At 41.2% G+C, this 71,927-nt stretch overlaps 3 protein-coding genes across 4 annotated transcripts; 1 reads left to right on the plus strand and 2 right to left on the minus strand.

The window, feature by feature from the left end:
• Positions 1-13,346: 13,346 nt before the first annotated feature.
• LOC134751063 (nuclear inhibitor of protein phosphatase 1) lies at positions 13,347-26,813 on the minus strand. Its single transcript, XM_063686405.1, has 9 exons — positions 26,643-26,813; positions 26,191-26,405; positions 25,145-25,253; positions 22,507-22,609; positions 21,930-22,013; positions 20,113-20,326; positions 19,809-19,917; positions 14,625-14,722; positions 13,347-13,579 (listed from the first exon to the last, which is right to left on the minus strand). Exons 1-9 carry the CDS (start codon positions 26,669-26,671, stop codon positions 13,488-13,490), a joined length of 1,053 nt encoding a protein of 350 aa, XP_063542475.1. The 5' UTR covers positions 26,672-26,813; the 3' UTR covers positions 13,347-13,487.
• Positions 26,814-28,698: 1,885 nt separating this feature from the next.
• On the minus strand, positions 28,699-32,604 carry LOC134751238 (uncharacterized). Its single transcript, XM_063686622.1, has one exon. The coding sequence runs from the start codon at positions 32,602-32,604 to the stop codon at positions 28,699-28,701; it is 3,906 nt and encodes a 1,301-aa protein (XP_063542692.1).
• Positions 32,605-36,112: 3,508 nt separating this feature from the next.
• LOC134751314 (MRG/MORF4L-binding protein) lies at positions 36,113-41,632 on the plus strand. Of its 2 annotated transcripts, XM_063686700.1 has the most exons (5): positions 36,114-36,517; positions 36,606-36,698; positions 39,874-39,987; positions 40,459-40,560; positions 41,480-41,632. In XM_063686700.1, exons 1-5 carry the CDS (start codon positions 36,166-36,168, stop codon positions 41,608-41,610), a joined length of 792 nt encoding a protein of 263 aa, XP_063542770.1. In that variant the 5' UTR covers positions 36,114-36,165; the 3' UTR covers positions 41,611-41,632. The 2 variants fall into 2 exon arrangements, with proteins under 2 accessions (XP_063542771.1, XP_063542770.1); XM_063686701.1 differs by lacking the exon at positions 36,606-36,698 and having other exon boundaries at positions 36,113-36,517.
• Positions 41,633-71,927: the final 30,295 nt, after the last annotated feature.

Below are 71,927 nucleotides of genomic sequence, written 5' to 3' on the forward strand. Positions count from 1 at the left end.
AAATAAAAATGGCAAAAAATGTATTTATAAATGATAAAATTATTTTTTTACTGTATCAATTATTTTTATATGATTTTGACCCAGATATCGAGAGTAAATTTTGTAACCACTATAAATTCACTGCCATCTATCGACATACTTTAAAACTAAAAATGAAGATTTATAAAAATACGTTAAAATATATTTAAATATGGATAAATGATTTTTTTTATTTGCATTAATTATTTTTATATGATTTTGATCCATGTTCTTTCACTGATATGCGTTAAAATTATAAATAACAAACGAAACCGTCAACGCCCTCTATACGAGAGTAGGCCAAAACTAGTGGTGCCATCTGATCGAGAATCAAATTTTCGTGATTTTCGAGGCACGTTTTTTCCTTAAACTGTATCCATCTATTACGGAGTTATATCTATCTTTGGTACCGCTCTATCTTATTATTACTTATCTTTGGTCGCGACACATGTGACATCTAGTATCGAGTGGCAGTACTGATAGTTCCGCTACTTGACGCTAGATGTAGACTACGAAAATAATTGTCTCTTTGGCAACAAAACCAAAGATAGATATAACTCCGTAATAGATAGATACAGTCTAAGGAAAAAACGTGCCTCGAAAATCAAGAAAATTTGATTCTCGTTCAGAGGGCGCTACTAGTTTTGGCCTACAGTCGTATAGATGGCGTTGACGGTTTCGTTTGTTATGTAACAATTTTAACGCATATCAGTGAAAGAACATGGGTCAAAATCATAAAAATAATTAATGCAAATAAAAAAAATCATTTATCTATATTTAAATACATTCTATCGTATTTTTATAAATCTTCATTTTTAGTTTTAAAGTGTGTCGACAGATGGCAGTGAATTTACTGGGGTTACAAAATTTACTATGACAGTACCGCTCTAGTATAAGTTACTCTATGACAAAACCGATGTATGGAGTGAACATAGAGTGAACGTTCCAAAACATGCCTCATTTTTTTTTTAATTTATTTCATGACCATGGATACAAGTCCTTCACTCGCATTCTGTTGGGAATTTGGACGCCTGATGTTTGCGTGCAGGCAAATAGTCTCAGAATAATGACTAAAGCAAAGAAGCCGGGCAAAAATAAAAGCTTGGTAAAAGATATCGTATTCACAACACGTTATTACTTTTTGTCTATGAGTGAGTGAGACAACAATCCGCAAGTTCTTTCGTTTTTTTCAGTATTGTCATAAGATAAACTGAGGGAAATGTCAAATGGTTCTATGTGGTTCTATAATATAATCCAGCCAAATAAAATATATGTTCGTTATTTCACAGGTAGGTGTCAACTGTAACAACTTGACATAGTCGTATTATTTTAGTTGAAATATTTCGGGATGTTTCAGCGGTCATCTTGGTTTATTTTAATTATATTTTTGCTATTCCTGAAAGATTGTTGGAAAACGTGCTGAGTTTTTATTTGTAATGGTTTGAAGTTCCCTTTGTACTGACTGACTGTACATGACTAGAAACTATACTTAGTCTTTTAGCATTAGAAAAAACGGTAAACCATATCCACGTGTCTTTTTATTGACAAGTTTTTTTATAAATATAACAATATTTTACTTATGAAAGCAAAAGTATGTAAATGATCGTATATTATATTTGTTGTGACTTATTTTCAAAGTGTTTTTCGATAAAACGACACGTTAAGATCGCTCGCCTTCTTTCTAATGATAAAAAACGAGAGGTATAGTTAGACGGTTCTGAGTGGTAGACTGCAAATGAGATAAAAGCTATATTAGGTACATGCATTAATCCTCATATCAGGCGGCTCTTTGATTCCAAGGATTGCATAATTTTTATACTTTTTAATGATTTTTAGAATATGAAAATTATAAAAAGTGTAAAAGTTATGCAATCCTTGTATTCCACGCATTTCATTTCATTTCATTTCAACGAGCCGCCTGCTACAGATTTCTTGAAATTGTCGCGTTTTTTCAGGTTCAACTTTCATTAGCCAGACTATTATCAATTTGCCAATTTCGTGATTATTATTTTACACGGCACATAAACTTATGCATAATTTATCGATATAAAAAGTCGACACAGTTACATCCCTAGCAAATTATCAAACTTATGACACCGTACGTAAATGAGAAATAACAAGCATATATGCATCTCTTTTCGGCACATTATCTAATTCGTAAGGAAGTAAAGTACGGGTATACATATTTGCGAAGCATTTTTGCCCGACTTCTATGCTTTAGTCATTATTCTGAGCAAATAGTCGCCCGCACCTGATTGCTGACGTTTACTTGTTGGCCTACCCCTGTCGTTACATACGTCATACACTCAAGTTAACCTCTGTAAACTTTATTTGTTTTAATATACTTAAAAGTAATATCGAAGCCTTGTTTTTATTCCTACACATTCATAAAAAAATACACAAAAACCCATAAAAATACACATAGCCATTACAAAATGAGATAAACTAGGACACAGAAGAATAACAAATTATCAATTAGCAAAAACACTTATTTAACTTTAACTCTTACACTTACTTAATACGCAACACACGCTTAACAAGCAAAAGCGTTGCTTATTAAGCTTATATATCGCTTTCTCGCTCTTACTTATGGGTGCGTTACACACGTAACGCTTTTTAAGCTCTCGTGCGTATGAGGCCTTACTCGTTTTATAAAAATGATAAAAATAAAAACTTGGCTTAAAGGTTCGTAACCAGGCCATAAAAACAAAAAAAAAAAGTTTACTTGTTTTTCTTTCCGGTGTTTTCGTGTTTCGACTTTTTCGGCAGTTGAGTGAAAAGAAAATATTTTCAATGTTTTAATTTTTAAACAATTATTATAACCAAGAATTAAAACGTATAACATAAACAAGACTAGATCGTAGTTGCGGTTATTGGTACAAATAGTGAGTATTCAAAGATTTTTTTTATCTCATCTTGCAATGTTCTTTCAACGACCTACACATTTGCAAAATGAGAAAATTTCATGTTTAGCAGAAGTTTCTTTCTTTGTCGAGAATGTTTACCTCGATTCACTTGTGATTTTCTTTTACTAAACCACTTTTGTAGTTAACTATCGATATTGGTTAGTAATTTTGAGCTTTTATTATGATCAAAACCACTAAAAAATCTTATGAAAGCCATATGTATGTGTATGTATGTCTAAACTCTTTATTGTACAAAATACAGAACACAAATATGGCACAGAAATAGGCAGTACAAAGGCGAGCTTATCCCTTTAAGGGATTTCTTCCAGTTAACCTTTGAGTAGATGAGAATTGATGAAGAACGGGATATTGAACCATATATCATGTTTCGTAGATTTTTGCAAGAAGTTTCTAATAAGCTGTTTTATTTTCTGCCGATTTCATTTCACTCTTGAAGCTTAAACCAGTTTTTGACTTTTTTGGCGGCGGATGTTTTATTTTTGAGATACAACTTTTACCAAGCCTTTAAATGATTATGAAATTATGATTGTCTTGTGTCGTACAGTTATTATTAATATAGAGACGACATACAAAACAATGAAATTGTTGCAATCACAGCCTGTCGCAACCAAAACGTCGTAAGCGCCGTAAAAATCATAGCGCTTACGCGTTTAGGTCGTGAGATTCACGCTCCGCTCCTATGGTTTCATGCCAAATCGGTAGCAACGCATGGCGCAAAATACTGGTTCTCTGTGCCGGTTCTACATGTTAGTAATAATAGTTCAATGGTGTCGTCTCACTTTGATCTTGAGGTTAAAATAAACATTGTGACAGATTACAATAAGACTCTTATAAGATGTAATTATATACAGTGACAAGAAATTGCAGAAATATTTCCCTTTCAAATGAATCTAAGAAAACAGGACGACACTACAGTATTGCCACTTTTTAATTTCTATAATTTCTTGTCGGACTATACTTCTAATAGCAGAATACAAATAACAAAATTCAGTCCTATTATGTCTTACACAAGTTTTTACACCGGCTAACATTTTTACGTACTGTTTTAAATTTCTATCCATTTCTATTATTTATTTTTTATTGCAGTCTTTACTTATAATATAAACGCAGAGAAAGGTGCGGGTAGAAGCTAGTTAAGCTTAAAATAAATTTAAAAGTGGAAAAATTACTGCTTTGGGTGAGACTTGAACTCGCGGCCTCTGGATAGATACTCCAGCACCGGTATCATGGTCGCATTTTTATCACCTGTCATGCCATGCGTCACTTTCGCACTTACATATTTGTTAGAATGTGACAGGCATGGTGACAAATGATAAAGAGTCGACCATCTTAGCCCTACAGCACTCAATCTAAGCTTAATAGCATCATTCGCAGACATTTCTGCTTCTTAAAAATTAATTTAGAAGCTACAAAATGAAAGGATATAAATACATACAAAATTAATAGGATAAACATATACTCTTTCCGCTATAACAACAAATACTAAAAACAGAATAAAATAAATATTTGTGGGAATAAATCTGGAGGGAGGGTGGCACAATTAAAAAATCTATGTTAGGTGTACTCTATACACAGAGGAAGGACATAAGTACGGTTTTTTTTTATAAATAATAAATAAATAAATATTACAGGACAATCTTACACAAATTGTCTAAGTCCCACAGTAAGCCCAAGGAGGCTTGTGTTATGGGTACTCAGACAACGATATATATAATATACAAAAATACTTAAATACGTAGAAAAGGGTTCATCCATTAATTACGTCACACGAATTTCTAGGTTTATTGACCCCTCCCCCCCTTGTCACACTTGGTCACATTTGGCAAACCCCTCCCCCCATGGTGTGACGTCACATTTTTTTCAATGAAATCGGCAAAACGAATGAAGTATTGAAATAAAACTATGAAAACGGATTATATCGCGTATATTGAAAAGAGCGGTGTTGCGGGTGTCCATGGGCGGCGGTAATCGCTTACCATCAGGTGATCCGTCTGCTCGTTTGCCTCCTATTTCATAAAAAAAATAAAAAAACGAAATATCATTTGATATTTACCAGTCGCTTTTCGGTGAAGGAAAACATCCTGAGGAAACCGGACTATCCTAACAAAACCTAGTTTCCCCTCTGGGTTCGAAGGTCAGATGGCAGCCGCTTTCGTAAAAACTAGTGCCTATGCCAATTCTTGGGATTAGTTGCTAAGCGGACCCCAAGCTCCCATGAGCCGTGGCAAAAAGCCGGGATAACGCGAGGAAGATGATAATTAATTAGGAAAGGGCCCAGGATTTATAACTGTTCTGATATGTCTTCAATTACAGGTGCTGTATAAGGCTGAATAGTCACCGTAAGAATGTGCAAAAAGACCCCGGCTTGCGATTGTAAGGCGACAGCAGTCAATGTCCCAACGGGAGAAGTAAGTTTTTCCTATCACACAAGCGTAAAACAATAAAAACCGGCCAAGTGCGAGTCGGACTCGCGCAAGGGTTCCGTAGCATTACGCAAAAAACAGCAAAAAAGTCACGTTTGTTGTATGGGATCCCCACTTAAATATTTATTTTATATTGTTTTTAGTATTTGTTGTTATAGCGGAAAGAGAAATACATCATCTGTGAAAATTTCAACTGTCTAGCTATCACGGTTCATGAGATACAGCCTGGTGACAGACAGACAGCGAGCGGTCCCGTTTTTACCCTTTGGGTACGGAACCCTAAATATTTATATTTAAATATTTATATTTCAGGGCAATCTTGCAAGTGAAGACGAAGAAGAGCCAATGGATTCCGACGACGACTATTACTCCGAAACCAGCTCCGACGAGGGCGCTTCAGAATCTGATGCGGACTCCGCCACCGGCAACCGCGTCACCCCGGACATGATAGTGTGGCTCATGTTCAAAGAACAGGGAATTATCACACAAGAAAAGTATAACGAAAAGGAGTTGTGTGAAGACGTCCTCAAATCTTTGATCCCTAAACTTCCTAAAGCGGAATCTGAGTCATCGGATGATGAGAGTGGAGAAGGTGAAGACTTGTTGGAGGTGTTGTTGGAAAATATGATGCGGATGAGAGAGAATAAAAAGGCTGAAGTTAATAAGAATAAGGGAAGTCAAAGTGGAGCTAAAGAAACAACCAAAGTAGCCGCCGAAAATTCTGTAAGTGAAGAAAATAAAAATGTTACTGAAGATAAAGCAGTTAACAGTGAAGTTGTAACAGCAAATAAGGAAGAATCAAAAGAAAACATTGAAAAGTCAAATGAAAAAGTAAACAATAATATACAAGAGGTACAGAAGTCATTGAAAAGTAATGAAAAGGAATCTTTTGAGAAAGAAAAACAGCAAGAAACGGTTACGTCATCAAAACATGTTATAAATGAAACTAAAGAACCAGTTACAAATGAGATTACTGTACCAAAATGTCTGAAATGTTGTAAAATTTCTTCATTGACAGAAACTAAGGCTGATAGCAATAGTCAGGATGAAGATAATATTACGACTAGCGAAAACAACAAAAATCTGTTGATTAAAAATGATATAGAACCAATGGAGACAAATGAAGATGAACAACATAATATTAAAATAGATGCAGCATCAACAAACACTGAGGAGGAATCTCAAAAGACAGATGTGAAATCGGAAACGTCTAATCAAGCCACCAACAAGAAAACTAGGAGCTTCAAGTTTATTCTTAAACATGTAGTGAAAGAAAAGCGAATTTCCGACGAGTACGAATATGTTGACGTTCTAGAAACGTACGTGAAAGATTTAGACGAGCAGTACAGAAACAACAAGGCTTCTGATAAATTTGACAATCCTTCCACAGAGTTAAAAGAATTTGCTTTCTTCCTGAATTTTTATTCGCCATCATGTTACAAATATATTGTGGAAACCTTCAACACCCCTTTACCCGAGCATAAGGTATTATGCTCGTGGTACGTAAAGGACGAAGACGACCGGCCAGGCCTGTCAGAGAGAGCCTTTAGGATCTTGAAGCAAAAAGCCGCTAAACAAAGGCTGACATGCGCCTTGATGTCGCGCGATATTTTCATGACAAACTACGGTTTGGACTACGATCAAGTGGATTACGGTGGCGGCTGCAACTACGAATACACCGTCAAGGCCGTCATGACGTTCGTTTTTGTGCTGGTGAGCCTGGATGAGGACTGGAAGATACCTATCGGCTACATTTTCGCCAAACGCATCCCACCAGAATCTCAAGCGGAGTTGATTAGAGTATGTTTGACGCAATGCCATGAAGCTGGCGTGGACGTGGTAGCGGTCACTCTAGATTCGCCCACTCCGGCAGAATTCTTAGGCTGTTCCTTCCAAGATGTAAACAATTTGAAGACAGTCTTTAAACACCCGATATGCGACAGTGAGGTGGCAGTGTGGATCGATCCATGTTTAGCGATCCGAAGCGCCAGACACACGCTGAAAGTCAAAGGAGTTCTACACGACGACGCGGGGAATAAAGTACGCTGGAATCACATCAGGCAGCTGAGAGATCTTTATTCCGCTGAAACGATAAATTTTGATCGACCGAAGTTTTTGCAACTGCGGAATCACATCGCGAAGGTGGGTCTCACGACGGAGATTTTCAGTGAGAGTCTGGCACCTGCCCTGCAGCTTTGTGAAGAAATAGAATTCCCAGGCTTCTTTACTACGGCACCTACATGCAGATACATTGAAGTTGTAAACGCGTTGTACGATATCTTGAATTCGAAAGTCGCCACAAATTTAGCTGAAGTGGAGCAAGAGTTGAACGCGGCGAAAGATTACATGATATCTCTATTTTGTAATCGAGAGAATGCTCTGTCACCTTTTGACGAGGAAAATCTAACCATTGAAAAACTTCAGTTCCGATCTTTCGTGGAAGGTAAACCGGCGTGTGGATTTATCATCTTCCTAATTTGCATCGAAAGTTTCAAGCACCTGTTGACGACTTTAGTCGAGAAGGAGCAGAGAATTGTTAGCCTGAATCCCCACCGTCTGTGCAAGGATCATGTCGAAAATTTTGTAAAGAATTTGAGAGCTTTCAACTGCTTGGATCCTGAAGCTTTCAACGGTGACGCCTTCCAAGCATATTACGATTATTTGTTCGATGTTCTCGAGCAAAATCCAAGCTTCTCCGACAAGACTGTTAAACTGGAGCACTGGCCAATGAAGAACAAGCACTCTTCATCGGACATTATTAAGCTCACATCGGGCAAGCGCACATTCGACGAGGTTTACTCCTTCCAGTACAGGCCCAAGAGGCTGCCTATAACTACCCACGCCGAACGAGCGACGAAGCTAGTGCGAGAGTACTCCAAAGCGATGGATACCGAAATGGACCTGTCCACTAGAAAGAATATGGTCGGGTATTTAGCCGGCTGGATCGCTGCAAAGTTCGCAAGGAGCCTGAAATGCGAAACGTGCATAGATTTAATGTGTACTAATAAAAGGCAGTCGTTCCACAAGTTTATATTCTCAAAGGATCTGAAGGGGGTGTGTCTGCCCAGCGAGGAGGTGTTTCGTATTTGCTGGGAGTGCGAGCGAGCGCTCCGGATGAAGACTTCACCGGCTCGCCTTCGGGCCTGGGTTCTCCGCCAACTAGTACACAAGTTCCCGTGGACTCACACTTCTAAACACCACCCGCTACATCACATCCACCTCGCACGCGCCATCATTACCAAGTATATCCCTATGCGAGTCCCGGCGCCTTTGAACTCCAAATCCTGGCAGCGCCTGGTGGAGATGTTCCGCGTGCTCACTCTCATGAATAGAGATGGTTTCTTCAGCGATTTGCTTCGGATTTGCGCCCGCGACGGTGATGACGAATTAAATTAAAGTGCGAGTGGAGTTGTACAACAAAATGCTGAAAGGCCTGTCACTTTTAGGTCTGTAAAATGTAAAAGCTCAGCATCATGTCATTTGTAAAGTACACGCTCACAAAAATGTTGATTTTAGTACCTCAAGTTGAATTGGTAGCTGTTATGATTACACAAACTGAGAAACAATTAAGTATGTTTTGCCAATTATTTATGATAATGTTCAATAATCGAAAGTTAAAAGTGAAAATATTTTAGTTTATTTAAAGTCTGCTAGGCAATAAGATTATTTTACACACACTATTGTCATAAATGTGTTATAATTTTATTAATAATAATGTTGATTTTAATACCTCAGAAGTGCTCCATTGAATGGCTGTTTTATTGTGTTAATTATTATCCAATATTAAAGTAACTATTTCATGTTCCATTTAAATTTACAATCTTATTTCACTAAGTGAAGTTAACAGATTAGTAGCTTCTAATAAGATTACATAATCTGAAAGACAATTTATGATAATTATTGATTTGATTTGAGACTGATATATATTATAATCAGGGTTTAATAACAAAAATGTAACAATACTGAATGGTGAAGTCTTCTAGACAATAAGATTTATTGAGAGATAGAGGGAGATAATTAAGTATAATTTCAGTGAAGCAACTTTGTTTATTGTTTTAATTTTGTTTAAGGTTTTATTGATATTATCTTTTATTTCATGTCTATTCACTTATGTAGTGTTTCAAAAAATGTATCAACTCTGTTTTGGCCTACCGCGAAACATGAAAATCGAAATTTCGTTATCTGCCTCTTTCGCGCGTGTATACAAGAGTGATAGACAGACAAAAACCGAAATTGCGATTTACGTGCTTAGCGTTAGGCCTTCGGACACTTTAAGACTTTGACCAATTAAACTGTAATTTCGGTATCAGGAATATAAATACAATAGTTTTCTGAATTGTTAAACGCGTTAACTAATAATTCTCAGGGTAAACTCGCATTATTTGGTGACACGCCTAATTCGGTGATACAAGTTTTGAAGCATGACATCGAGGAAAACTAGTGAATTTAGGGCCTTTTAAATGGGCCTCACGGCAAAGCCGCCGAAGCCGTGAAGCCGTGAGGTCCCATTTAAAAGGCCCTAATTCACTAGCTTTCCTCGGTGTCATGCTTCAAAACTTGTATCACCGAATTAGGCGTGTCACCAAATAATGCGAGTTTACTCTACACTATTTTCTTAGGCCCTGTTTTTCGGTAGTGTAATGTGTTATGTCTGCTGTACACACTCGTCGAGAGCCTCTCGCCGAGTCTCGGAACCGCTCCGACCCAATCGGAGAAGGGAGCAGCATGTACACACTCGTTCTCGGCCTGTCTCAGGGTCTCAACTTCACTATTTTCTCAGGCCCTGTTTTTCGATAGAGTAATATGGTAGGCTCAAGTAGGGAAATAAGCCGGGTACCACAAGAAATAGTGTAAGAATGCGGGCTGTACACAGTACACACTCGTGGTGAGACCCCGAGACAGGCCGAGAACGATGGTGTACATGCGCTCACTTCTCGTCTCGCGCTGCTCCGATTGGATTGGAGCGGTGCCGCTCGACCAGTGTGTACAGCCGACATTATACTTCTATTTAATAAGTTTATTATCTTTCGTTTGAGAATTATTATTTTATTTCGGTTTACATTGGTCGTTTAAGCTGTAAGATAAATTATTACAGAAGTGCCTAATGATAATGCTGTGTAATAACTAATAACATAAATGATTATGAAGATGTCTATAAAGACTGGAGTTGATTGTGATTATTCTGGCTGTTCTTAGGGTAAGATTGTTAATTTGTTACGTATGAATAAAAGCTGATTATAATTAACGCATTTCATTATCATCCCGGCTGTTTGGTGTATTCCCATTTGGCCCCGCCGGGTACAGATTGGGAATAGGTGCGTTCATATGAATCATTACTATGGCACACCCACTTTGCCAGGAGAAAAAGGCGGGAGAAATGTAGCAAGGGGTTGACTTTTCATGGAAAATTTGAATTTCGCGCCTTTTTGTACCGACAAAGTGGGTGTGCCAGAGTATATCAGAGGGCCTACCGCGACACCGAACACGTTCGCGAATTGCGGGCATCATTCTCTTTTACTCCAATTAAGGCGTAATTAGAGAGACGGAGAAAGATGCCTTCAATTTGCGAACTTCGGTGTCTAGTGGCGGTAGGCCCCATGCAAAGTACTACCGTACAGAAAGGACGCTTATTACGAACCCGAAGTTTGACAACGATTCAGGGTCGAATCATCCTGTCCATTTCTAATGTATGGCACTATCCCTTTCGGCTATTTAGGGTTGTCAAAATTCAAGACATTTTACTCATTATTTTATCTGTGGTCGTGCACGCAAAGGAACGTCAAGTTGTGTCAACCCTAATAATTACTCGGAGCAATGCTGAGCCAATCGAAGCCGAGTTCGCCCGAAAGGAGGAGTGTCCCACCACTGCCTATACTTGCAACCGCTGTGTGGCGCTGTCGTCGTGCACGGGCCCAATAGCACTTTGTCACGTCAAAATCGTGAAGCTTAAGTATACTTAGTTACGTTCTTTATATTTTCATTTGATTTTCAATATACAGGCATACAGAAATAAGTAAGCATAGCATAGAGTGCTCAGTCCATACATCAGTAGTCGACATCTAGCGTCGAGTAGCGGATTTATCAGTACCGCTACTTGACACTAGATGTCACGAGTGTCGCGATTGACGAAGTGTATTGCTCAACAATTTACAACTAATATTACAAGTAGAAGGAATTGAAAATAGAGTTCCGGTTAGAATAGGCATAGAGTAACTGATACTATAGGTAGAGCGTTACTGTCATAGTAAATTTTTTAACCATAGTAAATTCACTGCCATCTGTCGACACACTTTAAAACTAAAAATGAAGATTTATAAAAATACGATAGAATGTATTTAAATATAGATAAATGTTTTTTTTTATTTGCATTGATTATTTTTATGATTTTGATCCATGTTCTTTCACTGATATGCGTTAAAATTGTTAAATAACAAACGAAACCGTCCACGCCATCTATACGACTGTAGGCCAAAACTAGTAGCGCCCTCTGAACGAGAATCAAATTTTCTTGATTTTTCGAGGCACGTTTTTTCCTTAGACTGTATCCATCTATTACGAATTAGAATGAATGAAACAAAGAAACCAACTTATAGTAAAATTTATAAAATTACATAGTTTAGCTTATTAGCTAAATACACCATCTGCGAATGTCCTCTAATCCGGATTGTTGGAAATGTAGGTGCGGGCGCAACTATCTAATATATCTGAGCACACGGCTGCTTCACATAGCAATTTAAAATAGTTATTTGTTATACAAGGGTGCAAAGTTGTATTTTACCCGCGAGTGTGGAATTGAAACAGGAGCAAGCGAAAGGATTCTATAGTTGAACCACGAGCGAAGCGAGTGGTTCTAAAATAGAATCCTGAGCGTAGAGAGTGTTTCAACACACAAGAAGTAAAATACATTTGCACCCGTGTGTAACACAAAACTTTTCCCCTCACTATAGCGAGGAAAGTGCAACATCCACAGGCGTTAGATCATCTTCATCACTGGAATCACTTATTTTTGTACGATATTATAACAGAAAGCACTGGAAATTCTGATTTTTACGTGAGTCGGTGAGAAGTGTTTTTAAGTAAAAATTTTGTTGACAATGTTGACATTTCTGTTCTGACGTATGAACGATGCGTTTTGAAATTGCATCGACTCAACTTGTGCGTTAACATCATTATAAAAAATCTAACGTTTCTTATGGAATTTTATGGTTTATGACTTAAAATTATTAAATAAAGCTAAATTTGGTATTTTTTATTAGATTCTCAAACCATTTATTTAATGATAATTAATATCGAACGAACCATTATTATGAGCGTTTTACGTTTTGTTATCTGTCAAGCTACTTAAACATGCTCCATTCAAGGTCAAATTACTTTCCCCACTAGTGGATAAAATGCGTTTTTCCCCGCTTGTTTTAAAGGATAAAAGACGGCTTTCCGAGCTAGTGAGCGGAAAAAGATATTTCACAATCATTTTTGGCACAAGCTTTTATCGCTGACTACTTTTCTTTCCACAGGCATAATACACATCGAGACAATTCTAAAAAGCCCAAACACAGTTAGGTTGCGTTGTTTTATCACAGAGGTCCTATGGCCACCTACTGTCTTCATCATCAGATCAGCTCGATGGTACCATAATATTGCATTGTCACCCGACTTACATATGTATGCAAATTTTTAGCTTCATTGGACGTCGGAAAGTGGGTCAAATTTAACAAGATTTGACCTGTACATACACTGCAAGTTAACAAAAATCTTGTAAAATATTAAGTTATGATCTTTACCATTTCACTGATGTCTGCCATATTAGTTGCTAGCGCAAATTACCGGTTGCTTCCGATTATCTCGATTATCTTAAACAGTGCCTGAAAGTGATTATAGCTTTAGCTAAAGCTCTATAATTAGACTGTTTAAGAACTTGCATCGAGAATCGCATCTAAACCGTCTAAATGCGGCTCTCTCTGCGGATGGCAATCCATAATGTGTCTTTTGTACTAATACATGTATTAGACCGTTGCGCCCGCTCCCCGCATGCATTCCCTTCTCACACGTCTCGCACGCCTGGCACGTCTCGCACGCCTGGCACGTCTCACACGCCTGGCACAGCTCGCACGGTTCAGTCTCACACGGGGGGCAGCAGGCCGGGCTTGCGGCCGGGCCAGGCCTCCTTGGCGTACTTCTTCCGTTTTGGCTCGTTGGACGGGCCCGATTCTTCTGCGGCTGTCAAGTAAATATTTCATTTAATATTGGTATTGAAAGTTTCATTATTCTGAATATAAGTTAAGTAAGTAAGTGTTTTATTTGTAAATATAGGTACAATTACAGTGGTGGTCAGTTTATATAATTATGTACAGTTTCACTATATTTTACCAAACGGCGTACAAAAACATTGAACTTAATACTAGAAACTATAAACTATCATGCTCAACAAGTACGAGTTTGTAATCCTACTTACAGCTATGACAAATCAATAATGAATATCAGGTACATAGTTTATAAGAATTGTAGATGTCAAAATATAAAATATAGATTATTATTATTAATATTAGATGTACGTTTACGTTGTTTACATACAATCGCCATTAGATCAGATATATCAGAGCGGCCAAAATACTTACGAATATCTGAACACGCCTCTAATGCGTCAAAGCGTTTTAGAATGGTAGTTCAAATATATTTTCAGTGGTTTGGTACTTTTATGCTGTTTAACTTGTTTGATAAAAAAAATATCACCTAGGCCGCTCCGATATATCTGATTGCGAGTGTACAATTTTATTGTGTTCAAGATCCAATATAATACCGGCCACCACGACCGTTGAAGTTTCAGCCGCGTGGGTATTTTCTCTCGAAAATTCTCTATAGGTAAAAGAGTCTCTCCGCGCGAAAGAAGTGAAACTAGCATCAATTACCCTCTTTAGTGCGTTAATAATAGAGTATAAAATTAAATTATCTATCGGCATTTTTCCCTGTCACCTCTCCAGCTATATAATTCTAACTTCATGGAAAGATTTGAGCGTAAACCTCCTTCATAGTTATGTTCGCCTGGTAAATTATTAGTATATTACTATCTAAAAAGATTAACCGCGACAGTGCTTTCATACCCCCTCCATGGTAGCGTTAAATGTTTAACGCAACCTTGTTGGAAGTCGCATTAGAAGTTTCACTTGAATAAATGATGATGTGAGGTGACAAACGAGTGATACGAATGGTTGGGACGTTATCTGTGGTAGGTAGGTTATGGGGCTATGTAGGCTTGTACCTGCGCCTGCGTGCGGCTGAGGCGGCTGCGCGTGGTGCTGCGGCTCCGGGCCCTCCAGCTCCACGTCGGGCGCCGGGTTGGGCAGCGACAGCCCCAGTCTGAAACACAATAGCAGACTGTTCACCGGGATGAAAGACCCATTTCTGATGAGGTATATGGCGCTCGAAGAGTGTCAGCCTCCCGAAGACGTTTAAAAAAAAACGGTCAGTGCGCTATTTAATGTTTGACTCGTAGCTCCGTGCACTTATTTTTTGGAATCCCGGAAAAAATTAAAATATTACCTTCTTAATATATACCTTCACATTCTTTTATTCAAATATTATTTAAAATGTTGAAAATTTTTGAGCGGTTGAAACGCTCATAAATTTTTGGCGCGAATTCGACAGAGCGCGATGACGTCACACGTTGGACGGTCCAACTGACGTTTGCACTGAATGACACTTATGTGAACTAATCTGTCGAACGCGTGACGTCACGTGACGTTTCGCTCACTAGCTTTTCGCGGGCAAATCTTTATACTTTTTATTTATAATTTTAAGCATTTAAATGATAATTAAAATGCATTTGTAACATGATATAACGGTAACAAACACCCGTATAAAAATATTTCGTACAAATATAACTTCATAAGGCTAATTGATAATTAAACATCGCTACGACCCTTTTTAGGGTTCCGTATCCAAAAGGTAAAACACGAAAAAATATTTTGGTAAAATATTAATAATACCTAATTCGATTTGCTGATTTCGTTGAAAACAACGTACGAAATATGTGGGAGGGATTTGCCAAATATGACCAAGTGTGACAAGGAGGGCGGGAGGTCAAGAAACCTAGAAACTCGTGTGACGTAATTAAATGAATGACCCGTATCTAGCGAAAAGAGTTTACGAACAGAGAACCCGCCTAACGGGTCCCTGACAATGAACGCCGCCGCGGGAGATCTCCTGCAGGCGCAGCGAGTGGTGGTGGTGCGCTGAGGAGTGAGGAGTGAGGATACACGAGTACAGACAGGGTCAGAGTATACCTGGCGCCGATGAGGCTGAGGTGCGAGCTGGGCGCCGGCAGGTCCGAGTACAGCGCGGCGCCGCCGCCGCGGGAGATCTCCTGCAGGCGCAGCGAGTGGTGGTGGTGCGCTGAGGAGTGAGGAGTGAGGATACACGAGTACAGACAGGGTCAGAGTATACCTGGCGCCGATGAGGCTGAGGTGCGAGCTGGGCGCCGGCAGGTCCGAGTACAGCGCGGCGCCGCCGCCGCGGGAGATCTCCTGCAGGCGCAGCGAGTGGTGGTGGTGCGCTGAGGAGTGAGGAGTGAGGATACACGAGTACAGACAGGGTCAGAGTATACCTGGCGCCGATGAGGCTGAGGTGCGAGCTGGGCGCCGGCAGGTCCGAGTACAGCGCGGCGCCGCCGCCGCGGGAGATCTCCTGCAGGCGCAGCGAGTGGTGGTGGTGCGCTGAGGAGTGAGGAGTGAGGATACACGAGTACAGACAGGGTCAGAGTATACCTGGCGCCGATGAGGCTGAGGTGCGAGCTGGGCGCCGGCAGGTCCGAGTACAGCGCGGCGCCGCCGCCGCGGGAGATCTCCTGCAGGCGCAGCGAGTGGTGGTGGTGCGCTGAGGAGTGAGGAGTGAGGACACACGAGTACAGACAGGGTCAGAGTATACCTGGCGCCGATGAGGCTGAGGTGCGAGCTGGGCGCCGGCAGGTCCGAGTACAGCGCGGCGCCGCCGCCGCGGGAGATCTCCTGCAGGCGCAGCGAGTGGTGGTGGTGCGCTGAGGAGTGAGGAGTGAGGATACACGAGTACAGACAGGGTCAGAGTATACCTGGCGCCGATGAGGCTGAGGTGCGAGCTGGGCGCCGGCAGGTCCGAGTACAGCGCGGCGCCGCCGCCGCGGGAGATCTCCTGCAGGCGCAGCGAGTGGTGGTGGTGCGCTGAGGAGTGAGGAGTGAGGATACACGAGTACAGACAGGGTCAGAGTATACCTGGCGCCGATGAGGCTGAGGTGCGAGCTGGGCGCCGGCAGGTCCGAGTACAGCGCGGCGCCGCCGCCGCGGGAGATCTCCTGCAGGCGCAGCGAGTGGTGGTGGTGCGCTGAGGAGTGAGGAGTGAGGATACACGAGTACAGACAGGGTCAGAGTATACCTGGCGCCGATGAGGCTGAGGTGCGAGCTGGGCGCCGGCAGGTCCGAGTACAGCGCGGCGCCGCCGCCGCGGGAGATCTCCTGCAGGCGCAGCGAGTGGTGGTGGTGCGCTGAGGAGTGAGGAGTGAGGATACACGAGTACAGACAGGGTCAGAGTATACCTGGCGCCGATGAGGCTGAGGTGCGAGCTGGGCGCCGGCAGGTCCGAGTACAGCGCGGCGCCGCCGCCGCGGGAGATCTCCTGCAGGCGCAGCGAGTGGTGGTGGTGCGCTGAGGAGTGAGGAGTGAGGATACACGAGTACAGACAGGGTCAGAGTATACCTGGCGCCGATGAGGCTGAGGTGCGAGCTGGGCGCCGGCAGGTCCGAGTACAGCGCGGCGCCGCCGCCGCGGGAGATCTCCTGCAGGCGCAGCGAGTGGTGGTGGTGCGCTGAGGAGTGAGGAGTGAGGATACACGAGTACAGACAGGGTCAGAGTATACCTGGCGCCGATGAGGCTGAGGTGCGAGCTGGGCGCCGGCAGGTCCGAGTACAGCGCGGCGCCGCCGCCGCGGGAGATCTCCTGCAGGCGCAGCGAGTGGTGGTGGTGCGCTGAGGAGTGAGGAGTGAGGATACACGAGTACAGACAGGGTCAGAGTATACCTGGCGCCGATGAGGCTGAGGTGCGAGCTGGGCGCCGGCAGGTCCGAGTACAGCGCGGCGCCGCCGCCGCGGGAGATCTCCTGCAGGCGCAGCGAGTGGTGGTGGTGCGCTGAGGAGTGAGGAGTGAGGATACACGAGTACAGACAGGGTCAGAGTATACCTGGCGCCGATGAGGCTGAGGTGCGAGCTGGGCGCCGGCAGGTCCGAGTACAGCGCGGCGCCGCCGCCGCGGGAGATCTCCTGCAGGCGCAGCGAGTGGTGGTGGTGCGCTGAGGAGTGAGGAGTGAGGATACACGAGTACAGACAGGGTCAGAGTATACCTGGCGCCGATGAGGCTGAGGTGCGAGCTGGGCGCCGGCAGGTCCGAGTACAGCGCGGCGCCGCCGCCGCGGGAGATCTCCTGCAGGCGCAGCGAGTGGTGGTGGTGCGCTGAGGAGTGAGGAGTGAGGATACACGAGTACAGACAGGGTCAGAGTATACCTGGCGCCGATGAGGCTGAGGTGCGAGCTGGGCGCCGGCAGGTCCGAGTACAGCGCGGCGCCGCCGCCGCGGGAGATCTCCTGCAGGCGCAGCGAGTGGTGGTGGTGCGCTGAGGAGTGAGGAGTGAGGATACACGAGTACAGACAGGGTCAGAGTATACCTGGCGCCGATGAGGCTGAGGTGCGAGCTGGGCGCCGGCAGGTCCGAGTACAGCGCGGCGCCGCCGCCGCGGGAGATCTCCTGCAGGCGCAGCGAGTGGTGGTGGTGCGCTGAGGAGTGAGGAGTGAGGATACACGAGTACAGACAGGGTCAGAGTATACCTGGCGCCGATGAGGCTGAGGTGCGAGCTGGGCGCCGGCAGGTCCGAGTACAGCGCGGCGCCGCCGCCGCGGGAGATCTCCTGCAGGCGCAGCGAGTGGTGGTGGTGCGCTGAGGAGTGAGGAGTGAGGATACACGAGTACAGACAGGGTCAGAGTATACCTGGCGCCGATGAGGCTGAGGTGCGAGCTGGGCGCCGGCAGGTCCGAGTACAGCGCGGCGCCGCCGCCGCGGGAGATCTCCTGCAGGCGCAGCGAGTGGTGGTGGTGCGCTGAGGAGTGAGGAGTGAGGATACACGAGTACAGACAGGGTCAGAGTATACCTGGCGCCGATGAGGCTGAGGTGCGAGCTGGGCGCCGGCAGGTCCGAGTACAGCGCGGCGCCGCCGCCGCGGGAGATCTCCTGCAGGCGCAGCGAGTGGTGGTGGTGCGCTGAGGAGTGAGGAGTGAGGATACACGAGTACAGACAGGGTCAGAGTATACCTGGCGCCGATGAGGCTGAGGTGCGAGCTGGGCGCCGGCAGGTCCGAGTACAGCGCGGCGCCGCCGCCGCGGGAGATCTCCTGCAGGCGCAGCGAGTGGTGGTGGTGCGCTGAGGAGTGAGGAGTGAGGATACACGAGTACAGACAGGGTCAGAGTATACCTGGCGCCGATGAGGCTGAGGTGCGAGCTGGGCGCCGGCAGGTCCGAGTACAGCGCGGCGCCGCCGCCGCGGGAGATCTCCTGCAGGCGCAGCGAGTGGTGGTGGTGCGCTGAGGAGTGAGGAGTGAGGATACACGAGTACAGACAGGGTCAGAGTATACCTGGCGCCGATGAGGCTGAGGTGCGAGCTGGGCGCCGGCAGGTCCGAGTACAGCGCGGCGCCGCCGCCGCGGGAGATCTCCTGCAGGCGCAGCGAGTGGTGGTGGTGCGCTGAGGAGTGAGGAGTGAGGATACACGAGTACAGACAGGGTCAGAGTATACCTGGCGCCGATGAGGCTGAGGTGCGAGCTGGGCGCCGGCAGGTCCGAGTACAGCGCGGCGCCGCCGCCGCGGGAGATCTCCTGCAGGCGCAGCGAGTGGTGGTGGTGCGCTGAGGAGTGAGGAGTGAGGATACACGAGTACAGACAGGGTCAGAGTATACCTGGCGCCGATGAGGCTGAGGTGCGAGCTGGGCGCCGGCAGGTCCGAGTACAGCGCGGCGCCGCCGCCGCGGGAGATCTCCTGCAGGCGCAGCGAGTGGTGGTGGTGCGCTGAGGAGTGAGGAGTGAGGATACACGAGTACAGACAGGGTCAGAGTATACCTGGCGCCGATGAGGCTGAGGTGCGAGCTGGGCGCCGGCAGGTCCGAGTACAGCGCGGCGCCGCCGCCGCGGGAGATCTCCTGCAGGCGCAGCGAGTGGTGGTGGTGCGCTGAGGAGTGAGGAGTGAGGATACACGAGTACAGACAGGGTCAGAGTATACCTGGCGCCGATGAGGCTGAGGTGCGAGCTGGGCGCCGGCAGGTCCGAGTACAGCGCGGCGCCGCCGCCGCGGGAGATCTCCTGCAGGCGCAGCGAGTGGTGGTGGTGCGCTGAGGAGTGAGGAGTGAGGATACACGAGTACAGACAGGGTCAGAGTATACCTGGCGCCGATGAGGCTGAGGTGCGAGCTGGGCGCCGGCAGGTCCGAGTACAGCGCGGCGCCGCCGCCGCGGGAGATCTCCTGCAGGCGCAGCGAGTGGTGGTGGTGCGCTGGGGATAAACGAGTACAGACAGGGTCAGAATGGGTCAGGGTCAGGCAGATTTGGGCAAAAATTATCTATTTACGAATAACCGGGAAGATAACTAAATCATCTTTTATTTAAAATAACTGAATAAGCCGTCATTTGTTATTTTGAATTTATCTAGATCAGTTTCATTTTTATCTAGATATATTCTAATACTCACTATCATCAGCGCTCTGTAGCTTCAGCTTCCTCGGCAGATTATTCGCATTAGGCACTATAGTGCTCTTAACCAGGTTTCTGAAGCGGCCGATCGTGGGGTCGATGTCCTCGGGGTTGATGATGTCCACCTCCTCGTTGAACGAGACGTTTCGGCGCTGTTTTTTTAGCACTCCGCCGGCTGGCGTCGAAGCCGAGCGTTTGGTGCCCGTTGGTGGCTGTAAATATTGAAAATTAAATAGTGATTGAGACGACAAAACGTTGGATTTAAGGCAGAGTGAAGCTACCTCGGGGTTTTAGTTGCGGGAATGTTTTACACTAATAAAATAAAAAACCGGCCAAGTGCGAGTCGGACTCCGCGCACCGAGGGTTCCGCACTTTTTTAGTATTTGTTGTTATAGCAGCAACAGAAATACATCATCTGTGAAAATTTCAACTGTCTAGTTATCACGGTTGATAAGATACAGCCTGGTGACAGACGGACAGACGGACAGCGGAGTCTTAGTAATAGGGTCCCGTTTTTACCCTTTGGGTACGGAACCCTAAAAAGGTTACAACTGTAAAAACCGGACAAGTGAGAGTCGGACTCGCCCACCGAGGGTTCCGTACTTTTTAGTATTTGTTATAGCGGCAACAGAAATACATCATCAGTGAAAATTTTAACTGTGGATGTACAGTGACAGACAAACAGACGGACAGTGGAGCTTTAGTAATATGGTCTCGTTTTTACCCTTACGGGACCCTAAAAAATAGAATGTTTTAACATTTCTAAGCCCATTTGGAGCCGGTAGTAAGCTTTTTAATTTTCAATTTACCAGCTTTTATTTAACTTGCCCTGTTAGTTATTTTTTTATTGTGGGTCAAATCTTGTAAGCTAAGTTTGACCCACTTCCCAATTTCCGATTGAGCTGAAAATTTGCATACATATGTAAATCGGGTGACAATGCAATATTATGACATGGAGCTGATCTGATGATGGAGACAGGAGGTGGCCATGGGGACTCTGTGGTAAATAAATAAATATTACAGGACATTCTTACACAGATTGACTAAGTCCCACAGTAAGCTCAAGAAGGCTTGTGTTGCGGGTAATCAGACAACGATATATATAATATACAAATACATAGAAAACACCCATGACTTAGTAATAAATATCTGTGCTTATCACACAAATAAATGCCCTTACCGGGATAAAACAAAGCAAACTAATTGTGTTTGGGGTTGTTAGAATTGTCTCAGTGAGTATTAGTTGCCTGTGGAATGAAAAATAGGTACTCGGATTTAAACTGTATCTGTAAATGTATCGTGAACTGTACCTATTTTTAAAGGTACAGTTCGCGATATCTAGCTTATACCATAGATATAACTCCGTAATAGATGGATGCAGTCTAAGGAAAAAACGTGCCTCGAAAATCAAGAAAATTTTATTCTCGATCAGAGGGCGCTACTAGCTTTGGCCTACTGTCGTATAGATGGCGTTGACGGTTTCGTTTGTTATTTAACAATTTTAACGCATATCAGTGAAAGAACATGGGTCAAAATCATAAAAATAATTAATGCAAATAAAAAAAATATTAATGCAAATAAAAAAAAACATTTATCCATATTTAAATACATTTTATCGTATTTTTATAAGTCTTAATTTTTAGTTTTAAAGTGTGTCGATAGATGGCAGTGAATTTACTGTGGTTACAAAATCTACTATGACAGTACCGCTCTATCTTATTATATCCTCTTTGGCTTGTACCAAAAACGAAATTTTTGCTAAAAACATTTTGTTAGTTAGTTTTGTAGTGCATGGTACGTTGTGTACAGTGTTACCTTAATGACGTCACTGCCATCGTCCGTGGATATACCCAGCATAGAGATCCGCCGGTTGTGAGCCGTGTTGAATTCCGTTAAATTCTGGAAAAGCGAGAACGTTATGGTACGATATACCTAGAACTTTTTCTAGCAAAAGATATATAGAAGATTATAATGCTTTGTAACTAATACAAACTTTTATTTGTGAACACTAAAATAAATGGCCTTACTAAGATTCGAACCTGGGACCTTCTGCCAGGAGTCCTGCTTCAAAGGCAGGGTCACTACAGACTGGGCTAGGAGGAAAGAAAAAAGTGCGAAAGTGTGTCTGTCTGTTACCTCTTCACGCTTAAACCGCTGAACCGATTTAGTTGAAATTTGGTATGGAGATAGTTTGAGAGCCGGGGAAGGACAGGGTAGTTTTTATCCCAGAAGTCATTTAAGCGGGTGAAAGTTTGTATGGAGAATCAGTAAAAAGCAGATTGGATGAAAAATTAAGCTACCTTAATTATTAACTCCACGCAGACGAAGTCGCGGGCAAAAGCTAGTATATAATAATTTCTCACCAACAATGTGATGAGGTGGGGCAACTTACATCTAGTTCGGTCTGCGTCTCGGGCAGGCCGAGCAGCGCGCCCTCCGTCTCAGTGTTCGGGAGTTCTTCCATTATGCCTCGCGCGTTGCCCATCGGCCGCTCTCTGTCAAACAACATCACACCCATTGTTAACCGTTTCAATGACAACAGTCAAACCCAAAAACGTCATACACACGCCAATATCTAAGGAAAAAATGTGCCTCGGAAATCAAGAAAATTTTATTCTCGCACAGGCACCACCAATACCAACCTTTGGCCTATTCACGTTTAGTTGGCGTTGACGGTTTCGTTTGTTATTTAACAATTTTAACACGCATCAGTGAAAGAACATGGGTCAAAATCATATAAAAATAATAAATACAAATAAAAAATCATTTACAGTGAATTTACTGTGGCCACAGGGCGGACACGCTACACATCAAAAATCAATTGCGTTTCTATGTGTGAACGGCACGTATGTACACGCGTCATGCGTCATAGTGTGAGTAAGTTGCTTAATAGAAATAGTAATGAGCGGCCGGCAAACGGCCGTCAATCTGCTGTCGCGGGGCGAGGTAATACGATTCGGGGTGGGGCGGTGCGTGGCCGTTCTGTATGATAATACTATTACTTATTCTGTGATACAAAATGTACTATGACAGTACCGCTCTATCCTATTATATCCTCTTTGGTTTGTGTTATGGCAATCCTAAAAAGTGCACTAACGAAAATGCGTACGTTGAAGTCATACATTATGACTTCAACTTTATGGGAAACATTAGAGACCCACCATGAACACATATAAGGTCAAAGCACAGACCTAAAATGTTTATGCTTATCCAGTTCTGTGGGTCAAAGTAACCTTCACACTTTTAAGTAAGGTTTAGTACATTGTTGCCGAGGGATGGAAAGAAAGGCATTTCCTGACGAGGTACCTAAATGCAAGTTACTTTAAATCAATTCTTACCTAGAATCATTGAAAACATCCTTCGTTTCCTTATTTAGATAATTTTGTGTCCACCAAATCGTTAATTCTCTGTCTTTTGATAACAATAAAGTACTGACAGTTGTGTGGTTGTGACAGAAGTCAGAACTACATAAGAATTTCAGAAAAAGATTGCATTCAAAATTTGATATAAACCATCCTCTTTTATCATAGATAGGTTAGATAGGTTTGGATTTTAGGTGTCTATCCATTTCAGATGCATATCCACTTACCAATCACCAGTGATTGGAATAGCCAGAGTATAAGTACCTAAACTTGGTAGAACAAAGTCATAAAGTGGAGATTGCCTTGGGATAACATTTTTTCCGGGACTATAGATGAAGGGTGTCAATGTGTTTACCACGGTTACCTACCTAATTTTTGTATTTTTTTTTAATGTTATCGTGTTAATGTTTGTATTATGTATTAAATTCTGTTTTTTTATTCCATAGACTATAATGACGTTTCATGTGTATGAGATGACATTTCTTAGTATCACATGAAATGTCATTTTAGTCTACGGAATAAAAAAAACAGAACTTATGTACTTATGAGTCACAGATACTCAAAATAAACGAATTTTAATTAATTTAATTTAATTTAAAGTCCCGGAAACGTAACGTATTAACTAAGTTAATCATAATTGTTATAAATACAGTAAACAATGCGTTTCTCGTTTTTGTCCATTACAACCAATAGGCGTAAAATAAAACAAGCGTTTTTTATATATTTCTTAAATCTAAATACACATAATCTTGCTACTCAATGTAAATACAAAATTATTAAACTATATAGGTATCGTCAATGTCGTTAGAATCAGGATCATATTCACAACTAATATATAATTGACAATATGTGGTATTTTCTATAAAAAGGCACCTTATTGTCGATGGCGCTTACGCCATTATTAACGATGCTTCGATATAAATACAATGCCCCGCGACGATGTGTGGCGTAAGCGCCATCGTCAATAAGGTCCCTTTTCATAGAAAATGCCCCATATATAATTTAAATAAGTTTGTATTTACATTGAATAGTGAGATTGTGTATTTAGATTTAAGAAATATATATAGTTACAAAAAAAATGGTTTTATTTTACGCCTATTGGACAATAACGAGGAATGCATTGTTTTTTACCGTATTTATAACAATACCATTTTACTTAGTACGTTTCCGGGACTTTAGTCCTGGAAAAAAATGTTATCACAAGGCAGTCTCCACTTTATGACTTTGTTCTATCCAGTTTAGGTATTTATAATCTGCCTATTCCGATCACAGCCAATCACACACAGCACCAAGTTTAGTACCCATTCAGATTTCCTTATTTTGTACTTATCATATTTGTGTTTGGTGGTATGTAATTTTTTTTATTTTTATTTTTATTTTATATTTATTGGTTCACCAACAATTGTTTACACTTTTTTTAAGTATAACTACAAACGTTTTAACTATAATCGCATAGCGTAACAATTACTTAAAGGTAAACACCACATGCATTGAATGAAGTAAAAAAACTGCATCTACGTGACATACCTACTTTACAATATTAACAATGCATTAATTATAACAGGGACTTAATACTGTTTACAATCGAAATTAAACTTAAACTATCCTGTCGTGAGACATATTTCAAGATGTTTAGATCAGTACGGTTTCACTCACTGTTATAATTACCTTATAATATAGTTTCTTGTGGAAGCCCCAAAATGGAAATTGGAGTCTATAGGCAGCTGTGTAGGCTTGTGGGCTTCCAACCGCATTTTACCAATATAGGTACCATGAGCTGGAAAGTTAAAAACACTATTTTAACCGTTGCAAGGGTTAACGGGACCCTATTACTAAGACTCCACTGTCTGTCTGTCTGTCACCAGGCTGTATCTCATGAACCGTGATAGCTAGACAGTTAATTTTTTTACAGATTATGTATTACTGTTGCCGCTATAACAACAAATACTAAAAAGTACGGAACCCTCGGTGGGCAAGTCAGACTCGCACATGGCCAGTTTTTTACACATTAATTAGTATTCAATGGGAAAGTAATCATTCTTAGTGTCTGCATAGAACATTGTACAGTTGTGCATAGTAATTTTATTTATTTATTTAAGAAACAAACAGTCTTCTATAGTTATACATAACACTGGAAATTTTCTTAAAGCTAGACTTACAGTTTCCTTAATGAAAATATTTTAACATCATGTTAATAATAATTAAAAGACAATAATAATTTAATAATTTAATTAAAAGACATTATCTTTAAATATATCTATATTTATATTTTTATCTTTAAGTGTTAGTAATAATTTAATTAAAAGACATTATCTTTAGTTGCGTTTGTGGCCCACAAATGGTCTCGCCGGAAGACCAGCGCTGACTTTAGGGTTAGCATTATGCTGATGCGGGACCATTTCGTGGTAAACTAGGTATATACTTTCTTGTTTTAAATATACTTTTTCTTTGTAATATGTTTGTATGAAATGTAGTTTACCATAAATAAATTAATTCTATTCTATTCATCTGGTTTCACTAACATGCCTTAACAGGCCCAGATTCAGAGACCCAGGGCCCATAGGCACTTGGTATGGCACTTGAAATTTACGGACCCCTTCTCCATCTCAAAACCATTGCTAGGTTGCTTGGACCCTAATGCCCGGGCCTTGTGGACCTAAGCGAAAATCCGGCCATAAGCACTAAACACATAAAATTTTAAATACAGTACTTACTACTTCCCAAATCAACTAAAAAAGCTCTGTTTAAGTCTTTGTGATACACAAACGCCGCATGCACTCTAGAACAGCTCGCATGGTCTATGCAGAAGTCATTCATCTGGGGGTTCCGGCCAAATAAGTAACATTTCTTCTCATCTAACATTAGCTTCTGTATTAACTTGTCGCCTTTTAACACGTCCAAATGCAGGCCAGTGGGTGGTTTGCCAGCCCTGTAATAAAAATATAGCAATTCTAAATTTAAAGAAATCAACAACCCTTTTTATTTTATTGTTTGCAATCCCGCTGCGATTGATCTTAGGAAATCTCAAGAATATAAAGCTAATGAACTACAAACAAATATTGTCATTGGTTTAAATTTAATACTGATTTAATTACAACAAATGATGCATGTTATTCACGCGACTGCACTGGTGGGTTAGATTTACATGCATTTTATAGATATTTACCAGCTGGGCACCTCGTAATGGTTCGCCATGATTTTATAACAGTATTATCTTACTATAAAGCAGAAATTACGAGACACAATTCCATAATAATAAACTTAATCACGAAAATATAGCCACTAATCGGCCTAATCGCCGATGCAGGGAGCCGCCAATTTGACAGCTTGAAATAGTGTTGCCACTTGCCATGTGCAAATATAGTAAATTTGCGACTTTTTTGTGAAGTTTTTGAAGCCCTCTGATTTTAGGCTACGCACACGAAGTAACTAGTTAATAATCTGTGCTACGCACGCACTGCGCACTGTGAAGTAAAATCCGTGCGGACACCGGCCGGCAGCCACCCAGTGACGGAGTTGTTCTCGCGACACGGTGCTGTGCGGTCATGTCGTCGCCTAGCGCGTCTCCGAATTTTCAACGTCCGTTCTTAACTTGAGTTTTGACTAAAATGGCAAAACGTGCGGATATGTCACCCCTGTGTGCGTACTGGACAGACACGGTTTTTTTCCCCTTGCGTTTTTAAAACGCACCGCAACTCGCCGCACCGCAGTGCGCGCGTAGTCTTAAACCATGTTGAAACTCTTATTTGATAACGCATTTAAAGCTTCCTCCACACTCGTGCGTGAATCGCCGCGCGAAGCCGCAAACGCGAGTGTGGAGTCTAGTTCGCTAAACAGCGAAATCGACTCCACACTCACGTTTGCGGCTACGCGCAGCGTAGTCTGGAGCGGACTTTAGATAAATAGAATTACTATACCGCATGTGGCCTGTAATAGGAGCAAAAAATTAAACTGTAGGCTATACTCCTCCAACTGACCAACATTTGTTCAGCGACTTTTAAAAATAATGAAGACTTTAGACTTTGTATTTTTCATACAAAATAAATATTATCTTCAATGTACGCCATTATCATTGTAATTGACGTTGCCTGTCAGACCTTTAACATAACAAAATTCGCAATACATTGCGTCTTGGAAAAAACTTTAAAGTGTATTAAAAATCAAAACACAAGTTATTTTTAAAAGTCGCTGAACAAATGTTGGTCGGTATGAGGAGTACAACCTACAGTTTAATTTTTTGCTCCTGTTACAGGCCACACGCGGTATAATATACGTTCTACTTCTGATTGTCTTTGTTTCACATCGAATATTTTTAGAAGCTATCAAAGCTAGAAATCCTTGGCAGCAAGCGGTTCATAGATAAAAAAAAATGTCAATTGTCAATGTCAAAAAATTTGGTCCGCCATCGCCATGCTGTAGCGGAGTTTTACTCCAAGGGGGATGTAATGATAACCTCGCTACATGGATCTCTACGAATACAAAGCACAGTATAAAATAGCTATTGCACTGACCAGGAATCAACACTCGATGGGCGCACAATTCCATCTACTCTCAATCTCATATCTCTTATTCTCTTGTTATGAATGTAACCTCAACACTCTCAGGGAGATTAGAAGGGCCCCAAGTCCCGTGGCTTGTATCAGTGGATGCACGGCACAACTGAATCTCGACAAGAGAACTCATCGTGCATCCCGCATCTCATAGGTATTACTCTTCTCAACCTCATGCGATGAGTACTGAGGTGGGAACCATGTGGTCCCCGACGAGCCTCCACAACAACCCCTACAGCTCATCCATCAGCCTCCATATGAAACCTCCAGTAACTCAAACCGATAACCTCCAGCCACCTCACTTGTTACATTCAAACTCGAGCGACACACAAAGAATAACAATTCTTTAACTCAGCTCTATCTCAAGTCTCTCTCGTTAATTCAAGGTCACTGCAATATCTATATATCACAAAATATAGATATGTTTCGCTTACCAAGAGTCTCCTGTACCTGAATGCACTCACGACACCACGTGTTACGTACCAGCATTCAGACGACCTTTCTCAACTTGTCTCCACTCGTTCCCGCCATCTTGCTCTCACCGTCACCTATAACACTGGCCGACCTCGATCGCCAGTGTTACCAGTGAAAAGTACGCTAAGAGTGACAGATAGGATACATACCACAATAACAAACTTCGCGATCTCCGCGACACTCCCGAGGGCGAAAAAATTACATAAGTAGCGTCATTAGCTGACGCGTCCATTCGGCTATTCGTTCTCTAGCCCAAATGGCAGCGTTCCGCCTTACTCTTGTCGCCTCCTCTGGCCGTTCTTCCATAACTCTTGGCTCTCTCATTTCTGCCTCGTATGTATCAGCAGCGGGAGCTTGCTCAGTTTGCGTAGGACTACTTTCAGAATCTAACACAGAAACTTCTTTCTCGGTTACCGATTCAGTAGGGATTGTTAGCTCATCAATTTCCATCTCGGGCTCGGGTGACACTATCGTTTCTGATACTCTTATGGGTTCCATAGTTTCAACCATCTCCATGTGCTCATTTGGTGTCTCTGCCATCTCGTTTTCTTGTAATGGTAGTTGTGCATAATCTATTGGGCCGTATGTCTCAGACTCTAACGGATACAGATGGGCTATGGATCTCGTAAACTCTGTATTCCCAACTACCACTTTGGCTGCTCGGCATTCACCATCACGGCTTCGGATTAAATTTGAGATTTTACCAACCTTCCAATTGATTCTATTTTTGGAATCGTTCTTAATTTGTACAATGTCACCGACTTCAGGCGACTTCTTTGAAATCACTCGCTGTTGTTTATGAGAATGGCTGAATCTTTCCCGCAGACTCGGTAGGTACTGATTGGTGAACATCTCTTTATACTCGTTAAGAATCCTCTGACCTCTCTTCCAGCCTTCAACCAAGTCGACTTTGGTATTGGTGCCTTGTGAGGTTCCCTCACCAAGTTCTGGGTTTATTTCTAGACACTGACCTAGAGACAGAAAATCAGCTGGTCGTAGCACTCCCTCTGGGTCAGAACCCACTACAGTCAAAGGTCTTGTGTTCAATACAGCCTCAATCTCCTTTACTACTGTATGCATTTGACCGTCTGTTAATAAATGCTTATCAAGTGTGCGCTTTAAACAATGCTTTACCAGTGCAACTAATCTTTCGTAAAAGCCGCCTTGCCAGGGTGCAAGCTGCGTGATGAATTTCCACTTGATATGTTTCTCCTGGCAGTATGAATGGATTAGTACTTCACTTGTTAGCTTGAACTGTAGTGCATTGTCAGATATCAATACTTTAGGTGATCCTCTAGCCGCTACGAACCGGCGTATCGCTAGCAAGCACTCCTCAGCCGTCAAAGCCTTGACCAACTCCAAATGTACAGCACGAACTGCTAGACATGTCATAAGACAAATCCATCGTTTTTCTCTGCCAGTATTTGTTTCCACTAATACTGGACCCAGGTAGTCTAATCCAGTAAAGGTAAATGGAGAGCTATAATTAACCCTTTCACTGGGTAGTGCAGGTGGTGGTGGCAGTTTGTAAGGACCTCCAGAATACTTCTCACACTGCGAACATCTCTTCAGAGCTTTCTGTACTTGGGCTCGCCCATGAGGGATCCAATACTTTTCGCGTAATATACTTAGCGTGTGTGGGACCCCAACATGGTAGTTGTCTCTATGCGTCTTAAGTATTATCTGGGTTGTGAAGGGTGATTTCTTAGGAATCAGAATGGGATATCTCTTATCATAGGATAAATTAGCATTTGCGAATCTTCCTTTACATCTTAAGATCCCATCTTCGTCTACAAAGATACCTAAGTTCCGTGACAAACTAGTCACCTTTCCTGAAACTTCTTCTGCAAAGAATTTTTCTTGCAACTTCTTTATCTCAGTCACTGTCTCTTCACACTTTTCTTCATCTGAGGGGTTTTGCATAGAATCCAAACTTTCATGAAGTGTAGTGGCTGCAGGAATAGCCTCCATTTCAGAAAGGTTAAGATCATTATCTTGGTCTTCATAGCCTTTAATTGTCATCTCTGGACCATCCACCGTGTCCAGAGCCCTCCCGGCCAAGCACATTTCTTCCTTCCTCTGCTCCTTAGGCCAATCACTTTGCTCTTTTAGAAGAAAATCTGGACCATGGAGCCATAGATCCTGTTTATGATGCCACAATTCTGGTCTGGTAGCTATGTCTGCAGGGTTTTCTTTTGAGTTGACATAGCGCAGCTCTGCACCTAAGCTGTCCTTAATTTGCTTGATCTCATTGACTCGTCTCGATACAAATGGTGGAAGTAGTCTACTTGATTTGATCCAAGCTATGACAACTCGACTATCCGTCCACAAATATATCTTGCATATATTTAGGTCTATGTGGCTTTCAACATACCTCAGAAGTCTACTTCCTATCAGATACCCTAGCAATTCAAGTCTAGGAATTTTGAGATCACTTTTGTCTTCTGCTGGGGTTACTCTACATTTTGACATGAGAAAAGAAGTTGATACTTGCTTTTCAGTTATGACTCGCAGATAAACGACTGCTGCATATGCGTTCATAGATGCGTCAGTGAAGCAATGTAGTTCATACTTCGTGCATTCTGACTTTGATCCACTTGCGACATGTCTTGGCAGTTCTACATTCTTAACAGCTTTTAAATTCTCAATTATGCTCCTCCATGATGTCGACAAGTGTTCAGGCAGAATCTCATCCCATTTAAACTTTCTAGTGCAAATCTCCTGGAACAAGAGTTTTCCTGGTAGCATGAGCGGTGATACAAAGCTGCATGGATCATACAGACGGGCCAGCACTCTCAAGACTCCTTTCTTTGTAATGCCTCTGTCTGTGATCTCGCTCTCAAAGGTTTCGTTATTCATTTTGAGCTGTAGAGTGTCATTTTCCAAATTCCATACCAAACCGAGGATCTTCATTTCACTTTCCTGTTTAGCTCTCTTTTGCTTGGGAATTTTGTCTACAAAATCTTTGTCATTAGACATCCAGTCTCGTATGTTCATTCCTAATTCTTTAAATGAGTTTGTTGTTTGAGCATACAAATTGACAGCCTCTTCTCTCGATTGAACTGACGTCACTAAATTGTCTACATAACATTTATCTGCTATCACTGGAAGAAGACTTTTGTTAGTCCTTGAAATGTGATATCGAATTGTTGCCGCTAAGAGGAAAGGGCTTGATATTACTCTAAAAGGCACTCTGCAGAACCTATATTGCATGATATTGTCTTCAGTCAGTTCCTTATTCAAATCTTTGACCCAGAGAAACCTGGTTACATCCCTGTCCTCTTCTTGTAGACCAACTTGAAGAAAAGCCTTTTCAACATCGGCGGTGATAGCAATTTTCCCAATTCTAAATTTCAGTATCAATCCTGTAAGGTCTTCCAGCATGTTCGGACCTCTGTATAAGCACTCATTCAAGCTTTTCTCGTTTTTTAGCTTAGCTGAAGCATCATAGACTAGCCGACCCTTTTTATCCTTCTGTTGAACCATATGAAAGGGCAGATAGTGAACTGGATGGTCACCATGAATGGTAGGATCCACAACTTCTATTATGTTAGCTTCAAGCTGTTCCTTTAAAATTTTCTCATACTCCGTCATGACTTCCTTATTTGATCTTCGTAATACACCCTTTAATCTTCCAAAGGCAAGTCCAAAATTAGTAGGCAATTTTGGAGGATACTCTATCCACGGCCACTTGACCTGGTACCTTCCTTCACTGTATTTGACAGTCTCGTTAAAGTGCTGAACGGCTTCTTCCTCACATGTAGTTTTTGGAGAATCACATATCCCGATGCTCTCAAGTGACCATAAAAATTTGACATCTATGGTACGCAGAGGAAGATCTGGTTCTGTAAAATAGTCTTGATTAATTTCATGGCACTGGCAATATGTGGCCACTGATAGAGTGTCCCCTTCCTTGTTGTCAGTAGCACTTCCTGCGAGGAACCAACCAAAATCAGAATCAACTAGGAAAGTATCATTTCCCAAATCAACACTCTTCCTGATAAATGAGAAGTATAAATCATTTCCAATCAACAAATCGATGCCTGCGCCAGTAGAAGCATCGTCCGCCAAGATGTCTATCATTGGTGACTCTACCTTAGCCATGGGTACCTCTGCGGTGATGTATGGAACTATATTCACTCTAATCAGTCTTTCAACATTACGTTTACTCACTACAGTTATTGTTGCATATGGGCAAAACATTTCTCTAGGCTTTTCTGATCCAAATGTATAAATTATCAAACAATCTTCTCCATCAGGTTTAATTCGTAATAATTTTGCTATTCTGTTTGTAATATAAGTTCGTTGACTTCCAGAATCAAGTAAAAGTCTAACGCTCAGACTTCTCCCCTCCGCTGTCCTTACTTGGGTTACTGCCGTCCTTCTGCACCTTCTGTCGGCAAAGTGCTCTATTATGCATTCTAGAGCAATGTACACATTTCCTCCTTCTTGTGCACTTGGAGGCACGGTGTCCTATTTGGAAGCACACATAACACCTATCTTTCAGCTTGCCAATCCTCTCCTTATATGTGTTAAATTTGGTACAATCCTCGCTGTAATGTTCTTCATTGCAAAATATGCACATTCTCTTAGGGCGTTTCCTATTAGGTTGAGCTGAAATTGCCTCTCTCTTTTGTTGCCATTTCCTTTTCCTTACAGCTCCAATTTGCAGTGTTGCTGTTGAAGCAGGTGTACTCATCTCCGTTGTGTCATTGGATTTTACCGGAATCACAGAACTCTCCATGTTTGTAACAACTGAACTCTCCATGGCTGTTATTACGGCATCCAAAGCCTTTCGGACTGCATCAAAGGAATCATCGGTTGACATAAGCCACACTTGGTATACCACTCTTGATGGAAATTTATTAAGTACAATAACTCTAAGGTAACTAGCATCAACTTTCTCCCCTAGAGCTTCTAATACCCTTAGGTGCTTCTCTATAATGTTCAGAGTGCGCCTACAATCTTCAGGTGAATCCTTCGCTACAGCCAGATTTTGCAAAGCATCATTGTGAGCATCGATGACCTTTGTAGGTTTACCAAAGCGGCTATTGAGAATGTCTACCGCAATCGGATAGTTGATGTTAGTAGTTTCCAGACCCTCAACTGCTTGAAGGGCTGGTCCCTCCAATGACGCTAGCAAGTATGAAAGCTTCTCAACGTTGGCAATGTCCTTACTATCAACATTAGCCGCGAATTTATCCCAAAAACTGTTCCATTTTAGGATGTCACCATTATATTTCCCTAACTCTAATTTAGGTAGACGCGTTCTATGATTGTTTTCTCCCTCATGGCAGTATAGTTTTATCGCAATTTCTAATTCGGTAAGCGTGTCCTCCGCTTTTACTTGCATATCTCGACATTCATTGCAGAAATCTTCTTTGATGTCCGTCGCGCCAGACAAATATCTATTTAAATCTGTTGTGAGCGATAACAATCTACTATTAACATTAATTTTCACAGCAATTATCCTGTCCCTTGCTACGCCAGTCTCAATACTGTTAAGGGCCTCTGTGGCTCCCTTTAATGCTTCTGTTAGCCTTTCTAGGCGCAATTGTAACGTGGAAAGCAGAAAGTCCATTTTGTACGCAATGCAAGCTACCGATATACTTCATATGCTTCTAAATCTTATGTGAATCTTGCATTTTGCTTGATGCTAATCTGCAATGAAATGCGTTCACTTGAAGTAGAGTTTAAGTACCATAAAAGTTTGTCAGTTTTACATGAAATTGTAACTACCAAATTACTTCATAATGGAGTCGCCTTAAAACTATTACTTACAACGGCTTATTTAGCAGTCCACTTCAACACTTTTGCACTTTTTAATTAAGTAATTGCACTTCTATTCGATTGTATATTTCTAACACAAAAGTTTTCTCACAACCGGCGAAAGAAAAAACGGGTAAGTTTGCAAAAGTAAAACCATAGACTAACTTGAAACTTCTAGAGTTTCTAGACTTCACTTAAATCGCCTCTATACGACGCGACCGATCGATCTGTCATACCAAACACAATAAATATTCCGTAACGTAAATAATGACCGTAGGGAAAATAATACAACAAGTAAATGTTTCAATACTTCTTTTTGTCTTTTACACAATAAAAATAAAGTTGGTGTAATAAAGCTAACGAGGAAACGTGCGCAAGTACATATTTAATAAATAAATTTGCAAATAATTTTGATCGAACGTAAACAGTGGCGTGTTTCTGAACGTGATCAGAGACTAAGTTCAGTGTTGCCAGAGTAAAAAGCGTAATTATAGTTTGTCAAAGGGACTGTCTCACCTCAATCATAGACAGAGAGAACCATACCATCCCCGTCCCACACCAGTACTAGCATCCAAAAGAAAAGGATGAGTACAGCGTCCTGCTCTTATTTACTGCCAATTTGGTTTGACCAACTATAATTAAACACGGTATTACAACAAATAACAAAATCAACGCAAAAAATGCTGATCTATCGAGAAGAGAAAAAAACAAGGAATCGTCTGTCGGCCGGTCCACCGTGTAATAAAATTCTACAATCAGTCCGCACTGAGCTCGAGACATACATATTCTCTTCGCGGCTGGGAAATATTACTGTCCATGTGTACGCACCACAATGGGTCAAAACTATCCCATGTGTACGCACCACCATGGGCATACCCAAACCGAAAAAAAAGTCGAGTTGAATAAATAAATAATTCAACATTAAGTACGACAACTCTTATTCTCATTCTAAAGTCCAAACACGTGAACCGTAGCCGATAGATTTTTTTAAGCATCTCCACCAAAACATGTAGCGGAGTTTTACTCCAAGGGGGATGTAATGATAACCTCGCTACATGGATCTCTACGAATACAAAGCACAGTATAAAATAGCTATTGCACTGACCAGGAATCAACACTCGATGGGCGCACAATTCCATCTACTCTCAATCTCATATCTCTTATTCTCTTGTTATGAATGTAACCTCAACACTCTCAGGGAGATTAGAAGGGCCCCAAGTCCCGTGGCTTGTATCAGTGGATGCACGGCACAACTGAATCTCGACAAGAGAACTCATCGTGCATCCCGCATCTCATAGGTATTACTCTTCTCAACCTCATGCGATGAGTACTGAGGTGGGAACCATGTGGTCCCCGACGAGCCTCCACAACAACCCCTACAGCTCATCCATCAGCCTCCATATGAAACCTCCAGTAACTCAAACCGATAACCTCCAGCCACCTCACTTGTTACATTCAAACTCGAGCGACACACAAAGAATAACAATTCTTTAACTCAGCTCTATCTCAAGTCTCTCTCGTTAATTCAAGGTCACTGCAATATCTATATATCACAAAATATAGATATGTTTCGCTTACCAAGAGTCTCCTGTACCTGAATGCACTCACGACACCACGTGTTACGTACCAGCATTCAGACGACCTTTCTCAACTTGTCTCCACTCGTTCCCGCCATCTTGCTCTCACCGTCACCTATAACACTGGCCGACCTCGATCGCCAGTGTTACCAGTGAAAAGTACGCTAAGAGTGACAGATAGGATACATACCACAATAACAAACTTCGCGATCTCCGCGACACATGCCTCATGCCCGCTTATGCCCGCCGTGAGCACCGTGCTACTGTTTTGTTTTGTTTTTCGCCTTACGAAAACACGATCTAAATTGAATAATTAATCATGGTTTCCAGTGAAGAAGAAGTAGAAACAAAACCAGCCGATACAGTAGAATGGGACGTAGACATGGAAAATCAGTTATTTTACGCCATGGCCAACCACAAACCGGTCGGCATTAACAAACATTTTCAGATGGCTTGTATTTGGGAAAAACTCTCAAATTCAATAACTAAAGAGATCTCCACGCAAGATATTTGGAAGCACTTAGAGTCTCTTTACGATATATCTATGCTAGACGACACGGAACCGATTCCTTTTCCAAATCACGAGGTTCCATTTAGTTTGCCCGAAAGCGAGTTTGGCACGCTTATGAAGCAAAAATTTAAGGATGGTCCGTTATCTGACGACGCGGAAGGTAATAATCTACATTTTAAAGCTTACATTTAACCTGCAAAGCTTCAGTAATTTATTATGAACTTACCCTTTAATTTAAATTGATTTAGCAACACGCCTAGAAGCCCGAAGCCCCTCTCCAAAGGTCTCGACCCCTAGAAGCAGTTCGCGGGGCACTGCCTCTAAAGATAGTACTCCAAAAGGTAGCAACCATTTTGTTTTTAGTCATGCCATTGAAGAATCACCATTGATATTCATTTGATGTTGGTAGAAGGTGTTTAGGGCAGGTAGTGAGGGCTCATCTTATGTTTATTTCGAGTTGATCGATAAATTGGTTTTTAAGTTTCTATCAGATTCAACACTATTTTTGATTGATGCTTTCTTACAAGATTATTCTTTTATTTTGTTAAAATTTATATCAAGGTGTTAAGTCAGCAGCAAGCTCGGTTCTCCATGCAAACTTAGTTACACTCATTTTAAAATGACTATCTAGATTGCTCTGAAACTTTGTACTTACAATAGGGTAAGGTATATCTATGCCTGTAATTAGTTTATGTAGCTTCACATACCATAGTTTTAAAAAAATACAGTGAATTGAAGTTTTTCATACAATAATTGTTTTTGCTTTATTTTGTTTGTTTTATAGATATACCTCATGTCTAGAGTTGTGTCGTTCCCGGTAACATTCCCCATTTTATATGGGGAATGTCACCGAGCGAGAAATTTCCCCATACAAATGGGGAATAATCGAACTTAAACTAACAAAGACATATTTAAAATATTTAGATACGTACGGTTTTGTGCACGACGTACAACCGCCGCGGACAATCGTGCCTGAGGAAGGATTCCCTAAGAATCTGAAAAATGTCGCCAAAAGCGACTAAAAATAATAGTGAGTAAAAACCGTACTTATCTAAATATTTTAAAATGGGAAATGTTACGGGGAACAGCACAACTACTCATATTATTGTATGTGCATAGTTTCATTATAATCCAACACATCGTTTTATGATAATGAAACTCCGTTAGTATGGGAAGGTGAAATATCGGCTGAGCTTGCTGCAGACTCTTAATTTTGTTTGGTTAAACCATATGTTAGACTGTGTTGAAGCTTATGGAATAAGTTAGAAAGAGGTATATTTTTTGTGTTTTCTATATCATAAGCATTAACCCCTAATTGTATGTACGTATATACATGAGTTTATGTCAATATCTGTATGAATTATCCCACTTTAAAATGTTCATTTTGCATTGTTGTTTTTTTACACTGAAGTATCAAGTAAAAAAAATATGTTAAATATACACGGAGGCAACAAAATAAGTGCATTTCCGTTGCCAAGGGAGGTTTTGGGATTATACTGAGCAAATTTTTTCTATAGGACCAGCCCCAAAATCGCGATAAAAAATTTGGCTGTTTCATACATTTTGGCTGGTCCATTTTCTATTGGAGTATTAATTTTTTTCTTGATTTTGTCAGGGGGGTGTCACTGCGCAGTTTAGGTATATTTGGCCGGCGCACCGCCCGGTGAGGTGTATGGCAGTGGGCTGCCGCTCGGCTCGCACAATAGTCGTGTCACGTGGCGCTCGCGCAAAATTGAAAATACGCAATGGCTTTGAAACCTAAATCGCGATCTAATCTGTAAGATAATGTTCTATTTACGGATGTCTGAATAAACGGAAGAACAAGGAAGCAGAAAAAACATTTCTTTCTAATTCCGGGCTATATTGACCGACATATTTTTAAAGGAATAAGTACTTCTGTGGCATACCTACTTCCGTGAGAATCAGACATGCTATCTCCGGCTAAAAAAATTATGTTATACAGAATCAACGTTTGTAATTCCTACATATTTATCTTAAAAATAATAAATCAGTAGGTATAGGTACAAAAACTTGTCAAGTGACAACCCTCACAGCTCGGTCATAAAACTGCGGCGCGCAAAGAAGATTCACGGTTCGTGCGCGGTTATAAGTTTCAATTTTGCTTGCAGGCGGCGAGTGTAGGTATAATTTTATACCTAAATCTGGCTTTTGTGAAGGAGTGAATTTTCTGTACGGTAGTACTATTAGTTATTCTATGATTTTGTGTTTGTTTCCATGGTAAAAGTTGCTCAGTATAATCCCAAAACGTCCCTGGCAAAAGGAATGCACTTATTTTTAAGCCACCCTGTATTTACTTTACCCATACTAGAAACCCTGAAAATGAATATCACAGTTACATTGTAAATGACGTTGCATATGTAGCTTTGTTACTGTCAGAGTTTCTAATAGGTCTGGCTGAGGTTCAATGTTGCATGGAATGGAAAAAAGCATGGTTGGACTGAATGGAGTTTGAATGGTGCAGGATATGCATGATGTTATTAGGCGGGTTCACACAGAACAAGCTGTCTCGCGAGGAAATTTCCTTGTGAGGTGGCTCGATCTGTGTGGACCCACCTACTTAGAAAGTGATTTTTATTTGCGGTGAGTGGGTCAATATATATATTTTTTTAATATAATAAACAGTAGTTGTTCAGTAGTCGTTGTTGTAGCTGCGCTGGTGGCCTAGCGGTAAGGGCGTGTGACTTTCAATCTGGAGGTTGCAGGTTCAAACCCTGGCTCGTACCAATGAGTTTTTCGGAACTTATGTACGAAATATCGCTTATAGTCGCTTTTCGGTGAAGGAAAACATCGTGAGGAAACCGGCAAGGCCTAGTTCCCCCTCTTGGTTGGAAGGTCAGATGGCAGTCGCTTTCGTAAAAACTAGTGCCTACGTCAATTTTTAGGATTAGTTGTCAATCGGACCCCAGGCTCCTATGAGCCGTGGGAAAATGCCGGGATAACGCAAGGAAGATGATGAATAAACAGTAGTTGTTCAAGAGTCGGACTCGCGCTTGAAGGGTTCTGTACCATTACGCATAAAACTGTAAAAAAATCACGTCTGTCACCTATACAGGAGCCCCACTTAAATATTTATTTTATTCTGTTTTTAGTATTTGTTGTTATAGCTGCAAAAGAAATACATCATCTGTGAAAATTTCAACTGTCTAGCTATCACGGTTCATGAGATACAGTCTTGTGACAGACAGACAGACAGACAGACGGACAGTGGAGTCTAAGTAATACGGTCCCGTTTTAACCCTTTGGGTACGGAACCCTAAAAATGAAAATTGCGCTTGCAAGTTAATGTAACGGCAATTCTAATCTTTGAATATTTACATAGATTATATAAATTGGTGTCTAAATAAAGATCTTTTTTGCACTTTATTGATGGAAAGAAGGAACTCATCAAATGTTCCTTTCTTATTTTACCATAAAGAGCATTAAGACTTTTTTTTTTCCTAAAAAAAACACATCCACTTTTAATAAGAATAATATTTATGAATGTTTGGTACACAGTTGTGCCCGCAGGCCGCAAAGACAGTGCGTCTGCGCAACCGAAGTCCCGCAAAGAGAGCGGCAGTTCGCACGCGTCCACGGACACACCTAGCATCAAATCGGAGAAGGACTATGGTGAGTTATAATGCCAACCAAATAGTTATTAATTATAGAAAAGTTCTGATAAAAAAGGGCTTGTGGCCTAGCGGTAAGAGCGTGCGACCCGGCCCCATCAGTACCGTCTTGACCAGGGCCCCCTTCCTCAGGGGGCCCCGAAGGACAGAAAGTAACAGTGAGCAACCGAGTCTGGTGGGGTCGGGTGTTAATTTAATTCGCTTTACTTTCCAAAAGGGCCCCAGAGCCATATGAAGAACTGCTTCAGGAACTAGGTCTTACAACATTGGAGGATAGTAGAAGGAAGCGAGGCGATCTTATTAAGACATACAAAATCTTGTCAGGACACTACAATGTTCCAAATATTAAAGACCTATACATATCAAGCCAGAATGTAAAGTTGAGAGGACAATTCTCGGGATTCGGGACAGCAGACAGCGGAAAGCGACTTTGTTTTATACTATGCAGTGATAATTGTTTTTGTTTTGGTAGATCGAAGGCGAGACTCACGGGACTCCAATGCTTCTGGTCCCCGCGATAGCTCGACTGGCAGGAAATCTACGTCGCATAAGGAGAGAGCTCCGAAGAATAAAGGTTAGTCAAAAAAATTATTTTGCCAAAAATATAATTTTTAAGCTCATTCTCAATCTCAATTCTCATTTGCTATCTACAGTCTGGCAAAAAGGAGTAAAATTTAACAATTCTTTTTTAAAAAAAAGGGAACCGCCTTCAAAAAACCAACCCACTGAAAAGCACAAAATAATTTTTGTATACCCCACCCCCTATCCTTGTCCAGTCCCTTTCCCGTCGTAAAGCAAATTTCTGCCAAAAAGTAATTCATACCTAATAATAAGCAAATTAATAAACATCCGGGTAATGACTTAGTTTTCGAAGGTGGTGCCAAACCAACAAAAAGACATGTTTAGTTCTTGCACTACTAACTACTTCTCGTATTTCTTTTTCTAATTGGCAGCAAAGAAAGTTTTTGTTGGTTTGGCACCGCCTTCAAAAACTAAGTCATTACCCGGATGTTTATTAATTTGCTTATTATTAGGTATGAATTACTTTTTGGCAGAAATTTGCTTTACGACGGGAAAGGGACTGGACAAGGATAGGGGGTGGGGTATACAAAAATTATTTTGTGCTTTTCAGTGGGTTGGTTTTTTGAAGGCGGTTCCCTTTTTTTTAAAAAAAGAATTGAAATTAAATTATTACAGTTTTTACTTATTTTTTTGGTTTTTATTTTGTTTTTTCTTTTTTTTTGAAGGCGGTTAAAAAGTGGCAACACTGTAGTGTCGTCCCGTTTTTCTTAGAATGATTTGAAATGGACGACACTACAGTGTTGTCACTTTTTAACCGACTTCTTTACCCAGAAGGAGGAGGTTCTGTATTCGGTTGTGGCTATTTTTTTTTTTTTAATTTCTACTCTAGTTTGCTCTGTATGTTACTAGATTTTGTTATAAAATTGATCATGTGATCATCCCTATTTTGTATGTTATAATGAATGTTGCAGGCTGGGACTCGCCGCTGGTGGACTCGCACTCGCACGAGGAGCCGGGCCGGCGCGGGCGGCGGCGCGCGCACAACGCCACGCCCCCCGCCGGCGCCGGCGCCGGGCCCGCCGCCAAGCGCCGCCGCGTCTGAACACTGCACGAGGAGCCGGGCCGGCGCCGGGCCCGCCGCCAAGCGCCGCCGCGTCTGAACACTGCACGAGGAGCCGGGCCGGCGCCGGGCCCGCCGCCAAGCGCCGCCGCGTCTGAACACTGCACGAGGAGCCGGGCCGGCGCCGGGCCCGCCGCCAAGCGCCGCCGCGTCTGAACACTGCACGAGGAGCCGGGCCGGCGCCGGGCCCGCCGCCAAGCGCCGCCGCGTCTGAACACTGCACGAGGAGCCGGGCCGGCGCCGGGCCCGCCGCCAAGCGCCGCCGCGTCTGAACACTGCACGAGGAGCCGGGCCGGCGCCGGGCCCGCCGCCAAGCGCCGCCGCGTCTGAACACTGCACGAGGAGCCGGGCCGGCGCCGGGCCCGCCGCCAAGCGCCGCCGCGTCTGAACACTGCACGAGGAGCCGGGCCGGCGCCGGGCCCGCCGCCAAGCGCCGCCGCGTCTGAACACTGCACGAGGAGCCGGGCCGGCGCCGGGCCCGCCGCCAAGCGCCGCCGCGTCTGAACACTGCACGAGGAGCCGGGCCGGCGCCGGGCCCGCCGCCAAGCGCCGCCGCGTCTGAACACTGCACGAGGAGCCGGGCCGGCGCCGGGCCCGCCGCCAAGCGCCGCCGCGTCTGAACACTGCACGAGGAGCCGGGCCGGCGCCGGGCCCGCCGCCAAGCGCCGCCGCGTCTGAACACTGCACGAGGAGCCGGGCCGGCGCCGGGCCCGCCGCCAAGCGCCGCCGCGTCTGAACACTGCACGAGGAGCCGGGCCGGCGCCGGGCCCGCCGCCAAGCGCCGCCGCGTCTGAACACTGCACGAGGAGCCGGGCCGGCGCCGGGCCCGCCGCCAAGCGCCGCCGCGTCTGAACACTGCACGAGGAGCCGGGCCGGCGCCGGGCCCGCCGCCAAGCGCCGCCGCGTCTGAACACTGCACGAGGAGCCGGGCCGGCGCCGGGCCCGCCGCCAAGCGCCGCCGCGTCTGAACACTGCACGAGGAGCCGGGCCCGCCGCCAAGCGCCGCCGCGTCTGAACACTGCACGAGGAGCCGGGCCGGCGCCGGGCCCGCCGCCAAGCGCCGCCGCGTCTGAACACTGCACGAGGAGCCGGGCCGGCGCCGGGCCCGCCGCCAAGCGCCGCCGCGTCTGAACACTGCACGAGGAGCCGGGCCGGCGCCGGGCCCGCCGCCAAGCGCCGCCGCGTCTGAACACTGCACGAGGAGCCGGGCCGGCGCCGGGCCCGCCGCCAAGCGCCGCCGCGTCTGAACACTGCACGAGGAGCCGGGCCGGCGCCGGGCCCGCCGCCAAGCGCCGCCGCGTCTGAACACTGCACGAGGAGCCGGGCCGGCGCCGGGCCCGCCGCCAAGCGCCGCCGCGTCTGAACACTGCACGAGGAGCCGGGCCGGCGCCGGGCCCGCCGCCAAGCGCCGCCGCGTCTGAACACTGCACGAGGAGCCGGGCCGGCGCCGGGCCCGCCGCCAAGCGCCGCCGCGTCTGAACACTGCACGAGGAGCCGGGCCGGCGCCGGGCCCGCCGCCAAGCGCCGCCGCGTCTGAACACTGCACGAGGAGCCGGGCCGGCGCCGGGCCCGCCGCCAAGCGCCGCCGCGTCTGAACACTGCACGAGGAGCCGGGCCGGCGCCGGGCCCGCCGCCAAGCGCCGCCGCGTCTGAACACTGCACGAGGAGCCGGGCCCGCCGCCAAGCGCCGCCGCGTCTGAACACTGCACGAGGAGCCGGGCCGGCGCCGGGCCCGCCGCCAAGCGCCGCCGCGTCTGAACACTGCACGAGGAGCAGGGCCGGCGCCGGGCCCGCCGCCAAGCGCCGCCGCGTCTGAACACATACCCCACCCCACTAAGGACACGTGGGACCTTAACTTTTAGGTCAACGGTCCAAGACGCCAGACGGTCGGTGTGGACCTACCGCGTCCGTACATTATTGTAAACTCTGTTTTTTTTTTATTCCGTAGATTAAAATGACATTTCATGTGTTGCTAATTTTTATTAAGAAATAGTGATGTGCTACAACCGGTACTTACCGAAAAAAAAAAGCTATTGGGAGGTACTTATATTTGTTGATAAAGACGAGAGATAACGCACTGTATACATCCGATCACTATACGAGTAAAGTAACGAATGTCGAATACGTAAACCAAAAATACCAAAATGGCGTTGCGTCAGGTCGGCGATACGTGCTGCCGAGGTTGCGGAAGAGTACTTCGGCGTTCCTGGGACCTCGCCGTATAGCAGTGAGGCGGCAACAGAGGGGGTTTAGTGGGTAAACCATAGGTCCCATTAGCCTGTATGGGGGTCCCGCATAACCATCCCAGGCCCGTCCCTGCGCCTGGGTGGTATGCGTAACGCATTCCCCCTCTATAAAAATGTTATTTTTTTAGTGAGTGAGTAGATTAGTAGTGAGTAGATTTTGTTTATTGTTTATTTCCTATCATGTATAGCGAGTAGATTTCATTTATTGTTTATTTTGAATCTAAAATTAATTTAATATTTATCGGTTTAATTGCAAACCGAAATCAAAGATGTCACTGGTTGTTTTAAGCTGGTCACATTATTTCTACGTTTGACATTTGTGGTTGTCATTTTAGTCTACGGAATAAAAAAACAACCGGCAAGTGCGAGTCAGACTCGCCCACCGAGGGTTCCGTACTTTTTAGTATTTGTTGTTATAGCGGCAACAGAAATACATCATTTGTGAAAATTTCAACTGTCTAGCTATCACGGGTGATGAGATATAGCCTGGTGACAGACAGACGGACAGAGCCCTTTGGGTACGGAACCCTAAAACAGACTATACTCTAAACAGGCTTGTGTCGGCACAGAATAAATAATAGTACTAGGTACAGAAGGCTCACTTTCTAACAGAACGCGTCTATTACGACAGATATGACCGCTAGGTGGCGCAAGCGCGTACAGGCTACCTCTTTTAGAGAGTGAGTCTTCTGTACCTAGTACTATTATACTATTATAATTATATTCTGTGCCCAGGGCCGCAGAGTGAGGAACTGACGTACTTTACGCGCCGTGTCCAGAATTACCGCCTTCTGCATAATGTAATGTTTTGTAAGTGTTTTTATATTCTACTTTTATATACTCACATTGTAAGACCCAAGATAAAGGATAGTACATATGAAAATTATGTTAAAAATAAATCTAAGTAGATAAATAAGTTAAGTAACCTATTGCAGTGTATTATTTACTAAGACTTAGTCTTCAAAACATGATTACCTTAGTACTACAGTACCCTAAAAGGCCCTAGGTAGGTCTTAGCATGAGTATGCGCCATCCGGTACAGACATAGTGACAAAAAACCGGCCAAGTGCGAGTTGGACTCGCGCACGAAGGGTTCCGTACCATTACGCAAAAAACGGCAAAATAATCACGTTTGTTGTGTCCTTATATATATATATATATATTATTCTGTTTTTAGTATTTGTTGTTATAGCCGCAACAGAAATACATCATCTGTAAAAATTTAAACTGTCTAGCTATCACGGTTCATGAGATACAGGTACAGCCTGGTGACAGACGGACAGAGACAGCGGAGTCTTAGTAATAGGGTCCCTTTTTTACCCTTTGGGTACAGAACCCTAAAAAAGTATGCTATAAAAATACGTAGGCAAACGAGCAGACGATACCTACTACAAATAAACTATACGTCATGCATGACCTTGATACTGGCGATATAGTCCCACGGGACTGAAGCCACGGAAGAAGAACTAAAGCATGGAAGCCGGGCATAAATCCTTTGCAAACATGTATACCCGGCCCTAACGTCTTGACTAATTAGATAATGTGTCAAAAATGTATTTGTTATTCCTCATTTGTGTAGGTTGTCACAAGTTTGATAATTTGCTAGGGATGTTACTGTGTCGACCGTTTATATCGATAAATAATGCATAAGTTTGTGCGTGCGTAAAAAAATAAACACGAAATTGGAAAATTGATAATAGTAACAAAATATACAAGGCAGTTTATATATGCTTGATCACTTTATTTATTTAGTTATTTAAAATTTTAAATCAGGCAACAAGGCCCATATTACAAATACCTTACAGACTAACATACATTACATACATAATGTATTGTATAAACTTAAAACTAAACACTATTTATGCGACAAAACGGCGTGGCTCCGTTGAATCGGCCAATATGTGCCTCGTTACTCGATCGTCGAATCATTCGTATATAAGAGTGTCCGTTTACATATACGAGTAACGAGTAACCCTGGCTGACTGTACATGAAACAGCCGTCCGCGCATATACATATCTATTTCCTGTGTATCATTTGTTTCATAATTCATTCTTCGCGCCGCGATTTGCAGACGAGTGTGGAGCCTATACGGCTCTTTCTAAATTTAATACTAATTTCACGATATTTATTTTAAAAAAATCGTCAAAAAGATACGTCATAATGGGTTACCTTTTATTTTAATGCTTTTTTTAATTCTTATTTGTTTACATGTAATAACCGTTAATAATTTAACAAAATATTTCATTAATTTTTAGGTCAGGTCCTATAAATTATTTTCATCAAAATTGAACAAAACACCGATTTAAAGGGCCCTCCACACTCATGCGCGAATCGCGGCGCGAAGCTGCGAAGCGGTTCGTGCGTACCTATTTTCTTTTTTACCGACTTCAATTTCATAGAAGGAGGAGGTTCTGTATTCGGTTGTGGCAATTTTTTTTATGTATGTTCACCGATTACTCCGAGACCCGTGGTCCGATTTGAGTAAAATTTTTTTGTTCGAAAGGAGCTACTTCCAAGTTGGTCCCATATTAATCTGATTCTGATCTGATGATGGGATCCCTGATGAATTGAGGGAACTCCTTAATTTTTAAAGGCACGTATGGTGATTTGGGTGTTTTCATAAGCAACGAGCATTTTCTCTCGAAAACGATCAATTTGATGAAGTGGACCTGATGATGATGATTGTTTTGATGATAGTGATGATGATGTTTTTAATGTAGGATGTTCAGCGATTACTTTGAGACCCGTGGTCCGACTTAAACAATTCTTTTTTGTTTGAAAGGAACTAGGTACCTCCAAGGTCCAAGGTGGTCCCACATTAATCTGGTGCTGTTCTGATGATGGAATCCATGAGGAATTGAGGGAGCTCCTCAATTTTTAAAGACACATGTACGGTGATTTGGGTGTTTTCTTAAGAAACTCGAGCATTTTCTCTCGAAAACCACCATTTTGATGAAGTGGAGCTAATGATGATGATTGTTTTGATGATAATGATTTCAGCAATTACTCCGGCACCCATGATCCGATTTGAGTAATTCTTCCGTTTGAAAGAAGTTACCTCCAAGGTGTATTCGTAACATTCTTGGTTTTGATCTGATGATGGAATCCGTGAGGAATTGAGGGAACTCCTTAATTTTTAAAGGCACGTGTATAGTGATTTCGGTGTTTTCTAAAGTAACTCAAGCATTTCCTCCCAAAAACCACCAATTTGATGTAGTGCAACTGTAGCCTAACCACGAGTTTGACACTAAATATTCGCTAGCGTCTTCGTAACTTACTTTGTACACTAATATGCCAGTACGAGCGAGATGCATAAACAGTAAGTTACGCACACGATAGCGAATATATCAATGTCAAACTCGTGGTAAGGCTACTGATGATGAAGACCACGGACGAAATCTGGAACCTGGAACTTCCCTCGTATGTGTATTATGATTTTTGATGTAGGTAGTGTTGGAAACAACCAAAGATACTGAGAGGTGAAGGTAGAGGGTATTAGTGTTTGGGGGGTTTGAGGTTGGGGGTTGAGAGGAGGTGAGTTGATGGGTCGGGGACTGAGAGGTTGGGAGTTAAGGGATTGGGGGTCGAGGAATGGCGGTTGAAGGGTTGGAAAAAAACAATGTTAAAGTTTATTTATTTTGAACGCGCCTTAAACGCTGTTTTTGCGGGGGCTAATCACGTGACACGTGTGACGTCACGCGCTAGTAAAGTCAATGACCTTAGTTAATCTTATGGTTTATGTGCATTGAATTGATTATTTCACTGTAAAATGGTATATAAATGGTGTATAGTGCCGCAATGTTCAAGTACGACTATAAAAAATCCAGACAAATCGTTTGTTTCCGTTCCAACGAATCCCAAAAAAAGAAAAATGTGGTAAAAACTAGCGCGAAGAGCATTTTAGCGCATACAAATGTTTTTATGTGTGAAGACCACTTCGATATAAGTAATATTTAACTGTAAATAAAGATGGTAGTTAAAGCAGCGAATTTTGTTGTATTTAACGAAACAAGATCTACTAGGTATTTAATGTATTACTACATAACCTCATAACATAGCTCGTTCAGCATTAGTAGTTAGTAGCATACTTTTATATATGTGTATATAAGTGTGTATATAAGTGTCATGATAGCTAAAAAAAATTATAATCAGAAGAGAATAAATATGTCAAATAATAAAATCAGAACTGTGTGGAAAATCATAAAACAGGCAAAAAAACCCCAACTACAATCAAAATGTAAAAAAATTGTTTCGATTAAAATAGACGGCAAACAAATAGACGCACCACTAACCGTAGCAAACACTTTTAATGATTATTTTACTTCTATAGGGCTTAATATGAACAATAACCAACCTTGTGGTCGCCCGGTACTTAATCCCACTTGCAACACCCTTTTTCTATCACCTGTGACTCACATAGAAGTTGAAAAAAGCATTAAAAAAATAAAATATAAGTACAGCTTTGGTATAGACGAAATTTCACCATCGCTAGTTAAAAAATGTGCCAACGAACTTATCCTACCCCTGACATTTTTAATCAATCAATCCTTCTCAACAGGAAAATTCCCCGACGCCTTGAAAATAGCGATTGTTAAACCAGTTCCAAAATCGGGAGACTTGACTGACCCTGGCCAATACCGGCCCATCGCTCTGTTGCCGACGATTTCAAAAATCTTTGAAATGGTAATGGCTAAACGCCTGTCAGCTTTCTGTGATAAATACGAGATATTCGACGATAGTCAATTTGGTTTCAGGAAGAAAAGGTGTACAATATTAACTATTAATAAAGTTATGCATGAAATTATTCGAGCATCGCTTTGTATGGGTGTGAGACGTGGACAATGCGGCAGAAAGATAGGAAGCGATTAGAAGCTTTTGAGATGTGGTTGTGGAGAAGAATGGAAAGAATAAGTTGGACGGAGAAAAAAACGAACGAGGAAGTGCTTCGAATTGTGGGAGAGAAGAGAAACCTGCTGAGAACTATAGAAAATAGACGAGGCAGAATGATAGGTCACTTGATAAGACACGACACTTTCTTTAACACTATATTAGAAGGCAAGATAGAAGCGAGAAGAGGCCGCGGAAAACCACGAGCAAGCTACACACAACAACTGAAAGCGAAAGCAAATGTCGTGTCTTACAGGGACCTAAAGAACCTGGCCGAGGACCGAGAAAACTGGCGCATACTCCACCGACAAGAGCCATGCTCTTAAATTATGAATGAATGAATGAAATTATTGGCGTTATTGACAGTAATAGATATGCATTTGGGCTTTTACTTGATATGAGCAAAGCCTATGACCGAGTACAACATAATATTCTCCTAAATAAATTGTATGGCATAGGAATCCGTGGAACAACTCATGACTGGTTCAAATCATACTTGACAAACAGAATACAGTATGTAGAAATAGAATATTTTAACAAAACAACTAACTCTCTTTTAAAAACATTTTCACAAAAAAGACAAATCACAGGTTCTATTCCTCAGGGCAGTGTTTTAGGCTGCATCCTATTCTTAATCTACATTAACGATCTGGCAAAAATAATAAATACCGAATATACAAAATGTTTCCTATATGCCGATGATATATCTATAGTATTCTCTTGTTCAAACAGTAACAATCTAACTCATAAGTTAATAGTTATTTGTTATACAAGGGTGCAAAGTTGTATTTTACCCGCGAGTGTGGAATTGAAACACGAGCAAGCGAAAGGATTTTATAGATGAACCACGAGCGAAGCGAGTGGTTCTAAAATAGAATCCTGAGCGTAGCGAGTGTTTAAACACACGAGAAGTAAAATACATTTGCACCCGTGTGTAACACAAAACTTTTCCCCTCACTATAGCGAGGAAAGTGCAACATCCACAGGCGTTAGATCATCTTCATCAACTGGAATCACTCATTTTTTACGATATTATAACAAAAAACTGGAAATTCTTTACTTTTACGTGAGAAGTTTTTAAGTAAAAATTTGGTTGACAATGTTGACATTTCTGACGTATGAAATGTCAATGATGCGTTTTGAAATTGCATCGACTTAACATGTGCGTTCAGAATTATATAAAATAACATAATTATTAAAAAACAAACGTTTATTATATTAACGTTAATTTTAAGGTTTATGAATTAAAATCATTAAATAAAGCTAAATCTGGTATTTTTTATTAAATACTCAAACCATTTATTTAATGATAATTAATATCGAACGAACCATTATTATAAGCGTTTTACGTTTTGTTATCTGTCAAGCTACTTAAACACGCTCCATCCAAGGTCAAATTACTTTCCCCACTAGTGGATAAAATGCGTTTTTCCCCGCTTGTTTTAAAGGATAAAAGACGGCTTTCCGAGCTAGTGAGGGGAAAAATATATTTGCACCCGTGTGTAACACAAAACTTTTCCCCTCACTATAGCGAGAAAAGTGCAACATCCACAGGCGTTAGATCATCTTCATCACTGGAATCACTAATTTTTTTACGACAATACGATATTATAACAGAAAACTCTGGAAGTTGTGTATTGTATGTTCGACTCAACTTGTGCGTTCAGAATAACATTCAACATCATTAAAAAAAACAAAAGTTTCTTATGCAATTCAAGGTTTATGACTTAAAATCATTAAATAAATCTAAATTTGGTATTTTTTATTAAATTCTCAAACCATTTATTCATGATAATTAATATCGAACGAACCATTATTATGAGCGTTTTACGTTTTGTTATCTGTCAAAAGCTACTTAAACACGCTCTATCCAAGGTCAAATTACTTTCCCCACTAGTGGATAAAATGCGTTTTTCCCCGCTTGTATTAAAGGATAAAAGACAGCTTTCCGAGCTAGTGAGGGGAAAATAATATTTTTGATACCGTAATTCAATGGCTCAGCGATCATAATCTACAACTAAACCTAAAAAAGACAAATTTAATTCAATTTCGACCCCATCAACGAACCCCATTAAATTTTGATTTCACTTACCTAGATACCCAAATTCAACCAATAAAGCACTGCAATCTCCTCGGCATAGTCATTGACGAGAATATCAATTGGAAAATGCATATAGATAAAATTAGCTTGAAAATATCATGCTTTGCTTATGCCCTCAGAAATATTAAAAAAACCACAGGGTTAAAAACGGCCCTTAGTGCTTATCATGCATTTACCCAGACATGGCTCCAATACGGGATCAATTTGTGGGGTAATAGCACAAATAGTGCAGATTTATTCATATTACAAAAAAGGTGTATTAGAATATTAAGTAATATAAAAAACCAAGAAAGCTGCCGACCGTACTTTAAAAAATTTAATATTTTAACTCTACCATCCCTCTATATATTAGAAACATGTAAATTTGTAAGAAAACATCCTGACGTATATTTAAAAGCTAAAGATCGTCATAATACTTGTACCTTAAATTTAAGACACCAAAATAAAATAGCCCTTCCCGCCAGTAACTTACAAATAAGTAATAAGAGCCCCTATAATATGTCAATAAGAATTTTCAATAGTCTCCCAAAGGAAATAGCGGGAGAGCAAAAATATGATAAATTTGTTAACTGCTTGAAAAATTATTTAACGAGTAATTGTTTTTATTCTATACAAGAATATTTTGATTGTAATAAATACCATAAATAGACATATAAGTAATACATAGCTTAGATAGGTATAACTTTTGTGTAATGGTATCTCTGTGTTTAATTTACATATGTATTAGTTTAGAGTAGATAGATAAAATTGCAATACCCTTACAGGGTGTCATGTTGTGATACATTATCGATTAAGAACATCTGTAATTTTACCAATGTGAAAGCAATAAATATATTATTATTATTATCATTATTATTTTTCTTTCAAACTAAAGTGCAGTACTATTCTCGTCATCGTATTCTATATATATATCGTTGTCGTATTCGTATCATCGAAATCGAAATGTTCGTAAATAAACAATTGCTACGTATACTCACACAGCTGTTTTTACATTTCTAAGTTCCGCAGCATAGTAAATAGTAATCCGGATTATCTTTAAAGAAAAGTGCAACCATTAATGCGTCTATGTCTGGTAGGTTGCCGCTATCAGCTTTCACATATTTCGGCTCCCTTTTGAGATTCTTATGAATATTACTAGATATACGGATAAATCGGAATATATCAGAAAACTGTGGAACAATAACTAAAATTAACTAAATATAAATAAAACAGTTAAAACACTCAAGACAATCAAGAATGTTTACCCGCGTCTGACGTCATCCGAGCGTTGACCAATCACAGAGCGTTCACGTCCCTGATAAAATTTCAAAAAATACTAAATTTTCTTTCGTTTATTTTCCAAAAAATAAACATAATTTACATCCAAATATAGTGAAATATACTTTATTAGTTTATTATCTTTCAGGATGACAACAATTCGTTATATATTTTTAATGTTGTCAAATACCCTATTAAGGCGCCGTGCCGCGCCGCTTCGCGTTCGCGTGTTGTTCGCCTACGTAGTACGCTGCGTTAGGCAATCCAACGTACATACATACTTATATAGCCGCATCCTTATCGAATTGCACCAAAATCACTATGAATATATGGTTCAAAATTTGGCTTGGCACCGACTTCAAACATATCAGTATATACGCATATAACTCAAACACGGAACCCTAAGAAGGATAATATTTTATTCCATCCTTTTTGAAGTCGGGTTATCTTTTTTTTATAAAAGTTTTTATCTTCTTTTATTTACAGCGATTTACAGCCCTCGATTACACATGACAAGACATTGTCACACAGGGAATTTCGAACCATAACAAATAAATACTCAGCACGTTTTCCAACAATCTTTCAGGAATAGCAACAATCAAATTAAAATTCAGCAAGATGACCGCTGAAATTACGCGAAATATTTGAACTAATATAATACGACAGACAGACAGACGCACGAGTGATCCTATCTTATCTTATCTTAGAGTTTCGGGGGCCCTTGCGGATACACTTCGACCCATAGGGATCTTTTGTGCAATTACCCCCTAAGAAAGATCCGTCTGCTACTCAAGAGCTTTCCCCACCATCTCCATATACCGGATGATGAACCTTATGGGTAGCGTTTTGAATTCCTTTGAGTGATCCTATAATCCGATCCGTTTTTTTCCTTTTGAGGTACGGAACCCTAAAACACGAACGTAATTGTCGTAATACGGTATTTGACTGTATTTAAAATAAATTATTTTACACCATGCATGAAATAAAGCACCAGAAGATTAATAGAGAAACGTAGACAGCAGTTATTTTTAGACACAATTTCTATTTTAATACGCGTATAAAAATATAAAGAGTAGGTGATTTGATTGTGACGTCACATGCTAGTGTTTCATATAAATTCCATAGTAGCAAAATCGTTTTGACAGTTCGAAAAAAGAAACTGATTTGACTAGTAGTCAAATACCCTATTGCGGATTGTTGTCTCGTTCACTCATAGACTAATAGTAGATTGTTAACCAAGGGATGAAAGGCACTCATTTTTTGCCGAGGTATTTTGGCGCTCGAACGCAGTGAAAGCGCCAATAGTCCGAGGCAGAAATGATGCCTTTCACCCGAGTTAAACACTCTACTTTTCATTTTGAATACGAGGAAAGTAAAATGCATGTTTTTTTAAAAACATGACTAAGTATACATTTTTATAGTATTTCTTGAGGGTACTTTCAATTAACAATTTAGACAAAAGTATCGTTATTTATGGAATGGAGAGTCATTTCATCAGAATGAAAATTGTATAAGAAATCCATTTAAACGCAAATTTCAATTGCTTATCTTAAAAAAAATCGTACTTCGAACGTAAAATGCTCTAGTGCAGACACGTATCATTTTCTGCACACCTTTTAGAACAACAATGACCCTCTTTCAGAGCATGAGAAATGAAAAAGTAATAGCGTGTTGTGAATAATCAGCGAACTAGGCTCCACACTCGCGTTCGCGGCTTCGCTTTTATTTTTGCCCGGATTGTTATTAAGCGTGTGCTAGACGGTCGCTGACAAGCCTTCAGACCGTCTGACCTTGGTAATGTTTGTATAGAATAGTTAAGAATAGAATAATTAAGAAATTTTGTTGGAAACACTACACTACACAATAATAGTGATGCGTGACTTCGAATGATTTGCCTATTCGAATGATTAGCGATTACTAATCTCTGTATTCGAATTGGAAATTGGTAATGCTGATAATCGAATGATGACTACTAATTAGTAGTAACTAATCTCCTCTACTAGTACTATAGTAGTAGTGATTTTCAAATTACTAATACATTCGAATGATTTTCAAATTAGTCGAATGATTATAATAATCGACTAATCGAATTAGTATCATTCAATTTCAAAGTCGCGCATCACTAAGCCGTAATTTTAAAGGGCCCTCCACACTCATGCGCGATTCACGGTGCGAAGCCGCGAACGCGAGTGTGGCGTCTAGTTTGCTAATCAGCGAAATCGACTCCACGCGTAGTCTGGGCTATAACCGCGAAAATCGAAGTTATTACGCCTTCATTGGAATAAGAGAGAAAGAGAAAGATCCCCGCAATTCGCGAATTTCGGTTTTCGCGGTAGCCTCACTGGAGCGGCTTAAAAGAATAAATGGACGACGCACCTTTTTACGTTTACTTTTTATACTTTTTCTATTATATTTTTGAATTGTTTTGTTTTTTCTAGTTTTATGTTCCTTTCTGTATTCTGATTTTGTTCAGTATTCTCCCAGATTTCACGAAATAAGCATTACTGTCATGAACTAGTGCGTCTATAATTTATAATTATAGTCAAACACAGTTCAGGTAAGGACATAGGTATTTTATAACACAATCAGTCAGATTTATGTTATCTAATTTATATTATCTTGAACTCATTGACTTTTTGGGCCGACACTACTTCCCCTGGGAATTTGTTCCAATTCCAAGCTTTGACCACAACCACACCACACTGTTGCTAAAGAAGTGTCTATGAGGATCATTGTATTTATTGTAGGACCCAAGACACCAACTTATACTGATAACCTCTGGAGACGGTTGTTACTATTGCGTTTTAGCATCATATGGAAATCTTTGAGGTCATAGTGTTGGGTTAGTGTTTTGTATGTCTCAATCAGATCTCCGCGTTCTTTGCGCTACTTCAAGGTTGTGAGCTTTAAGAAGTGTAGTCCTTCATAGGACATGTTTTTGAGTTTCTTCGGTATCTTGGTGAAACTACGTTGAACTTTCTCCAACATCTCAATATCCTTGATAAAATAAGGGCTCCACACTTGAAATGCGTACTCCAATATAGGCCCAACATAGGTTTTGTGACAGGCTCTTTGCTTTCTTAACGATTGCTGTTATATGTTCTTCCCAATTCCCAACTATATTGTTTTTGTTTACCCCAGGGGCCGTAAATGTCGACTTGCGTCGGGACCAGGTACCTTCTAACTGTAGCCTTAGTCAAATACCCTCTATTACTTGCCCTCTCTGTGGCGTTATGCCGTCTTTAATGTAACATACAAGCACAAATGTGGTATCTCACTGAATTAGTTACATTTCATGTAAAATGTCGCCAAGACGAAACCATAAGTCTCGCACTGTGAAAAACTTATCGGATCTTTTGCAGAGATATCTTGCCACGAGCCGATGATTGATGTTCTATTTCAAGTCTGCCTGGTTCGAGCGGCACCGCCAAAGGGCCTGACGGGAGGCCGTCGGGGACGTCGACGTCTGCGCGACGTAAGTGACGTAACATACAAGAAAAAAAAAAAACCACCCAGGTATTATACCTTCTACTTGTAGGCTATATAATTAGTCTGTTTGCTATGGGGAAACAGTATGACATTCGTATCATACAGCAATGCCATTTGGAGCTAGGCACAGAACCCACAGAGGACTCGAACTGTCGCCCTGAGAGATTCCTCGCTCAATCCTTATAAAATCCTGCGGGCCAAGGGCGGTCATAATTAATTTATTATTAAGTAAAACAAATGTATTTTTCTCTCTTTACCCTTGTCTTACTTCTTTTTAATATACTAGCTGCGCTAAAACTGTTTATTTCAAAAAAGATATTACAAAAACTATTTACAGACTTAGCCTAATCTACACTCTAATAGATTGTATGCTAAGTATGGTCTTATTTCTAATATTTCTATTACAGTGTCAGCCTGGTTTAGACGCCGCCGCGCCAGGGCCCGGCTTGAGGCGGCAGCGCCGGCGGCGGAGGCGGGGACGTCGACGTCTGCGCGACGTAAGTGACGTAACATACAAGAAAAAAAAAAAATTCCACCAAAAACATTTCATGTAAAATGTTTGCCAAGAGTGGCCAACTTCACAAACTCTACACCTTAGTTAAAATATGTGGCTTGGCCGATGAAGCGCTTCGAGAATAGGTAGGCAGTGCCCTTGCGCTTCGCTTTGCTCGCCTTGGCGGGGCCCGGGGACACTATATGCTAAATAAATGTTTGATTTCAGGTGCGGGAGCTGGTTTAAGAGGCGACGGAGGAAGCTCAGCGACGGCGCGCGGCGGCGGCCCGGACCGGCCGGAGGGCAGAGGGAGCAAGTTGTTACGGTTTGACTCGCGCATTTTGCTTTTGTATGTCCGGATGTTCTCCTCTACATGTCGCAAATGGCGTAGGCGCTCGAGACGCTATACACTACTTTAGTATGCTTTACATTACTATTGACAAGATTTGCTTGACCCTTGACCAACTTACATTGTGTTATTGTTTCCAGAATATTCGCAATCGAAACCAATCCGGACCGCGCAGACGTCGCCGTGCTGACATCCGGCCAGGTATGATACCTTCTGTCGCCGTGGCAGCCCTACGGACCGGACTGACATCCACCCAGGTATTATACCTTCTACTTGTAGGCTATATAATTAGTCTGTTTGCTATGGGGAAACAGTATGACATTCGTATCATACAGCAATGCCATTTGGAGCTAGGCACAGAACCCACAGAGGACTCGAACTGTCGCCCTGAGAGATTCCTCGCTCAATCCTTATAAAATCCTGCGGGCCAAGGGCGGTCATAATTAATTAATTTATTATTAAGTAAAACAAATGTATTTTTCTCTCTTTACCCTTGTCTTACTTCTTTTTAATATACTAGCTGCGCTAAAACTGTTTATTTCAAAAAAGATATTACAAAAACTATTTACAGACTTAGCCTAATCTACACTCTAATAGATTGTATGCTAAGTATGGTCTTATTTCTAATATTTCTATTACAGGTGTCAGGCTGGTTTAGGCGCCGCCGCTTAAGGGCCCGGCTTGAGGTGTCAGGCTGGTTTAGGCGCCGCCGCTTAAGGGCCCGGCTTGAGGTGTCAGGCTGGTTTAGGCGCCGCCGCTTAAGGGCCCGGCTTGAGGTGTCAGGCTGGTTTAGGCGCCGCCGCTTAAGGGCCCGGCTTGAGGTGTCAGGCTGGTTTAGGCGCCGCCGCTTAAGGGCCCGGCTTGAGGTGTCAGGCTGGTTTAGGCGCTGCCGCTTAAGGGCCCGGCTTGAGGCGGCAGCGGAGGCGGGGACGTCGACGTCTGCGCGACGTAAGTGACGTAACATACAAGAAAAAAAAAATCCACCCAGGTATACCTTCTACTTGTAGGCTATATAATTAGTCTGTTTGCTATGGGGAAACAGTATGACATTCGTATCATACAGCAATGCCATTTGGAGCTAGGCACAGAACCCACAGAGGACTCGAACTGTCGCCCTGAGAGATTCCTCGCTCAATCCTTATAAAATCCTGCGGGCCAAGGGCGGTCATAATTAATTTATTATTAAGTAAAACAAATGTATTTTTCTCTCTTTACCCTTGTCTTACTTCTTTTTAATATACTAGCTGCGCTAAAACTGTTTATTTCAAAAAAGATATTACAAAAACTATTTACAGACTTAGCCTAATCTACACTCTAATAGATTGTATGCTAAGTATGGTCTTATTTCTAATATTTCTATTACAGGTGTCAGGCTGGTTTAGGCGCCGCCGCTTAAGGGCCCGGCTTGAGGTGTCAGGCTGGTTTAGGCGCCGCCGCTTAAGGGCCCGGCTTGAGGTGTCAGGCTGGTTTAGGCGCCGCCGCTTAAGGGCCCGGCTTGAGGTGTCAGGCTGGTTTAGGCGCCGCCGCTTAAGGGCCCGGCTTGAGGTGTCAGGCTGGTTTAGGCGCCGCCGCTTAAGGGCCCGGCTTGAGGTGTCAGGCTGGTTTAGGCGCTGCCGCTTAAGGGCCCGGCTTGAGGCGGCGGCGGAGGTGGCAGCGGCGGAGGCGGGGGCGGCGGCGCCGCCGCCTCCCGATAAATAAATAATCACAATGTTATATATTTTATATTTTAAATTAAACAGTTGTTGATAGTAAACACGTTTGTATTAATTATTAAAGATATAATTAAGTACAAGCTTAGCCGCCATGACTTAGCTGTCAAAGAGTATATATCCACAGATAGCATATCTGACATCCCCCTTCTTTACCTTATCTAAAAGTATTCTAAAATTAAATCAGGTAGAGTTATTAAGGTACATAATCACTCAGGTATCCAGGTTTCTTAATAGCTCTTCCTGACCGTGACCTTACATCATTATTATAAGTATTTTCATTAGGCACATCAGCATCACCTATATTCTCATTAATCATTACAGGTTCATTTTCATTATTATCATTTACTTTGTTCAACACATTCTCATTCTCCTCTGTTTTAAAAGTTACATGTTTCCTAGCTAAACTATAATTTTCACCAGGTGACCCTCTGTACACATGATACCTATTTCTTTTAATTATAGAGCCTCCTGTGTCTATCAAATAATTTCTATAATTATCTTCATCTGAAACTATCCTTCCCTTAAGTTTTTTATTATCATTTTTATCATGAAAATACACATTCTGTCCTCTACTAAAATTATTAATGTTGCCTCTATTTTTCCTGTCATGATAATATTTATACATTTCTCTCTTTTTCTCAACTTTTTGTTTAACATCATTATAATTAACTTTTTTATATTTGTCTTTGGTAGGTAAGAAAGATGTTACTTGTCTTCCAATAAGCAACTCATTGGCAGAATCTAACTCCTGATCAATAGGTGTATTTCTGTATTCTAGTAAGGCCAAGTAAATATCTTTCTTTTCCTCTATACATTTTTTAAACATCTTTTTTATCGATTGTATTTGTCTTTCAATAAATCCATTAGATCTAGCATAATAGGGAGAGGAAGCTATATGTTTAAATTCCCATTCTCTACAAAATTCTTTAAATTGCCAACTTCTATATTGAGAACCATCATCAGTATACAATATTTTGGGTATGCCCCAACGTGCAAATACACTCTTTAATGCCCTTATATGACACTCTGAGCATTGATCCTTCAATTCAACAAGCTCAACATATTTTGTTAAATAATCTGCAATTAACATGTAAGTTTTATTGTTCATAAAAAACATATCAGCTCCTACTATGTCAGCCTCTCTGGTGCCTAATATTGGCGGTTGTGTTTTGGTTTCTCGTACATTTAATTTAATTTAAAATAAGCTTAAGATCAGTGAATTGGTAATTTGTATATTTTAGATAGTATTACATGTAAATATTGTTGTTTCTTGTATATATTGTAACATTCACTCATATTAGGTAAGTCTTTTGTAATTCTTTACAATGGGGGAGGATGATCCTCCCGACCCTGGAGGGGGAAACCTCCAGGTGGCTATTAATGTTGAAGTCGAATTCAGCATGGACACAGATACATCTGTAAATAATAAAAAGGATTTGAAAAGAAAAGTATATAAAAATAAGAGGTGTAAAGATTGTAACAAAAAGAGAAAGCGAAATGCTGGTGGAGAATATGTTTGTGAGTGTGAAATTGTACAGAAGACCCAAACTCATTCTGATACAAATGCGGACACAAATAAAGTAGTTTCTGATAATCAAACACCAAAAGTAGGCAGACATTTATTTTCACAATCTGATGTTGCACCGTTTACGGTGCACGTTCAATTAAAACATAGTACAGACCCTAACTCGTCCCTGCACCCGGTGTCTTTTGGTAGGTTCTTAGTAAAAAACGCCTTCAAAAATATTATAAATGGGAGTGTGAAACGTATTGGTAGGACTAGAATTTCTATGGCTTTTGTAAATCATATCGATGCTAATTTGTTTGTGACCAATCCTCAACTTGACAAAGAAAATTTAACAGCGTACATACCATCATTTTCAGTTACGCGCATGGGCCTAGTCCGTGGTATTCCATCACAGTGGTCGGAGGAGGAAATAGTGTCGAACATTTCTGTGCCCACTGGGTGTGGAAAAGTACTTAAAGTTAGGCGTTTGAACCATAGAGTTAATGGTTCCATTTCATGGCAACCCTCTGAAACAGTTGTCCTTACTTTTGATGGCCAAGTTTTACCAAAGCGGGTATTCTCTTGCTACAACTCACTGCCTGTTGAACTGTATATTTTTCCCACAATTCAGTGTTTCAACTGCACTAAATTTGGACATACAAAGACTAATTGCAGATCAAGACCCAAGTGCTTTAAGTGTGGTCAATTGCATGCCGGTCATACCTGTTCAGTGGAGGAAGAAGATGCCATTTGCTGCTTATGCAATGGTTTTCATTTCGCCACAAATAGGGCTTGCCCAGAGCACAAGAGACAGAAGGATATTAAAATAACTATGGCTAATAATTGTATTTCATATGGTGAAGCTGTTAAATTACATCCAGCTGTTTCAAAATCATTTGCCGATGTCCTTCTGACACAATCACCGCCACAGTCACAGTTTCAGCCAAATTTACACCGTAGTGTCCATAATCCAGCCACAGGTACAACCACGCAGTCGCCATGAATCTAGTATAACATGGATCGGTCATGAGGAGTGGGGGTTAATGACCGAACGGGATAGTCTTATGTATCTTTCAGTAGTAGTGACAGAGAGCAATATAATACTTTTTGTCTTTGTCATAGTTTCACTTTTCCACTGCTGCCACAACCGAAATTGTGGCAAACAAATAAGTACGTGACATGTTTGTTCGTTGCTTGTTTAATTATTGTTGATTGCTATGAAATTGTGCTTTCTCTTATGAAATATAGTGATGGTTAGCGTTTTGAATGCTTGAACTTTGAAAAAATAATGGTGAATTGTTCTGTAATCGGCTGTAATAGCCGCTCTGAGCAAAAATATGAGAACATAACCTTTCACACGTAAGTACGGTATTTTACACCTTCCTCTTAACGCAATATGTGAGAAAAACATCGTAAAATTATGTTACACTCAAAGCAATGCAGAATCAAACGATTTTAATAAAAATATCACAATTATTTACGCAAATTAACAAAACATTATTTGTAAAATTATCCGCCCAAATTACGTAGGTAGGTAGGAGTCTTGAGGTCAGCCATTTTTAAACTTCTTCTTAATTTAGCTGCATAACAAACATGTTAGGGATACCAGATGAAAATATCATAATTTTATGGGTAATTTTGACCTCGAAGTTTTTTCGTACTTCTAATTGAAAAAAAAATAAACAAATGTTGTGAAGATTAAATGTGGTGTACATTAATTGGTGTGAATAATGTGATTGCGATTCGTGATTTCTTAAAATTAAAACTCATAATACATTTTATTTTACGTTTTATTTACTAAATAAGTTGTTTTGTACCACCTGCGCGAATTATAGGAGGTATTTCATTGTTCATACGCCTAAAAAGAACGGCCCATTGACATTTTATTCAACAATTTTAATACCGTCAAACAATAAGCTAACTTTGCCTCCAGGGTAATCGCCCCAACGTGATATCAAATATTAGACCTGTACCGCTGGCTATATTTTGACCCCTAGGTTATAAAAATATTAAAGTCAATTCTGTTTTCGCTTATGAATACTTTGTTAAGATGTAAATTTACATTTTGTTTTGTGTCATATATATAATTTGATTTTCTAGTAATTTGTTATTTTGTGGTAATTATTTTTTATTTTGAATTATTTTGGAGAAAAAAATATTCGAGAGAAAACATGTAACTGTGTTGCATTTAGGATAGTGTTTTTAGTGTGAAAACATAGTTTGTGTCAATTACGTCCACTGCAATCTGATACTATGTCATAATATTCTAAATGACACAAAAAAAAATTAGAGTTAAAAAAAATTACTTAGGTCGAATTTAATCGTTTAAATAGGTCCATTAAATGATTTTGTGTCTTATTAAGGCATAGCTTCATAAGATATTTGATGATTTTGTTGTCACAGGCTGTCACCGTTACAAAAGAATATTAAAGATATTAGAGTTTACATCTTATTAATTTGTAATGCGGGATAAATAAGATGTATAAATTTGTGTCACTTGCATCCACTGCATAAACAAATATTACAAAAATATTATTTGCGTTCAAACGAAGCTAGCGGGCGGTTTGAATGGGCAACGGAGGCCGTGCAGGGTGGGGCCGCGGCGTGACCTTGCCGTACGCAACGCATGTTTACTTCGCCTGTGCGCCAAATTAACGCAACTTATTCAAAGAAGTTACGCAAACAACACAACAACAAGCAACAAGCAAGCAAAGAATGCGTCGAATTATCTTTTACCTATTTAAAACTCATAGATATTGTACAATGTCACTATTATGCAAAAGAACTGTAAGTACATGTTTGATTTGCGAGCGAGCTGGCAACATTGCGCAGGGAAATCTTAAAAATATCGCGTTTACGTGAACGCCACATACATTTGTGACAGTGATAGGGAAAAGGTAGCACTAAAGTAAAATTTGGTTATTAATACCGTGACTTTCTTTCATTCTTTGATAAAAAAAATTGCTATTTATGCAACAAGTGCGGAAATCATCTTTACGCACGTGTATCATACAATGTTTTACTATGCATTGTGCGAGTAAATAAAAAAACATATCATGGCAAATAAGTTTAATTATTAAAAGGAGTGTTTTAAATCGACACGAGTTGCGAATTACCTATTCGCACGTGTATCGTACGTTTTACAGTACATATGGCCCTTTAAACTTTCGACATATGCACGGTAAGTGCTCTTTTCCGCACTAGTGCGAGAAAGTAGCACCATATGTTCTGTAAAAAAAAAAATTGAAAACAAAAAGCACTAGTGCGGAAAAGCAGTACTTTCCGCACGATATGGCTCCGTAGGAAACGCACTTTTCGAGCACATGCATTGTAAAAAAATATATAGGACTGTATCTCCTAAACCATGCGTCGTAGCGCAAAAATAATAAAATTTTCGTTCCCCTTTATGTAACCCAAAAGTAATACATGAAAAATACAATGCAAAAAGAAACATAATCTTTATAGGGCTGTATTAGCTGTATCTCCTATATCGTGCATCGTAGCGCAAAAATAATCAAATTTTCGCTCCCCTTTAAGAAGCCCCTAATTAAGATTTAAAAACGCAAAAAAGAAAAAAAAGAGGAAAAAATCTGTATAGGGCTGTATCTCCTAAACCGTGCGTCGTAGCGCAAAAATAAACGTTTCGGTCCCGTTTATGTAACCAATAATTTATATTTAAAAAAAACGCAATAAAAAAAAAACAAAAAAAAAAACTTTATAGGGCTGTATCTCCTAAACCGTCGTAGCGCAAAACTAATCAAATTTTCGTTCCCCTTTATGGAACCCCAAACTAATATACAAAAAACACAATGAAAAAAAAAGACAAAAAAAAATCTTTTTAGGGCTGCATCTCCTAAATCGTGCATCGTAGCGCAAAAATAATCAATTTTTCGTTCCCCTTTAAGAAACCCTTAATTAATACTTAAAAAAAAACAGGAAAAAATCTTTATAGAGCTATATCTCCTAAACCGTGCGTGGTAGCGCAAAAAAAACAAAATTTTCGTTCCCCTATACGGAACCCCAAAGTAATATACAAAAAACACAATGAAAAAAAAAAACAACAAAAAAATCTTTATAGGGCTGCATCTCCTACACCGTGCATCGTAGCGCAAAAATAATTAAAAAAACCCCTTTAAGAAACCCCTAATTAAGATTGAAAAACGCAAAAAAGAAAAAGAGGAAAAACAATCATTTTAGGGCTGTATCTCCTAAACCGTGCGTCGTAGCGAAAAAATAATAAAATTTTCGTTCCCCTTTACGGAACCCCATAGTAATATACAAAAAACACAATGAAAAAAAAAAAAAAAAAAAACTATAGGGCTGTATCTCCTAAACCGTCGTAGCGCAAAAATAATCAAATTTTCGTTCCCCTTTGTGGAACCCCAAACTAATATACAAAAACAACCCTGTGAAAAAAAAAACAACAAAAAAAATCTTTATAGGGCTGCATCTCCTAAACCGTGCATCGTAGCACAAAAATAATCAAATTTTCGTTCCCCTTTAAGAAACCCTTAATTAAAACTTAAAAAAAAAAACAGAGCTATTATAGCTATATATATATGTAGATATAATATCTCCTAAACCGTGCGTGGTGGCGCAAAAACAATAAAATTTTCGTTCCCCTTTATGCAACCCATAATTTATATTTAAAAAAAAACGCAAAATTTAAAAAAAAAATCTATAGGGCTGTATCTCCTAAACCATGCGTCGTAGCGCAAAAATAATAAAATTTTCGTTCCCCTTTATGCAACCCATAATTTATATTTAAAAAAACGCAAAATTAAAAAAAAAAAATCTTTATAGGGCTGTATCTCCTAAACCATGCGTCGTAGCGCAAAAATAATAAAATTTTCGTTCCCCTTTATGAAACCCCAAAGTAATATACAAAAAACACAATGTAAAAAAGAAAAAAAAAACTAAAAAAATCTTTATAGGGCTGTATCTCCTAAACGATGCGTCGTAGCGCAAAAATAATAAAATTTTCGTTCCCCTTTATGCAACTCATAATTTATATTTAAAAAAAACCGCAAAATTTAAAAAAAAAAACATTATAGGGCTGTATCTCTTAAACCATGCGTCGTAGCGCAAAAATAATTTAAAAAACCCCTTTAAGAAACCCGTAATTAATACTTAAAAAAAAAAAAACAAAAAAAAAACAGGAAAAAAAACTTTATAGAGCTGTATCTCCTAAACCGTGCGTGGTACCGCAAAAACAATAAAATTTTCGTTCCCCTTTATGCAACCCATAATTTATATTTAAAAAAACGCAAAATTAAAAAAAAAATCTTTATAGGGCTGTATCTCCTAAACCATGCGTCGTAGCGCAAAAATAATAAAATTTTCGTTCCCCTTTATGAAGCCCCAAAATAATATACAAAAACACAAGAAAAAGAAAGAAAAAAATAATAACAAAAAAACTTTATAGGGCTGTATCTCCTAAACCGTGCATCGTAGCGCAAAAATAATCAATATCCGTTCCCCTTTAAGAAGCCCCTAATTAAGATTTAAAAACGCAAAAAAGAAAAAGAGAAAAAAATCATTTTAGGGCTGTATCTCCTAAACCGTGCGTCGTAGCGCAAAAATAGTAAAATTTTCGTTCCCTTTTATGAAACCCCAAAGTAATAACAAAAAACGCAATGACAAAAAAAAGAAAAAAAACAACAAAAAAATTTTTAGGGATGTATCTCCTAAACCGTGCATGGTAGTGAAAAATAATCAAATTTTCGTTCCCCTTAAGAAGCCCTTAATAAGCCCTTAATTAAGATTTAAAAACGTAAAAAAGAAAAAGAAAAAATCTATATAGGGCTGTATCTCCTAAACCGTGCGTCGTAGCGCAAAAATAATCAACTTTTCGGTCCCCTTTATGTAACCATTAATTTATACAAAAAAAAAACGCAAAAAAAAGAGTTTTTTTTATAGGGCTTGATCTCCTAAACCATGCGTCGTAGCGCAAAAATAATTAAATTTTCGTTCCCCTTTATGAAACCCCAAAGTAATATACAAAAAACACAATGTAAAAAAAGGAAAAAAAAATAAAAAAAACTTTATAGGGCTGTATCTCCTAAACCGTGCGTCGTAGCGCAAAAATAATCAAATTTTCTTTCCTCTTTATTCAACCCTTAATTTATATTTAAAAAAAAAAACGCTTTCACTAAACTGCTGTAACTCGGAAACTTAGAATCCACAAAGGGGACTTTACTAAATTATGACACATATTAAAGCCTGACCAGTAATATATGATCATTGTCAAGAGGGCGCTGTTCATTCTCATGTATAGGGTGACAGTTCAGTATAGTATGAAAAAATATTGTATTTAATGAACATCATCATCAATGTAATTAATGTTGCTTGCCACGCTTAAACATAACAAAAAGCACAATAAATTGCGTCTTAAAATAAACTTAAAAAGTCTACTAAAAATTGAAACAAAAGTAATTTTTAAGTCGCTGATGTGACATTCTCAATCAAAAGGTACCACTTTGTCGTTTACCATAAAGACGAAATTTGATTATATCTTTATACAAATAACCTGTCAGAGAAAGTGGTACCTTTTGATTAGGAACGTCACAAATGTTGGTCAGTATGAGGAGTGCAGCCTACAGTTTATTTTTAATTATATTTATATACCTACTACGGTAAGATTGATAAGACAATGTAATTATGCCTCCGAATGAAATAAATACACTGTATCGCAAAACTAAGTGGCGAGACAGCTCATAATGCCATCTCTTGGTTGGTCTTAACAAGGGTAAAGGAGATAGATAGTATTAAGATCTCAGTCGCCAGCTGATATTGCGGCAAGTATAATAAGCACCCCACCCGCGTCGGTACCCTTCCCCGCGCACGCCCTTCTTGCTCAATTGAGTTTTATTTTGCCAGATAGTAAAAAAACCGTGGATCAAAATGACCCAAATTATGAATGATGTCTCAATGTGGTATTATAATATTGTAGACGTAAACTTAATAATATGAATTTTTTTTTGTGGCAGATACAGGGTGTTAATTAGAAAAAAATTTTTTTTAAATAAAAGCGGTGGATGAATTTGACACAGATTTGTTTGAATAACATATAACAATGTTCTGTAAAGTACAACACTTCACTTACCGACTCTAATATTTTTTTAGGCGTTTTAGGATCAATATTAGGTATTTATTAAATGCCATTATAGCCGTGGATGAAAATGACACAAAATGCGTGTGTACGTCGGAAGCCACTTTGCCTTTACAGGGAAACAAAGAATTTCGTCTCTAATATTTTTTTTTCAGAATGCTGATTGAAAAAAGAAATACCTAAATTTCTACCTAAGCAAATACCTAGGATGACACAAAATATTATTTTTAGGTTTAGTATATGGTCTGGAAACTATATATAAAAAATAAGCAACATTAATATTCTTATAACCTCAGAAGTTATTGGTACAGGTCTATATTGGGGTATTTTTTACCAATATGGTATCCCACGTTTATGACGTCATCTATGTCTATCCCTTACGGGCGCACGCGGTAGGCCGCATCTATAGAAAATAATACTAGATCTATGGCAGTCGCATAGTTATAAAAAGACAGTTATTTGAAACCACGTACAGTTAGAAAACACACAACAGGTTACGATGTAGCTGGTCACAATGCTTTAATTAATGAGTATATCATTCCATCTCCTCAAAACGGCTGTGCACTACAGCAAGAGTCTCTTAAAGATAATGTATCAGTAGCTGAGGAAATACAAGCATTGTAGCGCCAGCTAGCTCGGGGTTCGATGACGAGGCTATATTTTAAAGTGAAAAGACACACATATCAGATTAAAAGTTTATTCTGTTAAGTATTGCACTGGTAGAGTACACAATGGGAAAACTTAAGAGTTAAACACTGATTACTTTTATGAATTAACAAAATATTAGATAGAGGTGTATCAATTGTACCGCGTCGGTTGCCGGACTGCGCGGGAGCGGCGGGAACGTATCTGTATATGGTCGCTCACGCGCAGCGCGTTGCGATTCGGAGCCGTGATTGGCTCATGGGGTGCAGCAATGAAGTCGTCCAATACGCGAGCTTGGCTTGAAGTTTGTGGTTGGCGCGTTATACACTCCCCCTCCAAGTTCCCAGAACGACCCGTTGGGGACTTGGTAACATTATCATCTCGCGCTAAGTTACGAGGGCGACCACGTAGTCGCCGTGGTTGGACAGGCACCGAAGGAATACCTTGACCTGGTGTGAATGGTGTCAAATCAGAACTATGGTATTAACCCAGGTCGGTATTGGTTTGTATGTCAGCTATAACATAAGAAGTTGGACTAATTACTTTACTAATACGATAGGGACCATCCCGTTTTGGCATGAATTTCTTTGTTAAACCCTTAGAAGCGTTACTAAGCAAATGAGTGTCTACCAGAACTAGGTCATTAACGCAAAACAAAGGTGACTGCCGTCGGTGCTGGTCAGCGTCGCTTTTCTTGTTGTCCTGCTGCCGTTCAGCTCTCTCCTTTAAGACATACCAGTTTTCAAGAAACTTATTTAAGTATGGTGTGATTTGTGGCAGAAAGTTTTCTTTCTGTAGGATGGCCTTTAAATCACGTTGGGCATCAAACGGAGTCCTCAACTCTCGTGCGAACATCATATGCGCTGGACTGCATCCAGTGGTGGCACATAGAGCACTATTCATCGAAAACCTGATCTCTGGCAGGAACTTGGGCCACGCACGATGATTGTTCTTCACTAGGATGGAGAGTTGAGTCTTGAGGTCTCTATTCTTGCGTTCTGCAGGGTTGGCCTCAGGATGATAAAGTGGTATTAAATTCTGTTTGATTCCTAACAAGAACATGGTCTGCTGCATAACAGCTGAGACAAACTGAACTCCATTGTCAGAAATGACTCTTCTTGGGAATCCATACCGTAGGAAGTACTGCTCGATCAGGGCTGGAGCGCAGACTTCTGCTGTGGCGTCCTTGAGGGCTATCAGCTCAACCCAGCGTGTAGCTGTATCCTCGATGAGCAGCACCCATTTCTCCCCATTATCTCCTTCAGGTAGAGGGCCAAAGAGGTCTATAGCTAGCACCTCTCCTCTTTGATTAAGCACTGGGGTCTGTAGTAGTCCCATAGGCTTCTGGTTACTTATCTTGTAGCGTTGGCATTCTTCACATTGTTTTAGATATTCCGTGATGTATTTGCGCATTCCTGTGAAGTAATACTTTTGACAAATGCGTGCGAGAGTCCTTTCTACGCCCTGATGACCAGCTGTTGGGGCGTCGTGGTACTCTTTTAAGACGGCCTCCTTCATAGAGTTGGGTACTACCAGCTGAGCTTCCTCCGACTCAGAGTTGGGATTGTAATAGTAGAGGACCCCTTGGGCCATGACATATCCTCTCTCTAGCCATCTGGTTGAGTTAATGTGATCAGAGTCTTCCAGGTCTTGAACAATCTTGGCGACTTCTGGATCATTGAGCTGAGCAGTTCGTAGTTCCGTCGCGTTAACTTGTGGAATATCAATAATAATAGAGCAGACTCCACATTCTTCTTTGGAGTTTTCATCACAGACCGGTCGACTCAATGTGTCTGCTATGACATTGGCCTTTCCAGGTGTATATTCATATTTGATGTCAAAACCTTGCAGTTTAAGTGCCCACCGGATAAGGCGACCACTTGGTGACTTGTGAGTCAACAGCCATTTCAACGGCTGATGATCCGTCTTCACTAAAACTGTATGACCATCAATATAGGGCCGGTACTTCTCAACAGCCCAGATCACAGCCAAACACTCTCTTTCAGTTGTACTGTAACGGCGTTCTGCCGGAGTGAGCAGCCTGCTGGCATACTCAATGGGACGCTCATCATGTCCTTCGCCTTGCATAAGGCAAGCTCCAAGAGCATAGTTGCTTGAGTCAGTCCGTAGAATAAAATGTTTGCTGTAGTCCGCTTGCACCAGGATTGGAGCAGAAGTTAATCTGGTTTTGAGCTCCGCAAAGGCCTGTTGTTGCTCGTCATGCCATTTCCATGGTTCATTTTTCTTGGTAAGCTTGGTGAGCGGCAGAGCTATCGCTGAGAAATTTGGAAAAAAATTTCTGAACCAAGCGCAGGTCTGGAGAAATGTCCGAAGATGCTTGAGGTTATTAGGCTCCTTCATGGCTAAGATAGCTTCAACTTTCCCATTATCTGGCTTTATACCGTCAGGGGTGATGAGGTGTCCAAGGTACTTGACCTCTTTGCAGGCAAAAACACATTTCTCTCGGTTTGCTCTTAAGCCAAACTGACGTAGTCGGTCAAACACAAGTTGCAGGTCTTGCAGGTTTTTCTCGAAACTGTCAGATATCACCAGGAGATCGTCCAGGTAAGCTAGAACTGTAGTATTTTGCAAGCTGGCACCGGATTTGAATTTATCCATCAACCGCTGGAAGGTTGCAGGTGCATTCTTTAAACCGAATGGCATCCGTACAAAACGGTAGGTACCGAATGGTGTGATCACCGAGGTCTTATCTCGATCATCTGGATTCACACTTACTTGCCAGTATCCGGATCTCAGATCTATGGTACTTATGTAGCAATGTCTTCCGGTCGACTGCAGCAGCTCATCAATTAAGGGTAAGGGATAGTTATCTGTCTTTGTGATGCTATTCAGCTTTCTATAATCAGCACAGAATCTGACAGTATTATTCTTCTTAGGGACAAGAACTGCCGGTGAGGTCCAAGCAGATTCACATTCCTCTATTATCCCTTCCCGGAGCATCTTCTCAATCTCCGCTTTCATTATTTCCTTCTTTGCAGGTGTGAGCCGGTATGGAGGTACAGATATAGGTGCATGGTCTCCAGTGTCAATATGATGTTCAACAATTGGAGTGGGCGCTCCCCCTAGACTGAAGACTGCACTATTTCTCTCTAACACTTTGGCTAATTTAATCTTTTCACCTTCGCTGAGCATTGATCCTTCTTCAGCATGAAGTATATTGCTTGTAGCAATTGACAATTGCGTTGGCATGTCAGATTCATACTGTATGGGATACCTCTCACCACCAGGAAAACACCAAGTATGGGTATCAAAGTCCAGGTTGAGGCGAGATGCTTTTAGAAAATCGATTCCCAGTAAAGTTTCATTTTCTTCAGCTTCAGGTAAGATCAGGAACTCTTGAGGTATTACTCTATCCTTCACTTTGACATCTAAGGTAATATTGAGCACATTTCTAATTTGAGGTAAACCATCAGCGAATCTCACTCTCATTTGCTTCTCGCAGAACTGTTGCTTTTTCTCAAGTAACAGTGAGTAGAGCTTCTGACTTGCCAAGCTTCTCTTTGCACTAGTATCCACTAAGGCAATACCTTGCATGTCCAGGATTCCAATCCCTAAAATTGGCCGCTGATGTCTATTTGTGTATTCCTCATAAGTGTCAAATAAATCCAACACGGGGTCCTTAGAGTCATTCTGGTCAATTTGGGCTCCAGGTGCAGGCTCCGTGGAGTCCTCAACCTTCTGGTTTGTCCCTGAAAAATTCACAGCTGAAAATAGAATTCCCTCACAAGGTGTGGTTGACATACTGGAATTATCTATACTGTGACCCAAAGATGACATACTGTAGTTAGTTATACTGTGACCATTCTTAATACTGATATCAGCTGTTCCAAAAACAGCTGTAGTCAACCTAGATTTGGCGTCAATGACCTGCTCTGGCAGCACAGGGATGTTACTAATATTATTTGACACGGTGCAAAATGACATTTCCTTACTATGGGAACTATTTACTTGCTTATCACTGTTATCAATAAAGGACTTTGCAAAAAGTGTGCACGATTGTTGAACAACTACGGGGTCGTCCTGGGAGCTGTCGGCGGCGCGGGGCGTCACCGGCCTTGCTACTAAACCGTCACCAAAAAAATTTGCAGGAAGTGCATGTCGAAAATCAGTGAGAGACAAAAAGGTCTCGTCAAGCTTATCATTTTGAACATTAGGTATAGTGTTAAGAGAACTACTCACCGGGGAGAGCTTCTTAGACTGCTTACCAGTGCCCTTTAACCCTGGATTGGACGAATCCATGCTGCAGTTGACAGTACAGAATGTAGCATTACATTTTTCGCAATTTGCGCGTATAACACCAATTTGACCACATCCATAACAACGTAAAACATTGACATCTGATGCGTTACTATTATTATTATCGTTAGACGTGCTAGTGTCTTTACTTAACTTTCTACATTCTTCTTTTACGTGCCCGTAACGTTTACAATACCCGCACTTCTTACTATACGACTTTTTCGCGGCGGACGCGGTATTGTTA

Source organism: Cydia strobilella, chromosome 21 (assembly GCF_947568885.1).
Source record: "Cydia strobilella chromosome 21, ilCydStro3.1, whole genome shotgun sequence".
Taxonomy (NCBI): domain Eukaryota; kingdom Metazoa; phylum Arthropoda; class Insecta; order Lepidoptera; family Tortricidae; genus Cydia; species Cydia strobilella.

Excerpts from the sequence above, each read along its gene's own strand:
- LOC134751063 (XM_063686405.1), bottom strand. The coding sequence starts at position 26,671 with ATGGCGAACCATTACGAGGTGCCCAGCTG. Across the intron at positions 22,610-25,144 it reads ACAAGAAACTATATTATAAG|AGAGCGGCCGATGGGCAACG; the intron begins GTAATTATAACA and ends GTTGTTTGACAG. Across the intron at positions 20,327-21,929 it reads ATGGCAGTGACGTCATTAAG|CCACCAACGGGCACCAAACG; the intron begins GTAACACTGTAC and ends CAATATTTACAG.
- LOC134751238 (XM_063686622.1), bottom strand. The coding sequence starts at position 32,604 with ATGGCTAAGGTAGAGTCACCAATGATAGACATCTTGGCGGACGATGCT.
- LOC134751314 (XM_063686700.1), top strand. The coding sequence starts at position 36,166 with ATGGTTTCCAGTGAAGAAGAAGTAGAAACAAAACCAGCCGATACAGTA. Across the intron at positions 36,518-36,605 it reads GTTATCTGACGACGCGGAAG|CAACACGCCTAGAAGCCCGA; the intron begins GTAATAATCTAC and ends AAATTGATTTAG. Across the intron at positions 36,699-39,873 it reads TAAAGATAGTACTCCAAAAG|TTGTGCCCGCAGGCCGCAAA; the intron begins GTAGCAACCATT and ends TTTGGTACACAG.